Here is a 72,089-nt window from a genome sequence, read left to right as displayed (position 1 = left end):
AAACCTTTAAATATGGCTGTAATATCACTATACTTTTACATTTCACTCCATGTGCTGCTATATTTAATAGTAAAAATCAATCTTGTGCATAATTTAGCCTTGCATGCTCACCTCAAGTAAAGTCAATAGGTCACATCGAGAAAGGTTATGAGGGTCAAGCTCCCTGGGGCTTTCATGTCAGGCAAACCTGTTAACCAGCCTATTATTGCTCATTTCGGTCTTTGGCTTTATGTTTATGTTTAGCATGTGTAATACCTCCTGGCCTAGTAACCCTTTAGATGAGGAAACATCCCATCATCCCATCGTCCGAAGACCCCTGAAAAAGAGCATCATTTTCTGGGAATTCGGAGGAGGCTGATGTTGGTGTTGTGCATTTCTGCTGCTGGCAGGGTGGAGTTCATTATAGGTCTTCTCTAAACAGAAATGGACAAGGAGAGGCTGGAAAGTAAGTAGGACGTAAGAAGAAAAGAAGAAGGACCAAGATTCGTGAGAGAGGGGATTGGAGACTGACTGGGGGTTATGGTAACAAGATAGCCCTGTCTGGGATAATGGAGCAGAGAGGAGAGGAAGAGGCCGTGCGGGCGAAGGCCAAGAGCAGCATGATGTTGATGCTTTTTTCCTGGATGGAGGCCCTTCTCCGCAAAAATCCAGCCTCAAATACTATGTAATAAGAGCTGTGTTGTGGTTCACAGAAAACCCCAAAAACTGTTGTGCCAGGGATGGAGGGTTCATACGAATTCAGCTGATGTGGAGGCAGATAGGAGTCCTTGGAGAATGGTTAGTCTCTGGATGTTGGAGCATGCTTAAAGCTCTACTGCTACAGCAGGAAAAACATTTGATTATTTTTGGGAATTGAACACCCAAAATAGATTATTTTTCTTATCCTACTTCATTATCATTCCACATGCAAACTGAGGATTTAAACACAAAAACAGGCCAGGCATGGAAAAAAAGGCAATCCCATGAAGCTATTTATTCAAAATGTTCATTGTTAAGAATGTGAATAAAGAGCCATATTTTCATTTGGGCTCATTTTCTCAAACAAAATGTAAAAGCTGAGTGCAGGGCGTGCCTTCCTCTTCTGTATTTAGGTAGCAGGCGTGGGGGTAAAGAGACATTGGCCAGAAGCCTTCACACTCCAACAGCAGGTTTCAATTCTCCCACCAGCAAGGCAGGTTAACTTGTGCACACACCAATATGTGAATTTGGCCAGGTTTATTTTCTTTTGATTAAATAGGCATTTGCGGCATGAGCAGCCGGGCTTGAGTCTCTATAATGCCTTTATTCTCCAGGAACTCGCGGGAGGAAGGACGGCAGAGGAGGACGACGTGAGAGAGGAGTAGGCGAGGGAAAGCAGCAGTGAAAGAAGAAGTGTTAGTGGCCTGTTTCTTTCTGTGACTCCTCTCCTAGTGACATTTTCCCCCTCTTCTCCATCATCATCTTCTCTCCGATGTCGGTCCTCTGGCATGAAATTCCACACATGCCTTTAATTTGGAATAGGCAGCTCAGGAGTGGAGTTATCTTACCGCTGTGGAATTTTCCACTCCTGCTTCTGACAGGGGGCCAGTAGCAATTAAGCGGAAAAGAGTAGTAAGGTTTGTTATCAGATCGGAAAAGAGGGACGATGGCTGTCTGTAAATGAAAGTGAATGCAGCACTTGTTTGCTTCAGAGTGTGAGTGAGAGTGGCAGGATGGAGAGATAACGATGCGAAGGTGGGAGGTGACAGACGGATAAATACTGCATGCCTCTTTTGAGCCAGTGTGCTAAAGGGGCCACAAGTATTGGGAATGAATTGAGAGACGATGGGGATGAGAATATCTATCTTAACCCAGTTGACCCCTGCTCGTTATTTTCACTTTCCCCCCTCACACGATGAGCTGAATCTTAAATGCGTCATGCCTTTTAATAGGCTTCCCAGCCCCGACCGAATAATGACCGCTGTTACATAAAAAAGGAAAAGACAACATTTTTTGTATCCCACAAAACAACTCCTCTACCGTCACACTTGTCCTCCTCTGGGGAATCTGCAAGCCATGAGTAACCCAATCACTGACTATGTGATGGATCTAACAGATATTTTAGATCCATGGCTCTCTGCCTTTGACCACCTGGCCTGTTTTTGTACTCACATCCTTAGTCTGGTTTCTGCTCCTTTTATCTAACTGCTGAAGAAAAAGCTGGGTTATAAAAAGAACAGTGATGGAAGGTCTTTGAAGTATTCTGCGAGAATTTTTGGAGAGGAGTGGGGAAACAGTTGGGTCCCATCTACTTGAAATAGTAATTATGCTAACACTTTGATATTTTGGATACTGGGAGCGCACGTTCAAGCCTCCTTCTCTCAGTGCTGTAATACAGAGAAAATTTTCCAATTCTCCTGAATAACAACCACATTGATGTTCAGAAAAGGTCTTTATTCCAAAGTGACTTCAGAGACGTGTGCTGCTTTTTTTCCTCTCTCTAAATCTGAGAGAAAACCTCCTTTTCAAGCGCTAATTAATATAGAATCTAATGACCAGCTTCTTCTTCTCTCCCTCAGTTACTGGCAGAAAGCCAGCTGCACAGCTAAAAAGAAGATTCACTCTGGATAAATCTTCACCGTATGAAATACATTCTACACTCAGGCCCCTGCTCTAGTTTCTGTTTGTCCTGGTCATACTCATAGAAAAGCTCTAAAATATACTGGATCCACAAAAGGGCTGACTGATACAGTATATGTTACAAATAGGAAGGGGATCCTCGGGGTGCAGCAACGCTTTGGCAGTCACTCATCTTCTCCGTCATCTGTAGTCGGGAAAACATATGACTGTGCTGCAATGAGCTATTAGCAGGAAGTGAAGAGAGTATGACTCTGAGCCCTTTGCACCAGATTCAGTTACATGAAACCCACCCCTGCTGTCTGGCCAACTCCTGCTCTCCGCCCTTTGCTGCAAATGAAAACATGGGTGTGTGCCGGAGAAAGAGTGAAGAAAGGAAGGAAGAAATTTTTTTCCTGATGTATCCAGATATCCAGAGATTTGAAAAAAAAAACTCACAGAGCAATGCGATTGCAAGCCAGTTTTTTCATCACGTACTGTCATGGAGACAGAGTGGGAGACAGACTGAGATTACAGTGAGAAAGGACATAGAAGACAGAAGAAAGCTAGTGACAAAAACAGCAGGTAGACAGAGGAATAGTCAAGAGATAGAAAAGATAGAGTCTTCTAAGGAAGGAGAGGTGAGCAGCTGTGCAGTGGGTTGTCTGGGTCAGCTAGTGGCTCATTGGGAGTCTGTGTCCTCTCCCTGAACTCAGACACATGGAGGTGATACTGCTGTCTGCCTCTCAACAGCCAGTATCAATAACCGCATTAGACGTCACTGGAGGAGGAACTGAGGAGAAAGGAGTGGATGCTGTTTGTGTTATGGGGTTTCTATTCTTGAGGAGGAGGTTTAATGGTAGGGCCAGACTGGTTGACTTAAATTTAGTGGTCAAAGGACAAACGGCTGCTAGAAAAACCAACTGGCACTGCACAATTTGTTAGTATTTAACAAAAATAATGGACTACTGTTAGCATAAAACCCTCCAAAAAAGTAGCTTTATTGGACCAGAAGGGGAAAAAATGTGTCTGGGTGTCCAAAAGGAAAAGTTTGAAAAGAAAATAAACTTTGGAGCTACATCAGGCTTCATGTTTTTTAGACTTTACAGTTAGCTATTGGTTTGTTTCAATTGTATACTTGGTCTTTTTTTTTATGTAACTTGTAATGTGTTCTCAGCATTCATAAGGAAAGTCATGAAGCACTGTCATTTAGTGGCTACAGAGTGCATGTTTTCTGTCTCCCTCCATAGAGTTAGATTAGTTGTAGTATAGAGCACGTATTTGAGGACCTTGTAACCCAAGGGCAGCACTTCCCACTTTAGACATAGTGATTCGATCAATTTTCAATATACAGATTTTGATTTGTGCAACTTTAATTTCTTTGTATTTTATTTATGGCGAAAATCTGTAAAAGTAAAACAATGAGCCCACACGTATTGCATCAGATATGGCTAATTCTTATTTGCAGTCTGGCCTACTTTCACATTACATCTTACCATTTATCAATACAACTGGAAGACTTAGATGTGTATCATTTGAATTTACTTCCCATACACCAGTAGAAGTGATACAAATTATATTTTTCTCACCTCTACACACTGGCTTTATCACTTATTTTGCAGCAATAGTTTATGATAGAACAGGGCTAAAGACTGAATTCTTATGTTTTCATTAGGTTAGCTGACCAGTATGCACATTTTCCCCAAAACCTGGTGTGCTAATTTTTAAATTAAACATGGAACAATGGTTTGAAAAAAGTCAACTATAAATAGACAAATTTGACTTGGAGTCTCTTTGCTCCATCTAGCTCCATTAAAGAGGTATTGTGAAACTGTTTTCCTAGAAGGAGAATTAGTCAGTCTGCTCACCTTTAAGGTCGAATGTTGATTTAGACAGTAGTGAATGAACAAAGTGATGGATACCAGGGGTCGAGCAGACCCAGGAGAAATGGCAGGATTTAGTGGAAGCATGTGGTTTGGTGAGCAAGGGACTTAAACAGTCAAATATCTCTGGGCGCTTCTAAAACTAACATACCCCAAATCAGAAATGTAGTCTTTAGGCAACCAAGCTCACTGAACCATACCATTCTTCTTGCCATGTGGCGACCATCCAGAGTCAGGCCCATCACCCGTTTCAGGCCCCGGACTGAAGTTGAAGAAGTACTCTGCCGTGAGCGATACAGAGCAGTCCGTTGATGTTGTTATTGGAGAACAGAGTTACCCAGTGTGAACTTCGCTGGTTCAGTCCAGACGGGGCCTGCTGATCCATGCTCTGGCTGTCTCACCAGACCCTCACCGCATTTCTCCACTCGCCTGCCTGCTGGGCTTCCTGTGCTGGGGGAAAGAGAGTTAGAGAGAGGTTCATGGCAGGCAGCCAGGAGCCAAGAGCATATGTGAGCAATCTGTAGAGTCAGACCAGTCGAGGAGGGTGTGGGTGTGTACATGTGTGTCTGTGCACGTGGAGGCAGCCGCTGCTGTGCAAGGGCGGGGAGGGGTTCCTTTACCTGCTCTGTGTAATCACATTTTAATCATACCTTTCCATGTGACTCTCTGGGTTTAGCTGCATTCATGTAATCTTGCACTAGACAGTTGGTGATGAGAGGTCTGAGTTTGGTAGGGTCTTCTGCCAGTCGAGCCTTGAAACCTTTGTCCGGTTATTTTTTTCTTCTCTTACAGGGAAACATTCCCCCCTGAAACTTAATTTGATTTCCATGTAGAACACAGAAATGTACAAAAAAGGATTTCTCTCCAGAGCTCCCATTTGTTTGTTTCCCTAATGCCCAGATTAGTGCAAAGTGCACTATTGCGCAAGCACGCAAACCAATGACCCAGATCCCATTGGGTCCTTCCCCAACAAACACCACCACCCCAGAGGCCTGGAGAGCCTCGAGCACTGACCCATGAAAGTGACCGCCCGGTCCTCTGCAATTAACCCTTGATCTCTACCTTCACTAGTATTTGACTTTCGTCCAACCCCCACAGAGACACAACAGAGCCCCATTCAGATGATATACTCCCTGGCTGCTTGCTGGACAGACAGACGCTCAGGGTGTCGTGGACTCACATTTGGGGTAGACCAAAGATTGCACTTCAGATTGCTGCCGTGAGCGGCACTTTACAGTTTACTCAAGCATGCATGAGCCGCAGTGTTTGAGACATGACTCTGTTCTGTTTGTCCCAGAACAATATATTAGTATAATTTTCTCTCCACCTCTGGTACAACAAAATCCCTTAATTTCATAATTTAGTGGAGCCGCAGATCACAGCTGATCCAGTTTTCCCCCAAAACAGGGAGCACCAACAGGCCGATTGTTGTGGACAACTCGCTGAGAGGAGGAGGAGCCTGTTAGGGACTCGTATGTTGTTTACGGAAATGCTTTTTTCATCGCTTTGCCGCTGGCTGTAGTGTACTGCCAACCTTGGACTTGGCACTTAACTTGAACTCCTGAGTTTAGTCTGTATCTGAGTAATGGATGTAGAGGTGTATTCCAAGAAAGCTGATTACTGCATCAGCCCAAAACAACACACTCCCACCGCCGACCTACATTGTAGCCTATTAAACTGACATGACAAATGGAATTTCTTTGCTCTACAAACAATCAGCATGTTGGTATAAACCTAAAAGTTCACGCTATAATTATGATTGATGCCTTTTGTTACTGTATTTCTTCAGAGTCGCTGTCAGGGAAGTGCTCAAAGGCAAAAACAGTTTATTGATGGAATCAAGCTGTCTTTAAGTCTTGTATTTATAGCGTGTTATCAGGTTTGTTTGGGAGCACTATCACAAAGACCTGCTCTCGGTTTTCCCATGCTGTTATCTCCTGGAATGTGGATCTCCGCTGGCTGAGTTCTCAGAGAGACGGGATGGGTGTGTCTCCCACCAAAGACACTGTCCAGAGTGAGTGAGGACGCTGCAGAAATCCCAGAAAGCTTGGAAATCCATAGGTGGCCTTGACATCCTGAACAGCCTGAACTCACTGAATGTGTGAGATAAAGACGAGGGGAGGGAGAGAGGACTGACTGCAGAAAGCAACGAATCTTTAATTTAGCAGCATCTTTTTTTAATATAATGAATTACATGAAAGAAAATTCCACCTTCAGACTCTATTACAACAGAGTGTATCATCAGTTTGTATTGTTCAGTGCTTTAAATGAAAAAATCATATTCATCTGTAGCCAGGTTTGGGGGAATTTGGGGGAATCCCCCAACTCTCCAAACCCCACCACCAACACATTCCTGCAGACCCCACCAAACAGTTTGTAACATTTTCGGATGAATTTACCCACATTTAATCAATTCAACTGTTCAAAGATCATTTTTGAGCATAATTAAAAGCAATAGTGCAGAATTTCCCTGCATGAACTGCTGTTTTCTAAGACCATTCTCCCCTTTTTTTCAGGAACAAAATTCTGGTGAGGAAATCATTGAATTGCTTTTTAAATTAATGTCTTTCTTTACTTAGTCTTGAAAAGTCAAGTTACTTTAGTATTATCTAAACTTGGCATGTCTAATGAGATAACGTGTATCTTTAAAGCAAAAGACACTTTGGGGCAGCGGAACAGGCTGTAAACACAACACTAACATATTATCACCTTACAAAGCTGATACGGTTAACGTGTTAGCAGAGACTTACCTACTTAAAGAGAATTGCAAGCAGACATGGAGCAACATTAGCATTCATTTGGAGTCATGTTTCTTGCCACCTGATGAACCAAAGTCCATAACTCACTCTCCTTTCAGCTCTGATTTTGGTCTTCACCTGCTCCTGAAAGAAATGTCTGGCTCTTTAGCTGCTAAATGTCCCACTATGTTCACCAGCTAGTCCCTAACTGTGTCTGTCTGCTGTTTAGTGCTGAGCATGTAGCTTACTGTTAACAGTTGCTGGCTGTGGCTGGAAGGGTTGATAACCAAAATGCTTAAGTTACGGGCTGTAAAACCAAAGCAATGAGCTGAAAGATCTTAAAGACTCTGTACACCTGAGATTAATTGCAAAGTTAGGTGATATTTCGTGGCGGGTTCGTCATCACAAGCAACACTTTTAAGTTAACGCAGTCATTTTTTTCTATCAGTGGCAGCTTTAAATAGTGAAATGTAAACTTTTCCCCCAGGATGCAAAATATCCTCAAATTCGAAGGAAAAACTACTGAGGACATTGTTATAGTGGACAATAATGACGGCAAAGAAAGTTTCTGTTTATGATTACTGAAAAGTGTTAAAAGGTGACTTTACAAAGATCTTTTCCTTTGATTAATCTTCATTTGGCCAATAAAATTAAAACCACAAACCAAAATGGGACCAAACACAGAGGTTAACAACAGCTGTTTGTAACATCACAGAAGTGTTTAATGGTGGATTTTTCTCTCAATCAACTCTTTAACTTGCAGGTGTACAAGCACTCATCACTGGCCCTCATAAAAAACAGCTAAATTACTCTCCAGGAAGCAGTGTTATGACACAATCTATCTCACTGCCAAACTTAACACCAAACCACTTGGATCAATATTTTCATAGTTGTCTTTTACCTTGTTTCATTTCCGCAGACATCAGTGAGGTTGATGTGGCTGGACGGTAAAACCGTGTACCGCCCCCCCAACTGGGGGAGGAGGTAGAAAGCGATCATTAAACAGGCTCTCCAAAGGGCCTCACTACGTTGGTGGTCCCCCCTGCCTCAGATTTAATGGCACAGTCTAGTCAGTTATTTTGGGTATTTCTTAGATGGCAAAAGAGGCAAATCAATGTGGAATGCTGTAATGCATTGCATGTGGGGACGCACCCTGATGTGTATGGACGTTTATTCTTCTTTTGTTAAACAATGAGGGCTCTGGAACATACAGTAAAGCAGGCACTGCCTCTAACTGCCGAGACAGAGCCAGCTGCTGTGGGACGAATGTATTTGTGTGATATTAAACACCACTTTTTAAAGATGAAGAACAAGAAGAAATCTGATGAGTTTTTAGCCACATTATACATGAACCCATCTCCCCTTGGGTATTGTTGGCCCCCATGGCTGCCTCATGTGCCTGACTCACACCACTGTCCCCTGAGCCACAGCTGGACTGCAGATTACTGCTGTTTACAGAGGAAGAGGGAGGTGGTGGAGGTGGCTGGTTGGGTAGTTGGTTGCTGGCTTCAGATCACAGGTTGTGTGCATACAAACCTCAGAGCAAAACAGGCTGTGCCAGGCAGCCCCAGATCTGCCCTGCAGCATGACCGAACTGTAAACCTGCATTGCTTCATTCATGCTTTTACCAGCACACATGTCACTGAATGTGTGAGCAGAAGGTTGGTAGCTCAAATCTCACAACCAGAGAAAAGAGGAAATGAGCAAAGTGGAGAAAAGCCTAGATGTTTAAAGCCGTGAAAATGCATTTCATGCGTGGTTGCAATTAAAAAAAAATTCTTACCATCCAGGAGACATGAGTTGCAGTTTCAAGCATCACAACAAGGAAAAGCAACAACAGGATCAAGCTGATTTAGATTTTTAAGTTGCTCTGTGGATTGTATCATACAGTGTTCGAACTGCCGTTATGACTTTTGGCAGGGATTCAGACCAAAAGCAAACCCGCGTTAAAACAGTGCCCCGACCAGTGCAGGGAGCTGCGTTGGATGGGGTACGTTGTTTAAGGTACGATCCAGGAAGTCCAGTTGGAGTGAGAGATTTATGTATTTAAAGGCTTATCAGATGCGAAAACACTGCTCAGCGTTTCACAATACCGACAACATTTGACTACTCTGGAAAGTTATCAACTATTTTAATTTTGGGACATAGCAACCAATAAACATTTTGGGACATAGCAACCAATAAACATCTTGAACTTAATATGTAGAGACTGGAGACTTGAATGTAGAGACTGGCACAAGATAAAAAACGTTTGTGCAGGCTACCAAATTTATTAAGGCATGAAAGCACAAAATTTCTCGGATATTAATGCATTTCCAAAAACTAGGTAAACACTCTTCCGTAATCAATAGATCAGACAATACAAAAACCGGTTTACATAGGGATATTTTAAAAAGGACCTACTGTGTATATGCAACCCTAAAAAAATAGAATTAGTAAACACTGTAGACATCGGGCAAGTAGGCGTTCATTAAGTAGTGAATACTTAAATCTAAAGGCAAAATATACACAGAGAAAACTTGACATAGACACACAGCTGACACACATGGACTGTACTGCATTTAGTGGAAGTCAGTAAAGACGTGCATTCTCCCCGCATCAGCCTGTCAAAGAACACTTCGTTAGAAACAAATTCATTCTTACAGTCCATGTTCCCACTGTAGAGCAGATGAACTGATTAGATACTGGAACACCTAGATTCATACATTTGCATACTAATGAAAGCACTGTATCCCCTTAATGTGTTCAGATCCAATTATATTATAGCAGCCATGTGAACTATGTTGACTTGGACATATGTGCTAATTATTGCATTAATTTCCTCAATTAATGACCTCTGCCATTACAGGTTCTATTCAATATATCATGGCGATTAAAGTGAGGATGGTAGAAAAGCTCAAATGCCTCTACATTATATAGCAGAGCCGAACAGGCATATTTTAACACACTTTTCACGTCTCCCAATTAATGTTTGCATAGATTATACCGTATATACACCTTAATATGCTGAAAAGAGAGTTCACCTTGAGGCTGGAGCAGTCTGGGCAGCAGTAGTTCACTACAGCTACATCTGTATTCAGCAGTGTTGGTCTTATGGCTCTGAGTAAACTCTGGATGAATGTTTCAGTGGGGACGCACTGTGATTGACCCTGCCGTTGCCTCCGGTCTTAGTGACTGGACTTTCAGTGAACACGGGAATTTGCTGATAATGTTAATAAATGAGTTGCTAGGAGGTCAGTGGAACGCGTCAAGCACTGTGTGCGAATGCAACAGCATCATAGGAGGTCTACATGTTACTGATTGGAAGCAGACCTAATCGGGTGGGGCTCACTGCACAAAGGAGCATCCTGATTTAGTCCTCGAGCTTCCCTCCGTGCCCCCGTCACGTTGTTTACACATACACAACTGCTGGAGGGGAGCAGTCGGCCAGACGCATGAATTATAAATCTGACACAGATGACACCCTCCCCAGCTCGTCCCCCAGCATGCAGAGATGGACTAAAAAATAATGAGGCAGGGAAAGGCCCTTGAGAGTTGTGGATTGAGCCTTAAACTTCATCCTTGAGCGACTCCTCGCCACAGACCTCCAGCGTTGCACGGAACAAAATAGCACAGAGAGGTTAGATTCCACTCAGGATCAACATGCTGAAAAACAACAAACGCTTTTAGTCCTCTTGGCTCAACTTGTAGAGTCAGTCTTTACCTCTCAAGAGCGCTTGCACTGGAGCTCAGCAAAAATAACAGTGTGTCATATTTTCCTCACCCAGAGTGATTTAATGTTCAATTGAGCTTGAAAAAGCTGAGTGGTTTTATTTTGATACACTCACGACACACTGCTCCCACACACTCCTTTCCGCTGCTGTATCTCCTTGTGTTTCTGCTTATTTCTTTGTCTTTAATTCTAGTTTTCTCTCTTTGGCTCAACCTTTCTCGAATTTCTGATTTGAGAGATCAGGCAGGCGGCATTTGCCAAGGATGTAGTCCAAGTGGTATCGGTTGCAACAGGACACACAGGTAAGTTGCTTTTTTTAGTGCATTGGGCTTATGTAACATAATCGGAAGTGCTTTTCATGCCACTGGCTCCCTCTCCACTCCTACAGAACACATCCATGAAAATAAAATAATAAGTCAGTAAAAAATATCAGTTGTATTTTTCCGTGCAACCAGAAAGAGTAACGTTTTCTTTGGTATAGGCGCGGGCCAGGGAGTATGTGCAACAGCTGGGTGTAGGAATCGGTGCAGATATGCTGACACTATAATTAGTCACTGAAGGAGTTCCGTGAAAAGCTAACAGAGGCCACTGTGAGTCTTCAGGGTGGAGGAAGAGAGTTCCTTATCCCTGTGCAATATGTCAAGAGAGGGAGGGAACTTGCTGAGGAATCCCAAACATGTCTACTGGTGTGTGTGTGTGTTTGCGTGTCTCCATCAACCTTTGTCACTCATCCATGGCATGCACATGAGAGTAAATCACAACTTTTGCATATATACCACTTGTAAAAGCCAACCGGCATGAAAAGGTTGCAGGTTTTACTTCAATAAACATGTCATCGCCCCCAGCTATTTTGAAATTCCACTTCAGTTTAGACGGGATCTACTTTACAGACATTTTGCAATCCTGTGGTTTTAGTCATTTTCAGTGGTCCCTTCTCTGCCTCTTGTTAACTGAACCACTGCTACACTCACTCGCTGGACAATGAATAAGTAGAGGCCCAGTGAAATTGACTACATTGAGAAGTTTTCTCAAAGAGACTATAAGCTTTACAGCTGACTCAAGTGAGGGGTATTTGTCCTCTCCTTCAGCGCCTTATTGACTCAGAAGAACGCTGAACGGAGACCCCGTTTGTGGCTCCAGATGTGAGTTATCTCATCCCATGTCAGTGGCCCAGCATGCTCATCCTCACCCCCCTGCTGGGGTGTATGGGCTTGGTAGGAGGTGGAGGGGGACTGGAGGTTGATAGGCAGAGATGGGTCCCTGGTACTGGTCAGGGCAGCACTTGCGTCATTCTCCCAGCACACAGATCAATGGAACGGTGAAGTCCTAGAAGTAAAGAGAAAGAAAGTCAGTCAAAATAACTTTAAAAAATGGACTAAAAACCTATCCTTCGAAAATAACCTTGCTCACGTTTGAAGGCCACTCAATACTACTCTGCATACCTGCCCAATTAGTTGTGCAGTTCAGTCTTTATGTTTAGATAAGGATAATTAAAAAAAAACAAGTAAAACAACTTTTAAAAATATTTCAGTTCACTTCAGTTTACTGGCCTTTAGGCTGATAATTGATCGTTTTCTAATAACGATGGATCAAATGACATATAAAAACAATGTGATAAGAGCCTTTCCATCCACCTGTTTCATGCAAATATTCAGTTTGTGAAAACTAAAAATGTGCTTGGATGGAAATGCCAAAAATTTACAAAAAAAAAATTAAATATCACAAAAAAGTTTTCTAAAAGTAGGTGTATTGTTAACAGCAAAATGTGCAGTGGAAACAGACTTAGCGACACATTCATTTGCATTTTCTATCAACGATTCTCTGGAAATGAGGTTAAAATTTGTACCAGATTTGGATGAAAACTTGTGTTTGTGGTGCTCACAGCAATGAAAAATTACATTCAGAGAAAATTAGCAACACAAACCTTCCCTTTTGTAGATAATGGTTCCAGCGAAAACTGTTCAGTGTGTTCTATGGATTATCCAGAGTGACATATTTTCAGAAAAACATTGCTGTTGACCGTTTAAAATTAATGAATGAATTATTAATATAATAATTAATTAAAATAATCAAATAGAGTTAAGCAAGAAAATTTGTTTGTAGTAACGTGGATGAGACAGTTTTAAGTTTGTCACCTCTTATATCATCCACCACTTAGCCCTTAAATAATGACTTTATAATAATATCTTTATCTGCGTAGTCAGGCTGCTAATTACACTAGCTGTGGTGTAATTACACATTGCTGCACAATTGTAAAACTTTTTGCAGATTGGAAACACTGCAATGTCTACACGATAAGCCTGTATTTTCCCTGTGGCACTCGTCCACCCTCCTTCCCTGTCTTTTCCATACTGGTTCACTGGGGCTGTCTGAGTGTCGGCTGCACTTCAATGGCATCCTGTGAGAAACTAGGGACAGCCTACATTACTCTGACCGTTTGTGTGTGTGTGTTACTGGGATTGTATGTTTTGCCATATAACAACCCAGTGATACTTAGAAGAGTAAGGAGGAGTGCAAACAAGACACTGGGATGGCAAAACGGGGACAAACACACACAGATTGATTCACTGAGTTGTCTGCGAAGTCTGGCAAGCGGTTTCTGAGGGCATCATGCACTGAGTGTATCTGTTGTCAGAATGATATGTGTGGTGAAATGAATTAAACATAATGAGTTAATAAGGACTGTTTTCTGCAGTGGGATTCAGTATATTGGCTGCAGATGGTAAATGTGAATTGGATCAGAATGACTCTGCTATCAGCCCCTGATATTTCATTTGTAAAAGCACAGAAGATGACAGCCATCGGTCACACAGACTTTCTCATGTGTTGTCCCTCTGCGAAGTGTACTGATGTCATCTCTGGCATGAGCAGCCCTGACGTGGACATGTCAAATTAGCCACGATGTCTGCATGAAAGCGTTTATCTGCATGACTCATGTACCAAACAGAGGTCAAATATCTTGCCCATGGGCACCTGATGTCCTGCCTTCACAAAGCATCTATATCTTATCTAATTCAGATAAGGGAAGACATACTTTTGCAGTCAAACAATGTGACATGTCACAGACAAAGAAGCAGGCGAGTGCCCTTTGCTTTATCAGTTCTCTGAGGGTCACAGGTTTGACCCGATGTTTCCATCCTGCAGTGCAGAAAACATGAAAGTTGTGATCATCCTGGATTGTGGCGTCAGCAAGAGGCTTGATCATAAAATTAAAATAAGAAGTTTCTCCAAGTGGGGTCCAGTGACCTTTGCAGGCTCCTGAAGGAGATCTCAGACTGGCAACAGCAGAATGAAGAGCGCATTCATTTCATTTACCAGTTAGCCTGAGGAGAGACCGGGTGTATCATTACTTCATTGGTTTCACTCCGACCAATTATTTCACCAATTTTAAACGAGCAGCTTAAACCAGATTAAATGAAATTTTAGCAAAGCAAAGAGGAGAGGCTGATGAGGTCCGAGGCAAGATGGCTCACTCTTTTGCAGTCCTTGGCTAAATATCTGAGATCCATGGAAACAAGCAATTAACTACAAGGATTGTATTGATGCAAAATGCTTCCTCAGTGCACTGCAGTCTTTTTTTTTTTTTTTTTTTCCCATTGACAGAAATTCAGTTGGTGGAACTTTCAAGAAAAAGAAACATTTTAACAGCTTTGATGAAAAGTACCTTGAATTCACGACATAACACTTTCTTTACCCACAGAGTGCAATGCACAATGCAGCCACAAGACATATAACATTTCCTTTACTTTTTCTGGACATTTGGCCCATTAATCTATTACTTTTTGATATCCATTTCAGCTTCTCCGCTCAGTTGCTGACTAGTTCTTACTTGTGTACGTGTTTAACGACTGCGTTAAAAACTTTGCTTCGTTTCTGAAAACAGCTGTGAGAGCGGTGAGAGTGAGCCAAAAGAAGAAAGTTGGGACGGCTAAACAATGTGCTGAAAGTTCGTATAAAGCTCTGTAAAACTGACGGGAGCTGCAGATTCAGGTGATTATTCTCTGTAGCTTTGTCGCTACGAATGATCCATTTCACATTGTCACATTGTTTTCACATAATCATTTGAGTCATTGTTATTATAAATATATTGATTATCGCCACTTTGAGGTGTTATAACAAACTCAAGTTGGTTAGAGGCACGTCCTCTGCAGTCAGCCTACTATAGCTGGTAGTTTGTTTGTGATAAATTTGTTATTATACGGCACGATCTTATTTAACATAGTATCAGTTTGTGCATATATGTACAGTATATTTTCAACTGAACAATGTCCCCATATAGTAAGCTTCAGTTTCACACCGTTTCTGTGATCATTTTAGTTGGGGAACACGTGGGGGCTCAGTAGGGACCCGCAGCTCACTTTTTGCCACATGGCCCACTAGTGGCTTAATCCAGCCCTGGTGGGAGACAATTTCATTTATAGAGGTGGACAATAAAAACAGGTAAATGAACAGCATCCAATTTCCAAAAGTAACCCTCTACATGATATGAACACAGTTGTCTGCTTGAATCCGGATCAAGGTGGATCAAAGTGAATCTCTAGATCAACACGAGGCAGCTGTTCACACCATCGGTTCAGAGGTGAGGGGGCTTTACATGATCTCCATGTGTTGAGAGTGGCCTGCGTGCCCTCTTCCCCACAGATCTCTCACCTTATAACAATAACCACAATCCACAGCCGGACCAAAACTCAAAAAAAATCCCCGGTCGGCCCGTCAGATCTCCTTAGCAGATGCCTCTGGGTGGTGCAATACTGCCGGGGAGGCTCAGACCTCATACAGTCAGGCCCTCTCCACATCTGTCCTGAGTTACAGTAGGCACTTTACCCCGTCAAAACCCAGCTGTTTAGGGACTTGCTTTGTTGGTGTAGAGTCGGTTTGATCACAGCCATGTTACGCGGGAAGAGGCCTTAAAATCATATCTGAAAAGATTCAGTACCTCTGTGTGTGCAAGCACGTGACTGATGTGTTTGTCAATGTTTGTAACTACCTTGAATATTATAGCTTTTGCCCAAATTTCTCTGCTAGCTTCAGCTAGTTGCTGACCAGCCGCTGTGGGGTCACAGCCTAGAAAAATCAAAGCTTTCCGGAGGAAGAAACTGGGATGATTAGATAACCAATGTTAGAGTATGATGTAGTGAACTCACTCCTTCTTAGAGTCTGTTCGAAAAGTAATCATCTCTCAGTATGTGATGGGTGAGTAATATGTTTTCTTTTCAAAGGAGTTGTATTTTCAGACATTTTGTTATAGACAAAAGACAACAGTGTTACCGAGCAGTAAACAAGGAGCACATATTCACAATCTCTGCCTAACAATACCCCAAATGGCTACAATGGTTTCCTGCTGTTGAGTCACAGTTTAATTTGATGTGATGGTGATGGTTTGAGGAATGTAACAGAGAATCAGTTACGTGTTTAGGTAACACTGTGGTACAATTGTTTGGGTTCAGGGCAGCTCCTGTGCTTCTGCCAGATAGATTCGGAAGATGCAGTGACCACTGGATACTCTGGTGTTCCTAAAATAATCCTAATTATAGGTCTGCAGAAGGATTCTGATGGGAAACGAACAATTTTGGTCCATGAGGCCCACAAATGTGCCGTTATTATAGTCCAGCCAAGTTTAGCACATTCTTTCTGTATGAAAAAGCATCCAAATTTTGAAATCAGCTACACAGACTAGAAGCAGCGTAAACGCATTCTTTGGAATTGTCTTGGAGAGCAAGCCATCAAGGTGATGTTAAATTAAGTCCTTCTGGAATTGGTTTCATAACCCCTGCAGCTTTCAACTGGCCTGGCAAATTTTCTTTTGTTGTCAAGAAGAAAAGTTAAATTAGTTATCTCTCTATCTGTTAAATAAAGTTATTGGTCAGAGTAGATCTCAGAACAAATGCTGAGACATAACAGCCTATGAGCCGGCTCTGGGATGACTGTCAGCCGTAAATTAGACCGATCACAGAAGGGATGGTGTTTGCCAGGTGGCACTGTAGCCCCCTGATGGTAATCTGTCTGGCCCATGCCAAGTTTTAAAAGGTAGCAGCGTTCGCTACATTAGGACTGCTACAATTACAGCCTCCCAAAGCCCATTACCTGCTGATCTATTTAAAGCTCCTGTAGCAAGCCTCTTTCCACAGTCGCCTTTGATGTGAGCTTCACCTCAGCACAGGTAACTCTTACGATACCCCATGTAGACTGATTGGACACAATAATGGTACAAATAATAGTGTTTTAAAAGCTGTCCCCAGTGCTTTTAAGAGCTCAGTATCTTTAAATGTGACTACCCACGATTAGGCCTAAAGGTAAAATAAATGAGGTATGTTCATTGTATTACTGGCAATAAGGAGAAAGGCATGAAACAGCACTGAGACAATCAAGGAGGGAAACAAAGTATGCAGAAAATATAATTGAGGAGCTTAAATACGGATAAAAATCTAAAGGAACCAAACTTTTGTTGACCTCAGTATTACCAAAATCCTGGCTATGCCTCTGTTTTTTTTCAGAAAGTAAACTGATTATATCAATTCAGAAGAGTTTATTTACTTATTAAAGAAATAGTTTTGACATTTGGGAAAACACTCGCTTTCTTACCGAGAAAGAGATGAGAAGATCAATACCACTTTCGTGTACGTAGAATAAATATGAAACTACAGCCAGAAGACAGTTGGCTTATCTTAGCATCAAGATTGGAGCCGGGGGGAAAAACAGAAAGCCTGCCTCTGTCTGAAGGTAAAGCAAATCTGCCTCCTGCATTCTTTAAAGCTCCCTACATGATTAACACTTTATATCTACTTGGTTTAATATATACAAAATTTGAAGTGTAAAAACAACAAGTTTTGACTTTACAGGGGATTGTGTGCAGGACTATTTCAGTGTAGCTTTAGAGGCGCTGGTAGTTGGAAACTGTTTACCTTCAGACCAAGCCAGGCTAGCTGTTCCCCCTGCCTCCAGTCTTTATGCTAAGCTAAACTAACTGTCTCGTGGCTATAGGTACACGTTGAACGGATCGATACTAGAATGGTATCGATCTTCTGATCTATTTCTTTGTGAGAAATCAAATAAGCGTATTTCCCAAAATGATTAACTAGTCCTTTAAATCTGAACCAATCCCATATGAGGACATATAAACACATTCAGAGGAGTCAGAGAAGGATTTCAAAGCAATTCAGATATGTATGTCTTAAAGTTTAGTTTTCACGCATACAAAATTGCCTAGACTCCGCTTTTTCTGACTTCTGATCCAGCTATCACCCTGTATATAATGCTGCTCTTCACAGTCATGAATTCATGATGGAGTTTTCTACAGGGCTGGTACTGCTCACTGACTAGAGGAGCAGGGAGATACCACATAACCCCCCCCCAAACACACACCAATAGAGTCAAGATGTTAGACCAGAGTTCTGGGGAACTGGGGAGCAGCAACTGCAGGAGCCCACAGCGGGTAGTGCTGCTCACCAAGCTCAGAAACACTCAACCTCGAAACCACAACTGGCAAACGGAGTGGTGACATCAGCGTCTCTGCACCACATTTCAGTGCATGTGCATACGAGCTGCATATGTGCGGCACAATGGAAAACAGGCAGCCAGATCTTTAGGTGCAGTGCAGGACAGGCGGAGCGCACTCTATGAACACAGGGAGCAACAGAAATGTTGACCTTCAGTGAAAGTTAGCAGATGCCAGTGACTCGCAGGCCAAATTAAATGATATGCTTTATCCAACGTACTGTAACACAGCAGTTACAGTATCTCATATCACTCCCATTGTTCTTGTCAGGTTCCTCTCACCTTTCTCAGTTTCTCCTTGTCTTAAGGTGTCGTGCGGTCTACAGTCCTAGCCTCTGCCATCTAAATACTTCATTCTGCTAGAAAAACTGTTTTTTACAAATACCACAGATAACTCAAGCGTCACTGTCTGTTTGACTTCATTAAGTCATTGTGGATGTTTTTCTCCACGTACTATAGGCCACAGGTCATGCTAAGTCAACAACTGGGACAATGGCTAACTTCACAGGGAAAGAGATAATCATCGAGTAGGTAATTCGAAGTTAAGCTGACTTTATGGAAACATGACCATTATTGCTGGGAGGCCACTACCCAGGGAACACATTAACAGCTGTGATCAAGCAAAGTGGATAGCCAAAGCAGCCATTTCAAATAAATGAGGGGATGTATTCCAATGGTCAGACACTAGGCAGTTCACTGAATTTATTTCCACTGTGGGAATACACAAGCCAGGGCCGACAGAAGCTTACCGGCCTCCCTTAGTTTCAGGGGAATTCCGTGATATGCAACATCTGTGTCAATATTATGGAAGTTTTAGGGTCCTCTGTTCGTTTTAAGAGTTGCAGAAGGAGCACAACCTTCAGCTCTGAAGGCTTGGAGCCAGACAGATGTAAAGCAGGTTTGGGCAAACCTTAAAGGAGGGGGAAAAAAAACAAAAAGTAGACTTAAAGTTTGATCAACTGCTCTAAATAGATTTTATAATAACAAGGTTATACGTACAGAAATGAAGTTACTCTTATTATGCAAAAAAGACCCCTGAAGCATGTTTAGCTTCATTGTTTAGCGTCAAGCTACTTTCATTGTCGATTAACCTGCTGAGTATTTTTTCAAGGAACAGATTCGTCGTTTGGTCTAGAAAACATCCGAAAACAGCAAAGAGGCCATTACCGTTTTGTAGAGCCCAAGGTGACATCACCAAATGCTGATTTGTCCAACCAAACGTCGAAAAGACAAGGACAAAGACTTGCAAGACAAGGAAAAGCAGCAAATCCTATCTTCTGGAATCTTGGGATCAGAGAACTTCAGGCATTTTTGCATGAAAAATTACTTCAATGATAATTAATTATTAAAATAGTTGACAAGTTGATTAATTTTCTTCCGACTGACTAATCGATTCATCGACTTATTGTCGAAGCTCTGAAATCTGTATGTTGACAGAAAGAAAGCAAGTTTGGGGCTTTTCTTAAAGGCAAAATACATATGATGTATTATGATATATAATAATATACTAAGAAGAAGAAAAGCCCACAGTCAAGGATCTTAACTGTATTTATTTGCCTGGAATCAACCTTTATAACCACATTGGTTATTCTGATGTAAATGAATGGGTCAGAGTAATTACACTGTGTGAATTACAAAATAATTTAATTTCTGTAATCGACTTAGTTAAAGACAAGATAGACAGACTACATGTGTGTGCATGAGTGTGATTACTTTGTCTCGAAATGCTGAGTGTGAAGTGACTTTATCGCTGGGCAGCCTTCAGCTGCCTCCCTGCTGGAGAAGAGGGATGGTTCCTCATTGCTGTGCACTAGTGTAGAGGGGCTGTTCCCTTCAGCAGATCCCAGCTCAGTCCGTCCAGAGCAGCGGCCGCGGTGACCGCTGGGGACTAGGCGGCAACGCAGCGGCGCCCTTTCGCAGGTAACAGCGGCTCCCGGTCGAGCGATGCACCGCGTTTGATTCGGGCGTTTTTGATGGGGGTCTGTGTGTTTAAATTTGACGACACTTGCGGACGCCTGAGGAGGCGAAGCTGCCGCCGTGAGGAGGAGACAGAGGTTGAGAGTCGCATCTGCGTTCAACATTTCCAGCGGTCCCCTCAACTTGCAGCCGAGCCGAGCCAAGGCAGCTACCTCGGCGCTCTCCTGTCCGGCTCGCCCTGTCTCCTCTGCCGGGATTAGGGGATTTTAGGACAATACTGTGGCACTTTCAGGAGGCGACATTGGAAGGTGAAGGGGATTGCGCGCGCGCATGTGTGTGTGTGTGTGTGTGTGTGTGTGTGTGCGGGGGTCCTTATTTTTTAACTTGAAGCGTGCTCGCTGGCGACTGCCAGTTTGCGGACGCGCTCCTGCCAGCTGAAGGTTAAAGATTGCTGATGGAGCTAGCCGGGCTAGCGTTAGCCCCGCTGTGCCGCTCTCTCTCTCTCTCTCTCTCTCTCTCGGTGGAAGAGAGGCCAAACTCCGTCCGAATTACGCAGTTTTATATGTCCTGTCTCACGGGCGGAGGTTTCTGTCGAGGAGAACACTCACTACGGACTTAAGCGAAACACTGCGGCCGGGGCTTGTATTCAGCAGGCATCCGGTGTTACTCCAAGCATCTATTACTTGTATACAATTTTAACTTGTAGAATCGCTTCGCCTTAAATTTCCTGAGCGGCGCTCCATCCACCCACAGTGTGCTGTGGGTGGGCAATAGTAAGCAGTCGGAGTATTAAAACAGAACTATCAATGAAATGCGGTCTTTCTAGTGGGTCATCCGAATGCCGAATGTAGAGAAGGACCGCCACTGATCGGAATGGGGTCTCAAGTCTTCTTAAAGCACGTATGCATCTAGTCCTCACTGTGGCGAAACCTTAAACCGGCAGATGTTTTCACGGAATCCTGGCGTGCCCCCCCCCCCGCATCCGTGAACTGCGCGCGTCGGGGCTAGGCTAGTATGCTACGGCGGCGAACCTGCAACAGAACCAGCGGGGGCTAGCGCCACGCCGAGCCTGTCCATCGTTTGGCGGCGACGCGGTGACAGCCGTCGGGTCCGGCAGTGTGTAGCTCTCGGCTCCGGTCGGACGCCCGCGAGCGCCAAATGGCGATGGGAACGGGCTACGGGCAGCCTTTGGCGATGGCTCCGCCAAGTTTGGGCTGCTTTGATGTTGGCATTGCTGTCACTTTGTCACACCTGCAGCGCGTTTGCGTGACGATGGCTGCTGCTTGACCTCTCTTCTCCTTCCCCCATGCAGCCCCCTTTGCACGCACTGCTTTATTTTACAACCTCGCACGGAAATCCTCTCCCGCTGTCAGCTTGCTTAAATCGGTAACTGATGCTATGCGCTTTTTTACGGTGTAGTTACACTTGATATCCCACAGCTCGCAACGGACGAAGCACTCGGCTCTTGCCCTGCTCTTCTCTCATACCTCACTTTATGTCACAGTGATTGCAGAAGGTCTCGCACATAAATTGTTGCCGTCACTTGGGGACCTCTAGAGGAAAGAATGGCCAAACCCGAGCTTTCACCTGATCTGTTCAAGTTCAAGATAATTTTATTACTTAGTTATCACAATGGTTGCTGCAGTGAACGACCTTAACTGAAGCACGGCGATCTTAAATGTAGGTGTTTGGGTGGTAATCCCATTTTATCCCGCCAGATTTGATCAAGTCGCTGTTATTAGGGCTGATCCGTCACGCCCTTGGGTCTTGATTATTTTAGGTAGTGTTGTTTATGGTATTTATGGATGTACTGTCAGTAATGCCCAGGAGTCGTCTGTTCCCTCTCGCCAGGACCTTTCATAGCTCAGTGAGCTTATTTCGAAAGCTGTTAGTAAATGTCAGCAAAGATACATTCTCCAGACAGAGTGTGCAGGATTTGTAGATGCTGATGAGTTTAGCAGCCAAAAATACAGCAAAACATAGCCCGGCCCAGCACCAGATAATATGCAGTTTCACAGAAAAGGCTAGGAAGAATCTTTAGTGCGTGTGGCCGCATGCGCGTTATGTTCCAGGTCTTTCACGCCTCCTTGAGACTGGGATGGTGTGTGAACACAAGGCCCTGCTAGATGCCCTGAGGGTAGGGTGAAGTATGGTGGGACAGGGAGTGTATTAAGAAGGGAAGCAGCTCATTAATTTCTTCCAGCAGTGGAGGAAAGGGTTGGTCAGCGAAACTGGAGGGGCCCTCCACTGCTTTGAAATGAGTCATACCAGTTTCAGCTTTCAGGAGCGGTCCAAACAGTGTGCAATAAGTGAGGCCAGGGATAACTTCCTGATCTTGCAGGCGGTCTGGTTATCCTAGGGCTAGACTTTCCCTTTCCAGTAACCGTGTGTGCGCAGTGGCTGAGTTAACATCTTTGGTGGTGAAGAGCCCTGTCCTCTCTCTGTCTGTCAGTCTTTAGCTTTATTTCTAGGCGAGGCACAGCAAGGAAATGAGTTTTTCAGCCATTGGATGGCTGTAGCCAAAGCCTCTGAAAGTCATCTGATGTTTGCCCGGCTACAGGGATCCCCTCGGAGGTCCTGCCTGATGTCATGTGATGTCAGAGTAGCGGTGACGCAGGCAGGAGGAAGGAGGCTGGTGGATGAAGCCAGCCAGAAACGTGTGAAAGCTACTGACATCTGCCAGAGTGCTTCTCAGAGTGAGAAAGCAGGGCAGCGACTCTGAAGAGGAATGCGCAGTCGGCGTATATATTGTTATGCCCTGGCTGGATGCTAACCGGTGGATGTTCGTATGTTTGGCAGGTGGTTGAGCTGCCTGTTTTCAGACTTCTGTGTGTCAGTTTTATCCCAATGCAGTGATTAAGCCCTTGAGATAACCCTGACCATTCATTGTCATGTGTTTACATAGCAGCTTTCCACAGTCATCAGGCCATCCGTCAGTACACTTTGGTTACGTTGTGTGGAAGAGCCTTTTCATCCCACCTGTAATCTGCATCGACATAATTCTGCTGTTGCCTCGTCCTGTCAGCTGTCTTTAAATATCGTGCTCCTAATGTGCTGAATTTTTCTCCACGTAGCATAGTGTCCTGGATTTTGGGATTGTTTATTACCCTTCCTTTTTTAATACTGAGCAAGAGACATGCAGAGTCCACATTTGAGTAGCAGAAAGCCAGAGCATGCTAACCCTTTGATCACTGTGTTCTTGGCTGATAAACCATGCGACTGTCATCTCTAGCAAGCCGCGGACCTTGACAGACACTAATTACCATGAAGCCAGTTTGGCAGGCTCAGAAACAGCGTGGCTTGGGAGTAGTTCAGTGCAGGTGAAGCCTACTGTGTAGCAGAACAGTGCCTCGTTGGATTAGCGTGAGTAATAACCTCCCCTTTATGTTTTTTTCCTCTCATATGAAATGATAATTTTCAAATGCTGGCATGAGCTGTGGTGTTTTTGGAGCAAACGCTCAGCCCTGTATCTCCCTTCACATAATCTAAGAGAGTTGGATGCATTCAGTTGAAGAAAATCTGATGACGTCAAATTCCTACATTTCAGCTAAACTGAGCTAAGCCTGCTATACAATGGAGAATGAGTCCATTGATGTAATTACCCTCACATCGGCAGTGTCTTTGAGGTTGCTGTACAGCTTTGCCTTATGCATTAATGAGCTATTAGCTATACTGTTCTTATGCGTAAGCCAGTTGTTATTGAAAATTTTTTCTTTGGATTGAAGCACTGAAACTGCATCAAACTTGGACAACAAATGTTTGCCTGGTCTACTTTTCGACAGTCTGAAATGAATCCGAACCATGCTGCTGTGTTGCAGACTGTGATGTGTTGGAATACGCTGGAATAAAAACAACACCTCCCTCCCCTAACCCCCATCCCATCTTGCCTTTGATTTCCCTGCCAGTGGAGTCTGACTGTAATAAGTTTTGGACCAAAGCAATGCGGCGGGAATATCTTAGCAGCCCACATGCTATTGTCTGTGAGCTGCCATTCACAAAAGCAAAACAACTGTTGCCATGGGATATGCTCAACAAAATAATCTAAGGGGCTGTTTTTTTGGCAAAACCTTTTCACATGAGCTAATTGACTCACAATGCACGGGTCTTGCCTACTGCTACTCTTTCTACAACGAGGACGTGGGTGCCAGAGAAAGGCACATGGGTCGCAGCGTGGTGATGAGCTGTCTCTGTAAAGGACAATGACATATTTCCGTTGTTACTCCTCACTTAAACGGACGTTCATTTGTTAGTTTACAACCTTTGTTTTTCATTGTTGCAGTCGTTTATAATCACCCTAAACTAGTTGAATGGCTGCTGAGCCCAGTGGGATTTTTTCTGATGGATGACCGGTGTCCAGAGGGCAGATAGCTCCCCAGATAATATGCCCACACTTTATGTTGCTGAGTTACAGTCTACCTGATGTGGAGAACATTGTGCTTCCTAGAAGTCAGTATGAGTAAACTATGGCCTGAGTTTGTTTGGCTGTTTATTCCTCTGGCCTCAGCCAAAAGCAGGCGTCCAACTTATTTCCACAGTACAAACAGGAGCTCGCACACAGCCTGACTGGAAACATTTGCGACACCGTCGGCTCTCCTCCGTCCTCACAGCGACACACTTCCTCAGGAAGAGAGACAGCCCCTCTGCTGGACACAGTGATGTCACAGAGATAAACAATCTGCAGTCTTTTGCTGTTTGCTGAATCTGATGGGCTGTCATCCCTGAGAAACCCGTGTGCGTGCACAGTCCTAACAGATGCAGGCCGGAGACTAGCCAGTTACACACCCACTTGGGTCAGTTGTTATAGATCCAAGGAGACTGGGAACAATGTGGTGGAGAGGTGTGGCTCTAGTGGAATATTTTAGGAAGCAGGCTTATTGTCTTTTTGGTTCCAGGCTCTGGTGTTTGAGATTTCTTTTTGTCTTGGTGCGTTTTTATACTAGAGCCTGTTAAATCCAGATTTGTTTTTGTCTGTAGATGTTCACTTTTAGGAGGGATGTGCTATTTTAACACATCTCTGTATCCTCTTCAGGAAAACATTGATCGTTGTTACTCAGTTCGTTTTGACCACAGCACAGAAACTCATCTGTCTTTCTTCTTTATGTGTTTTATATAGTTCACGTTCCTAGACGATTATGACTGTTTACTATCTGTTGCCATGTTAAGCTTGTAACCCATGCAATGTAGACTATTCTGTCCTCCCAGAGGCCTGATCTAGGTCCTGCATTGTCTGCCACCCATGCTGTCCCTCTGCTTTCCTTCCTCCCCAGCTCCCCACCATGCCCTCATCTCAGTTGGGCCACGAATAAGGAGATGACACCAAACTGTCAACCTGCAAGCCGTCATGCCCCTGCAGCCTGCCGCTGGTGTAGCCACCAGTAAGGGCACAGGCCCACCTCACACAGCTAAAGAATGCTTGTATCTGTTTTTAATAAGCAAGCCACGGCCTTGAGAAAAGTTCACTTGACCTCAAAAGCGGGGTTTTTTTCATCTTTCACTGCGTAGTAAATGTAAACGATGATGTTACAGTAGTAGTGTACAGTGGCTGATTAGAGAAAATGTGGGGGCTGGTGTGAGGGTCGTCTATAGGGAAATGCCAGCCCTCATGTGGTTCTGTTTATTTTTAGCTTACATTGCAGCATATGTTATTCATAAACTGTATCATTATTTTCTCTCTCCGAACGAGCCATGCCACTGAAAATACAGCACATCTGCATTTTTTGTCCCTGTTGCCAAATCCAAACGCCTTTAATGCCAGTCTTTTTCACACAAGAAGGCATTGTAGCGAAACACAATGTTGTTGTGTTTGTGGGGATAAAAGCCGACCATTGTTGCATACCGTTGCTTGAATCTGAGGTTTTATTTGATATAAAATGGGTAATTCCATTGCGTAAGAGCATTAGCAGTATTTAAACAGAGCTTGTCATGGGAAGGAGAGAGTGATGGTTGGGGCAGGGATGGGGGGCTGAGTGAGGGCAGGTCATTTTACAGGAGGAAATCCTTACTTTTACTGATGATGGAGATAATCCTCGTTTAGTGATGACACTAAGAGCAATTGCCTCAGATTAAGGATTTAGCTAGATTAGACGGCATATGGATGTTCGGTTAAAACAGGTTCATATGCAAATATCATAACAAAAGCAAATTAGCATATTAATAAACATGGCCTTTTATCTAAGGATCACTTAATTAAGCCTTTGCCTGGTAGGAGAGATAGACTGCATCTACAGGAAGGAAAGGGTATGATACCAATCTGAATCTGATCTCAAAGCCTGATATGGGTTCTTCTAATGGGATACCTGCTGGTGGTTCTTAATTTAAAGTATAGAAGAAAAGTTTTACACTTTAAAGAGAAATTCATGTTCATCAAGTGAGTTTAAGTGAATAGTCGGAAGTGACAGATGGCCACAAATATTACCATCTTGGATTCCATTTTGCCGCCATTTACTGTATTTCAGAGACACTGTGTGAGTTATTGAACATAGTCATTGGCCTGTTGCCCAGCACAAGTCTAACCAAAGTTAATGAAATAACAGTCTGCATGCTCATCTGGAACCAAACGAAGCAACCAAAACCCCCCTCTTTTTTTTTTCCATTGACATTGTTCACGAGAACTTCCCAACTAAAATCTGTTTCTCTTTGAGGAGATTACTTAAAACACAAATGGAAAGAGTTAAACTCAACAAAAATATGAACTGGGCAAGTGCCAAGAGTCAATCCCCCAAAACTAACAGGTTTAAGTAAGGTTTAAGGTTTAAATGAAAATGATAATCGTATTAGAGAGCCAGACATACAAAGAGAGCGGCATTTCACGGTCTTGGATCCTGTTAATCACCTAGCAGGCTATACTAGGGCTCAGGTACAAGGAGGAGGAAAGCAAAAGAGGGATGGAGGGAGCAGGAGGAAAGAGACAAGGTAGTGATGCTGCCCTCTGAGTCAGGAGTCCTTTTATAGATGGATTTTTTTCATCTTTATGGGACTGTCATGGCTAAACAAATGCTAAGAAGCAAAACAAATGCTAATCTGTTTGCAGCTGAATACATTTTGGCGAGGCTGTCTCTGCCGTCTGTTTTCCAGGGCTCAAAACAAGCACTTTGGCTCTGCCATTAAACAATCATAGTGTGATTGGCTTTTAAACTGTCTGAACAGCATTTAATTCTGGCAGCAAGTCTCACATTGCTGGTCTTGAATGCCATTTCTTATTAAGGACAGCCAGGTTGTGGGCAGTCAGTTTCAATGGAGAGTATTGAATGAGTGGGTTTGCAGCAGCATCTGTCGTGTTGACAAGGCAGCAAGCATGACCATCAAGGGCATTACATCATGGGCAGATGCACCCTGGGTGTCATCAATTCAATTCCTCCTCAGTCCTTGATGCTACTCATAGTTATTTTTGGGGGCAGAAAGCAAGTTTCATAATGCTATTTCACCTTTACAGTCTTTGTAGATTTTTGGGGGGTTTACTCAGTGTTTTTTACAGTGTCCTTTTACGCAGTTTTGTGTCCTTCAGTGTCTCTCTACTACTGTTCCATCTTATAAACTTGATTTAAACACTTCAGAATAATTGGATATACACAGACAGGGCTACAACTGTTGATCATTGATTAGTGTGCAGATTATTTTCTCAATTCTCGATTTTCTCGTCAGAAAATTGCCTACCATAGTTTCCCAGAGTCCAAGGTAACTTCTTCACATCACTTTTTTTGTCTGGCCAACAGTCTAAAACCCAAATATATTCAATTTACTATCATAGAAACCTTAGAAAATAACCAAATTCATATTTGAGAAGCAGGAACCGTTGGAATTTTGGAATTCTTCCTTACAAAATGACATAACAACCAAAATGATTGATTGATTGTCAGAATGGTTTCCTGTCAGTAAATGACTAACTGACAAATTGTTTCAGGAAACATACCATAAAAGAAGGCATGGAGCATATTCAATCCTATCAGCACCTTTTAATTCTGATATTCTATACTTATTAGATGGATTTTAAATTCTATGACTTCTTAAGGGGTTTGTGAATATACCCAACCTTAATCCAGCACAGAGATTTATTTAGGGCATATGGTTGAAAAATGTCTTGCTTCTAGACTATAACCATAAAATACTTTTGAGATGAAGAAGAGATGTTAAGAGGGAGAATGAAGAGGTGAGCAGAGAGGAATACAAGTCCCCAGTTGCCTCACTGATGCAAAACATGAGCAGCAGTTGGCTGTTAACAGCTACCTCTCAGCCACTGCATGGAAGTCTACAGGGAGCCCACTGTAAACAGTGGCATTGTGTGTTTTCACTGCAGCACCAGCCTTCTGAAACTCGTCGCTGCCGATGACCGTGTTATCGTGGTTTGTTTCTGAGGGTGTTTTTTACCTCCCACTCCGACTCTGTTCTGGATGGGTCTGGTGTCGGTGATCTCCGAATGACATGGAAAGAAGGCTGTTGCTAGGAGGACTAGAGAAGAGAGGAGGGAGGGAAAGGCTGCTGGGAAGGCGGGTGATCTTGGTTTTGTCATAGCGGCTCAGAATTTGGGTTCGGTTTTCTTTTTTGTTCCGTCCTTTCAACTGTCCACTTGGGTTGGGACCCTTGACAAAAACTGGACACGGGTAGCGGGGATAATGGTTTTACCGTCACCTTCTTTTCTCTGTCTCTCTACTTGTCTCTTCATGTCATTCCCCCTCTCTCTTTTTTCTCAGTGATGGCCTCAGCTGCGCAGCTGTGCCAGTGATCCTGCCACTGCATGTAGGGAAGAAGCAGAGACGCCTTGACAACCGACCTACCTTCCTCTCTCAAAAAAAAAAAAAAAAATAGCAGAGAGAGGAAAAAAAATATAATCACACCAGCATAAACAAATGCGACCATGTACAGTGTGGAGGACCTCCTCATCTCTCATGGATACAAGCTGCCCAAGCATACCACCTCCTCCACCCCTACCCCAGCCCCCGCATCCTCGTCCCGCCAGGCTCCCTCGTCCTCACCGCCATCCTATAGCAAACACCATGAAATCCTGGAGAACAGGCCCAGCCCCAGGACACTGAACGGCTATGAAAGAGGGCCCGGGGCACCCTATGGGAACGGTGGTGGAACCAGGCATCCCCAAGCGTACAGCAGTGGCTGTACCAACAACAATAATGAACCCAGGGACAGGAGCCAGCCCAGGCGGGAGGGTGAGAGCCGGAGCCAAATTGAAACCCACTCCTTGGGAGAGTCGCTGACCTCAGACAGTGGGTAAGACATAGTCTGTGCTGTACCATGAGATCAGTGATGTTCTCCAATCTGACTGAACCCTTTTACATGCCCTATCCTGATTATGGTTTGTCCTCGCACCTTATCGATAAATGGCACAGTCTTTCATTGGTATTGTGCTTTGATGGAACAAATTAATGAAATTAAATAAGTTGTCAAGGAGTTTTGCATGGGGGTTTTACATCACATCATAAATGGAACCGTGAAACACTGTCGCTCAGTCCCTTCCGCCATCTCTCGCTTGCTTCTATCTTTCCCCCTGTGTGTCACTTTCCCTCTCTTCCTTTTCCCAATCAAGTCTTGGGCAGGGGAGGAGGGATAATGTGCTGGAGTCTTAATCTGCCACATGGAGCCTTGAAATTGTAATCAGAACAGCTTTTGGGAAAACCTTTGTGCCCCATTTAAGCATGGCAGGTTTGTTAGGATAGCCTCTTCTCCATTCCAATCCCAAACATATCCAATATGCCTAACTGGCTTCCACCATTTCACAGCCTTTACACCTGCTTATATAATGCATACATCATCAATAATACAAGATTCATGTAGGGCTTATTTAAATATGTATATGGAGGATAGGCTAAATTTAGCTTAGTCTGGAGTTATGCAATTGAAACCCTCTCAGATAAGGACTCTTAGATCATATGATATTTCCAGGGATATCACCTGGCTGCAGCCAATCTGTTTTTTCCTGAAAACATGATTTTCATGTTTGCTTGTTTGCACCAGTTCTGGGGGTTAGTGTGCTGTAACTGAGACAAAGTCAATACAGATGTTCTCATGTCCACACAATTAGGCAGGCTTGTCAGATTTTTTCCCTTTTTCCTCACATTTTGTTTGGCTGACTTTCCCCCCCTAATCCCTTTTAGCCACCAGCCAGTGACAGAGGATCTGAAAATAGTCAAATGACCTTGAATAATGTCAGTGGTTGTGTTAGTGTTTGTTTTTGTTTTAAGTTTTTGGTTTTATTCTTTGAGATGAGTAACCATGAGTTTCATGTCGCTGCACTGCCAGTGCTATCAGAGCAATCTGTTGGGAAAGTGGGAATTGCTAAAACATATGTTCTGCAATTTCAGTCTGTTGTTTGTGCATTCTTCTGTTTTTCCCCTTATACAAATCCGTTTTGTCTGGCAGCCTTAGTGTAGATAAGGAACAGGCCTAACTTGGCACTCCGATTAGGCAGTGCTACAGTGCCAATTAGACCAATGATGGTAACTCATCTTACATGAGCTGCCCCCAGATTTAGCAAATTGGCATGGCTAGCCCCCCTACCCCCAGCAAACATCACTGGCCAGTGATGATCACGGACGGAAATGTCAAGGGCTGTCAGTGGCCTCAGCCTCAAGGGTGTGTTCACATGTGCTTGTGTCTTGTTTACACTGTCAGTCAGTCAGTCACTCAAAAAAAATCCTGAAATGATCAGGCTGTATGCAGCAACACATTGCATCCTGTTGTAGCCCATCAAGTCTGCCAACAAACATCCTCACATAGATACTGTATAGTAGGAGCTTTCTTTCCACTGATTTGGTGAGATGATGCTTATTTTCTCAGTGTTAAAGCTAAAGAACAGTGCAATACATAGATCATCGATGAAACGTCCTCTAAATTGTTTATCTGTCTTGGAGGACATCTAGGACTAACAGCCACTGTGTGTCATTGTGTCATGTGTTCATTATGCTCCATAGAAACTCACAATTACCAGACACTGCACTGCTACTCATGCTCATCTGTCTCCATCTAGTGGGAGATGAATTTAGTTTTTTTAATCTGTCCACGTTATAGAGTAACAGTAAATATTTTGCTTCTTCTCGTTTCAACAGAACCTCTTTGTTGACATGTAATGGCCCCGAACAGCTGCATTCAATGTTTAGATTATTTGATTGCTTCAATAATTCAAACTGCTTACAGCTTTATTCGGATTTGTCAGTGTGTGTAGCTTATCATTCCAGGCCAGTCACTGTGTAAAGTGAGCATGCTTGTCAGCTTGGCATTTTTGAAGACTTGCAAAAATTGTTGGTCACAATTCCTTCATTTCAATTTAGGACAGGTGTAGGAATAGGGGGCTTCAGACGCTGATCGACCGCCTGACAAACAATTTCTTGAAGCAAAACCCTTGCTAATACTTGTGTATGTTTCCTCTTAGGTTCTGTGATGGCACAAGAGGTCCACAGTTGCAGTCTAAGGACGTGTCCTACTGGAGGAGAAGAGGCCAGGACTTTACTGTGCTGCTGGATTATGCTGACTTCAGAGGGACCCATGGAGGAGGACAGGGGGGTTACGTCAGGCCCGAGGGGCCTCAGCAGGCAAGAGGCCAAGAGTTGTCTGCAGACGACCGTCAGAGGGCAGCTCATGAGAGACAGCGTTGGGCAGCCCAGACCCAGGCTCAAGCTCAGGCTCAGGCCCAGGCCCAGGTCCAGGCCCAGGCTCAGGCTCGTTCTAGAGAGCGGGAGGCTGCTCTCCATCAGTGGAAGATGGCGAGTGAGAGGAAATGCCAGAGCTTGGGAACAGATGAGTGGCGTCCAGCCGTGAGCTTTGGCCGCCAGCTGTCACAGAGTGAGGGTGAGCGTTGGGCACAGGAGCAGCAGCGGCTTCATGCCAGGACACCAGAGGGCGCAGCAGTCCACCCGAGGACCAAAGCCAAATCCCAGTCCCTGCCTAGGATGTTGCAGCCTGAGAGCCTGCAATATGTGGACATCGCCTCATCTGGTAAGGAACTGTACAGGCGGGTCAATGGCCACCCACTGTCACACCACGACCTTTACAGGGCCCCCCACTGGCCAGAGAATGGCAGGCCGGCTAGTGCCAACCAACTCTCAATGACACCAAAGCCCCGCTTTACCCGACCCCCCAGACCTCCCTCCTATGAGATGCACCAGCAGATCAGGGGAAGTTGTGAGGTGTTGTCTGGGAGAGACTCAGCCATTCCCCAGGCCAGGGACAGAACGCCGCTTCCCATATCAAGGACAGGTGACCCCCAACTGGACTATTTTGCACCAGAGTCTGGACCTCCAGGATACATCCCTCCCCCATCATATAAAAGAGCCCCTATAATGCCAGGGGGACACCGGGGATATGGCGAAATTGCTATTGACTACAGGTAAATTAGTCTTTTTTTTCTTTATCTTAAATTATTTATTCAAGACCTGTTTCGCTTTACAATACCCTAATATTCTTTAGTTTAAACAAGTGACTAAAAAAAGTCATCATTTCAATGCCAAAAAATTTATAGCTGAGAGAGTTTCAAGACAAATAAATGTATTTTTGAGCCAGCCACTCATACCAAATATTTCAAGGAATTTGTATGAAGTTATTTGTAAGACATTAGTATGTGAAAGAAATATGAGCAATCAAACTATATTTTACTGTAGGAAAACTCCCTCAGTATCCATGACCTGAGTTGGTATAGTACCTTTTTATTGTATTAAGGGGATAAGGTGTTAATAAAGGTGTGACAAAGCATAAATTGAGACTGTCTACTATATTTTTGGCCCAAGCCAGACTTTGATTAATCTCTCTAAATGGTTTTTATGTTGTGCAGTAACAATTGAGAGGCTCCAGTCTTCTCAAGATCAGTCTGTTCTATATTCTCTAACGTTATTTGTTGATGCTATCAATATATCTGTCCAGTGCAATGAAGGTACTGTATATTCTCACTCACTAAACAGGCATATTGAGCAATATAATTAGGTTGGCTAACATCACTTTAATTGTTTTCGAAGCTTTCGCTTTTCTTTATTCCTTTTGTTTTGCTGAAGTTATTGCTTAGATAAAGTGCAACTGTGTTGTTTTTACTTCTAGGTACCGAGGGGATGTGTACCAGCAGATAGAAGTGGCTCCAGATGGATCTCACTGGTTCACCAGACATCCAGTAGGTTCCTGGCCTGATCCCCAGAGAGACAGGAGCTTGTCTAGCCAGAAACAGCTTTACCCTGTGTATACTACCCAGGAGCGCCCTGGTGGAGGGGTCCAGTACATCCCCTTTGATGACCCACGTATTCGCCATATTTCCTCAGCACTGGGTGGCAACTCCCTGACGGACGCTGACAAGATCCGCCACATTCGCAACGAGCTTCCCAGCGTCACCGTGTCAGAGCCTGCATCTGACAATAGTGCCTTTTTGCCCCCACCACTGGGGCCTTTCATCGCTGCCAAACTGGCCGATGATGCTAACCAGACATCTTCTAGCGACTTTGACAATGACAATACCAGATGGCACAGTGATTTGCACAAAGAGACTGTAGATAACTTCCCAGCAACTGACCAAAACTGCAACAACAGATATCCCAAAAACCAACGCCCCCCACCATCTCCCTCGTCAGCCTTCCAGGCTCCATTAACAAGAACTTCTTCTCGCCAGGGGTCCAGCTCAGAGCAGGTCTTTGCAGAAACCATCACCCATGTCAAGAAAATTGCCCCAGATTCAGGGCCAGAAAACAACAGGAACACTAAGAGAAGAGTGAGTGAGACCATCTTCTGCCTTGTGTCTGTTCCTGTTCACACGCCGACTAACATTAATAAAGACTTAGCAGCAGATCAGAACAACAATGAGACAATACCAAGCCTGACTGTAACTAAGACAGAAACCTTTGCTGTAGGCCTCAAAGAGAGTCAAACCATTCGGAGCAAGTCTGTGAACGAAATGCCCATCAAACCCCACTACTCCCACTTTCACACCAGCAGCACATCCTCAATGAGGAATTACAAGAGGGCTCCTTTAAGGAAGGAGATAATAGATGCCTGGGCACTCCAAGCCAGTGAAGACAAAGAGTTGTGCTATGCTGGGTCCTGGCCTGGAAACCAGTACCGTAATCAGGAAACCCAGACTGGCTCACCTTTGACAGTGTTAAAAAGTCCTGAACCCCAGAGTCCTCCTGGAGGACAAGAGCCTGTTCAGTCTGCCTCAGACACAACCACAGACAGTGGTGTAGGGACAGACAGTAGTTCCTCTTATGGTTACCCCATGGCAGGCCAGAAAAACCTTCATCCCTCCAGCAACAGCGCCTTCTCCCGTCTCAGCCTCAGCCCAACACAACTGCCATCACAGCAACCCTCACAGCAAGACCCGTCCTCCCTATCCAAGGCCCATGATCAGAGAGACCAGCAGTCATCCTCTCCCAGGAAGAGCAATTCCAGTCCCCCGCAGAGTGCAGAGCAAGTGGCCTTTGGGCAGTTTCTCTTAAAGCCAGTGAACCGACGACCATGCGATGCCATTGGTGAACTGGAGAGCATTAATAAGGAGATGGAAGACACGATTAGCAAGAGACCCAATGTGGTGCAGTGCAATGATGATCTCGATGGGGTTAATAAGAGACAAGACCGATATAAATCCGGAGCACATTTCACTGGTCCAGAACCAGGCAGAGAAGCAATCAGTCTTCCACCAATACACATAGAAAAACCCAGCAATATAAAAGTCAGATCAAAGTCCTTGGCTTCTACCGCTGATCTAGACTCCATGGACATGAGGAGTGCTTTCTCCAGGCCACAGGACAACAACATGCCACCAACAATTGAGGTATCTGTACTCCCCAACCCAGGTCTCAGAGACAATTGTATCCTGTCCCCACTGTCCCCACACAGTGAACCAAACCATCTCTATAGACAGGACATCCCAGTCCCTCAAGAGTCTTTGCTGAGGGATGTGGGGCTAACTGTATACACAGAGACTCCTGGTGGTCCCGGGGAGCCAATGCAGCGCTCACTCTCAGTCCCTTCTCCACTCAATCATCAGGAGTTTAGTCAGTCAGTGCAGCTCTCGTGGGAGAGCAGGACAGCACTTGTTAAAAGTAGTGGTAGCCCCAAGCACAATTCAAATAAAGAGCTTCAGGCGGAGGAGGATACAGAGAGGAAGGCTAAATCAGACAATGTCCCACTATTCAGGGGTGAGGTGAATTTAAGCATCTGTAGAACCAGGAGTGAAAGCACCAGATCCCCTCAGAAAGAAAGTTCACCACACATACCAAGAATTACCAGGGAGGTTTCCTTTGTGTTTGAGGATGATGATGGCAATGAGAGATACGCCATCTCTGAGCCTCTGACCTATAAGAATGAGTCAACAATAGCAGATAAACATCTGGAGAACTTACTGATTCAGGAGAAAGCCAATGCTTTACCTGCAGAGGACCTCAGCAACCTTTATGAGGTAAAATGCGCAAAAGGTATTCCTGAAAATGAGTCCATCGAGCAGAGGGCAGCACGGATCCTGGGTATAGCTGTTCCAGTGGAGGCCTTGGGTGTGGCTGATAAACAATCCGAGGACAACCAGGACGAAACAGACACCACTGTAGCTGAGAAACAGTTAAGTCCAAGTGAAGAGACACAGCAAGTGATAGGACAGTGTGAGCAAGTCAAAGAGGAGTCCCTGATTGTCCAGGGGGCAGAGACAGAGGAGGTGAAGGAAACAGTATTACGTATGTACCAAGAAGAAAATTACAGACAAAAGCACAGCAGCTACAACAGTGATAGTGACCAAAACCAGGATACTGATAATCAATCAGCTGTAGTACTAGACTTGCCTGAGTTCCCACCCAGTAAGCTTCCCCTATCCTTGCCTGTCACTCCTGATGAGAAGCTAGCACTAAGCATGTGCAGGGGGGAGAAGAAGGGGCGAGGCGGGGCATGCAAACTAATTGAATCCCTGCAAGATAAACTAAACTCTTCTGCTTCTTCATGTGCTACATCTCTGTGCAGATTAACCACAGACAGAATGGCACGGCTGAAAGAGCTGGACTCAGTGTCTCGAATAAGACGCCTCAGTCTCAAAGGTTCTGAGTCTGCAGGAGAAGTTGGTTCTGAGGAGAGAAATGATGAAAGATTGGAGAGTGAGGTTAAAGAAGAGGCTAAGGAGGAAGTTGTGGAGAAGCAAGAAGAACAGGACAAGAAGCAGGAGGAAGAGGGAAGGGAGGAGGAGCAAAACCCAGATAAATATGAGAATGCACATGAAACACATGACAAGTTGGGAGATCCCAAAGAAGACTGTAAACCTAAAGAAGAAGTGAATGAAGGGGTATGTAAGGAAGAGCATAGACAAGAACCAGAGGCAGGAGAGATTAAAGTTGAGATTGCACTCAAAGTAGACGATGAAGGGAGTAAAGAAGTAAATGTTGAAACAATAACAGATGAGCCAGAAGGAGAGGTGGAGCTGAAAATTTTGGAGGATGACAAAGAAAAGCATTTGGAGAAGCTGAGAGATGGACAAAATGCAGAAGAGGTCAGCAGAGCTGAATCGACACAGGACACTGATGGTGTAGAGTTGCCCAAACCAAAGCAGCGCACCAGGCTCCAGAAGCCTCCTCTGCTACCTAAACCCCGCAGTGTTCCTAAGAGAGAAATAACGCTGCCACTCAGCTTTAGCCCTGGGACCTGTGGACCCTCAAATATGGAAGATGAGGAGATGCTCTCTGACCCAGGTGGGTATGGAGGAATTAAGAGATAAACAATTTGATTTACTTATTTTTACCCTAGAGTGAGGCAGCACCATAATGTGATGTATGGCTATTAACCATTTACAAATAGGTATACTGATTGTGAAACTTTTGTTAGCGGGACAGTTTGGCATTTTGAAAAATATTTGCTTTCTTTCCGGGAGTGAGACGACAAGATGTATAGCAATTTCATGTCTGTGTGTTAAGTCAGGATGTGGTTAGCTTAGCTTAGCATAAAGACTGGAGCCAGGACTGCATGTAACTCAACATAAAACCACAACTTGTGGTTTTTACTCTTTGGTATTTTGTACAGATTCAACAAAAGAGATGTGTAACTAGTGAGTTGTAGAGGTGCTGGTAGGCAGATTTTTTTTTTTTTTTTTGTCTTTGGACAGAGCCAGGCTAGCTGTTTCCTGGTCCTTCTGTAAAGCTAAGATACTGCCTGCTGGCTCTAGCTTACTACACTTTGCATGCAGATATGAGAGTAATGTCAGTCTTTTCATCTAACGTATTTCTGAACATTGAAGAGAGCCTGATTAAACACCCCCCCCCCTTTTTTTTTATGCTAAGCTGCACTAACCACACCCAGACTTCAGCTTCTTACTGAATGCACAGAAAGTTTGGAAGTGTTTTTCCCATCTCACTTTCAGAAAGCAAATAAGCACATTTCCCAAAATGTTGGACTTTAAGGTCCACTTTAGAAAGAACAAATAAGATCGCTCTGACACTGACTTATTTCAGAATGCATTGTCTCATCTTCTTTTTCCTCTTTTCTCATCAGACTCCTACGACCCTAGTCGGGTGGAGAGAGTGTAACCTCCGACACTGCCTTCACCACTGTGGAAATTTGTCTTTCTTAAGTTAACAGCTTTTTCCAACAGCAAAGGCTTTCGTCTCACCTCATGGCTTAGTCAGCAGTGACCCTTCCAATATTGTTACACACTACTTCTCACAGAGCTGACTGTCCTGGTGCTGCGAGAGCATTTTTACAGCCAAATAAAGGCACTGCTGGTGCCAAATCTCCAGGCCTTTTCAACCTTGTCATCCTTGTCCTCCCATTCTCTCCACCTCTTAAAAGGTGTATTTGCTCAAGCAAGCGGACTTCGTCTTTTTGAAGTTCTCTTATTTTGCTTTTGGAAACACGCATGTCATTATTCCAAGTCTGCACTTGGGCTCGTCTGCGAGCTTGGGTGTTTAAATATGAATGTAAAAGTGTTTCTGCTCAGCAAACAAAAGAAATGTAATGGAAAAAAACAAGAAGGCAACAGTATTGCATCACAATCAGTATTAACCAACACCAAATGTAAATAAGAAAGAGTAATAAGATTTTATTGAGAATATAAAAAAGCAATTTAAGACATTTAATTGCTGAAGAAATGTATATTTTCTTATCTATGTTAAGACTAGATTTTTGGAAGTGTAGTCTTTGGGTGTATTACTAATGACGAAACCCCCCTGCTCTTTATTCTTATACTTGTGTGATAGAGAATGTACTCAGAGAGCCGGGATTGCAATGAGAAACACTGTGGTCCTTGAATAGTTTCACTCAAAAGCAATATAGTCGTCGTGTACGGGCGTTTGTGACATGATTTGAACTGATCTCATTTAAACATTTGATTTGAAGCTCTACCTTTTGGTACAAGTGTTAGATTTGCACTGCTGAGATTATTGGGATTGTTATTGTCTTTATGTTACCAGTGAGCACCTAATAATCTCCTCAAATACTCAGAGATTACACTCGGAGGGATTCACATTCGCATCCTCCCGGTTCTCCTGTGCCATCGGTTTCAGCATCGGCAGTCGCAACATGTATCAGCAATGTCTGATTTAAGTGTTATTTTTGTTAATCCTCATACTGTTCAAGAAGAAAATCTATATTTTGTGGCATTAACAGAAGTCTATATTTAACCGTTGAGTATTCTTTGTTCACATCTTAGATTCTGTGTGATTTCAGAAGTGCTTTTTTGCAGGAAATGATAGATGTAGCTATATTGATCGCAGTGTGCCTTGTACACACTGTTTCTGTGGAGAACTTTATTTGTGTTTGACACATTCAGTATTTTCGGTTTACAAATCCTAATTTAAACTGGACGTTGATACTTCATTTGACTTTAACAAATAAAAGAAACATTTGGAGTCATTTTGGCAATAATAATAAATGTTAAGCTGAAGATGCTTAATGTTGATGCTGTACAGAACATCACTGTTGGAATACTAATCACAGTATCCGAACATGTTCAGTAATTTAATGTTGACATATCAGTGCTTTATCCGTTGTGGGCATAACTGGCAATTGGTATACACTCACTTCACTTACGGGGTAGCAATACAAGAAATGAAAACATACCAAACCAAACTTAATGCTATGCATTGGACATCAACATTCACTGGGTTTAGTACCAAAATTCAAAGCTAAAACTGCAACTTCTGGTTTGCTTGTTTGGCCCTGTCACTCTTTGATCCAGCTGTATTTGATGATTTACCTGTTGGACGTGGTTAGAGACTTGCATGGAAGTGGCTCTGACTTGAGGTCATCAGTGGAAGCTCAGTCTGAGGTTTTGTCTTTGTCCTGTTACCAACCCAGTACCTGTACCTCTGTGTTCCAGGTAACGTGTTATCTGGTCATTCTCGTAGGTCTTTTTGTACTGCAACTTCTTTGTAACATAATATAGACTATTGGTGCACATCTTGCTGTGATATTTTCTATTTTCATACAGAAGTATGTACAGTTTCTTTTGTATGCACAGCATCTTTGTTTTTCTCTTTTTTTTTGTGCATGAAATGCATAAGAAGTCACAGAGAGAAGGTGTATTTGCATATAATTGCATTTGGTACTATATAGTCTATCCAATAAACAAGTGTTATATTTCATATAATGTATATTTTATTTTCAAAAGTTAAGCTACATATTTAAACAGAACAAGGTATTTTTAGATTATTGTGAAAAGGGAACTGTTTTTGAAGGCACAATATTTGTCTATATTTGCTATGATCTTTAAAACGGTCATAAATAGAGACAAGTGTGTTCTGTTGTACAGTGCTGCAGACGCTTCATAAATAAAAGTCTTTGCATGAAACACGGTGCGTCTGATTTTGTTCCATTCATTATTATCATACCATTATTTGATGCAAAGACAATGGACAGCTATGTGTAGCCATGGTCAGGTTAACATGTTAGGGCAAAATTTAGCTCTTGGGTCCACCCACTGTGCGCTGAGTATGTGCCCTGTTACCTCCCAGTGTAGTACACAAAGCGTCAGTTGTGGAAATTTAGTCATATACAACATCACTCACGAATATGCACCCTGTGAGCAGAATATGAACTCAAACACTAGAACAATCAGCTCGACCTTGAAAGTTCATTTTAGACTGTGAAAACATCAGTTTAACACAAGCGTGTTCTGGAGCTCAGTCAAGATTAGTTTTTTTCCCCCTAAGATTTTGAGTTAATCAAATGACTTAAACACTTTGACAAACAGTGAACCTGGACTCTTTGGGGCCCTGTCTCTCTTAACACAGGTTCAGTTGCCCTCTTTGCCCTGCTGGTAATGCAGCCTTGTTTGTGACTAGTGACCAATATGGTACCCTGAGTCAGAGAAATATACCAATATATAACGTACAGTGCTGTACCTTGAGAAATAGAAACAATTCTTCTTTTTCCCGTGTAACAAAGCTCTCAAATGTTAAATGTAGCCTAAACACAAGCAGCTGTACAATAGCGTGAAGAAAGCAGCCTAAAATTGGCAAAATATGGATTTGAATCAGTATCTTTGTGATCAAAGAGTTTAAACATAAAAGTACAAAACCAAGCAAGCATTTGATGCCAGCTTTTATTGGTGTGTAGACTATGCCCATAGAAAGAAACCTGCACTTATTGGTGTCCATGAAAAGAATTGCCATTTCTTGGCGCGGACACTCAACATGTAACTGGACCTTTGATATAGCTTTTTACGTCCAAGCACTATTACTTCTACACAACTGTATCTTATTTCAAAGTAGTCCATGTAGACGTCTTAGTTACTTTATTTTGCGGAATCTGATCAGAGTCTGTGAGTACTGTTGTACCCTTGTTGTCTCTTCAACAAATTCACTCTTATCAGTCCAAATTTACAGTGCAGTAAATCCTCCTGCCTGCCCACTGGCTATCAACAAACCTAATGTGTAGTCAAAGTGCTTTCCCGTAGTTTTGAGATGTAGTTTTCTGATACAATACCTGAATACCCACGGTCTGAATAGAAGGGGGCACGGTCATCTATATCAACCCAATACATTACATATTAAACTGTAATTAAGCTCTACTATACATATGGTAATACAATGCAGCTTCGAGAGTAGCATTTGAACTGACAGAATGGGTTAAAGGTTGGAACAATGGCGATAATAATCGACCTTCATGGACATGCAGATAGAAAATGAGCTTGCTGCCCTCTTTGGGCCAATACAAGTATTGTCACAGAAGAGCCAACCAAACGTTAATACCAATCCGGTGTCTATAGGATCTATCTGTAGTTGTTATATAATTCTTAATATAAGCAAATATATTCATCAAAATGAAATAACCCATTCACTCGAGCCGGGGAAAAGCTTTTAAAAGGAATCATAGTTGGATAAGAGTATTAGTAAAGTCAGTGACTTGTCCAAAGTAAACAATTTGTCTATCTTTTATAGAGCTTAAGGACCATTTTGGTTTCACGGATAAATTATACTATACTCCACATTAAATGAAAATTTGCTTAGGAGAACACGTCGCCTCCGTCTTTTTATAACCTTATGTCAAATGATCTGTATGGTACTTGTGAAAATGTAAGAAAGACCTGAGACTCCTACTTCAAATATAGGAAATGATACATGGAAAAACATAGTGGCTGATGGCAGTGGTCAGTTAGCTATGCAGAGGGCAAATTAACAAACTACAAATTTATACAGAGATATCATTGTACGCCAGTTAACCCCAGTTTTACAAAAATGACTCATGTAGGATAATCACTGCTGCAAGGAGATGTAGGTAGAGTGGGTACGTTGTTTTCATGTAATGTGGCAACGCTTAGTTGCATTTCTGTTAAAGAAATGAGTAATCAAGATGTTTTGGACAGTGGTTGCCTGAATCTCCCCGGCTGTATGTTTTAGGAGACTGCCGTCTCGTGCCACCGGGTATATCTAAACCAGAATTTGGAATTTGCCTTTTATTGGTGCTTCAAGGATTGTTGCCATCCATCGCTAGAGTCAGACAAAGTTGGATTTTGTGGAATGGGTAAAATCAGTGACTGGCATCGCCTATTTTGAATCTCAGATAACAAGAACTAATATTTACCCAGGGAATTTGGAAAGTTTGCTCTCATTTTCTAATGTGTATAAAGAAGAAAACATAAGAATTAAATATTCCCAATATTTTTATTATGTAATTGTGCTTCCTTATTTTTGTTATATTTATGTTGTTTTTTATCTCTTTCCTTTTTTTTTCACTTTTTTGATTCCTTCATCGCTCGGAATTTATTTGTATCAGCTACTTTTATGTGCCTGGCCTTGCTGTGCTTGTTTCGTTATCTGTTCTACAATACTGCAGGATGTCTTGTGTTGCATTTTGGTCTTGTTGGAAAAGTGAACCGCTGAGAGGTACTACAATAGTGTTATTGTCCTCATGCTGTCTACCATGTCACTTTTTCCGCATGTGGGCTCAAATGTAGTTTAAAACAAAAACAAAAGAACTCGGTCGAAGAGAAGGTCTACAGGTTATGCATCGTGAAACCAAAGTCTCTGAAATATGTCACGTGTTTCTGTGCTGCTCCGGCCCTCTCGCCCTCTTTTGAAAATATCTCATGGAGTGGGTGTTGGGCTTTGCTGAGTCTGACCATGAATATGTATGGAGCACAGACAGCCTCACGGCGATAGTCATCCTCCCGGTAACGTGACGTGACAGTAAGAGAACCTTCTGCTCCAGACAATGGACATTTTACATGTACAGGAAAAAAAGGCACCTTGTATTTTTAGCTCTGACAGTAGAAGAATAACCTGTAGTGAAAATGGATGTTTTAGGAAAAGAAGGCTCAGAGTTAAATGCTGATGTACGCTCTTCTCTTCTCTCCTCTCCTCTTCTCTCCTCTCCTCTCCTCTCCTCTTCTCCTCTCCTCTCCTCTCCTCTCCTCTCCTCTTCTCTTCTCTTCTCTCCTCTTCTCTTCTCTTCTCTCCTCTTCTCTTCTCTCCTCTTCTCTTCTCTTCTCTCCTCTTCTCTTCTCTCCTCTCCTCTTCTCTTCTCCTCTCCTCTTCTCCTCTTCTCTTCTCTTCTCTCCTCTTCTCTTCTCTCCTCTTCTCTCCTCTTCTCTTCTCTTCTCTTCTCTCCTTTTCTCTCCTCCTTCCTTCCTTCCTTCCTTCCTTCCTCTCCTTCCTTCCTCTCCTCTCCTTCCTTCCTCTCCTTCCTTCCTTCCTTCCTTCCTTCCTTCCTCTCCTTCCTTCCTCTCCTTCCTTCCTTCCTTCCTTCCTTCCTTCCTTCCTCTCCTTCCTTCCTTCCTTCCTCTCCTTCCTCTCCTCTTCCTCCTCTCCTCTCCTCTCCTCTCCTATCCTCTCCTCTTCTCTCCTCTCCTTTCCTCTCCTCTCCTCTTCTCCTCTTCTCTTCTCCTCTTCTCTCCTCTCCTCTTCTCTCTTCTCCTCTTCTCTTCTCTCCTCTTCTCTTCTCTTCTCTCCTCTTCTCTTCTCTTCTCTCCTCTTCTCTTCTCTTCTCTCCTCTTCTCCTCTTCTCTTCTCTCCTCTCCTTTTCTCTCCTCTCCTCTTCTCTTCTCTTCTCTCCTCTCCTCTTCTCTCTTCTCCTCTCCTCTTCTCTCCTCTTCTCTTCTGCTTTGCCTTCTTTTAACATCACGCTTGATTGAGGGTAAGCTACTGTCCCTGATTCATAACAACAAATTACAGGTCTAGGCATAATTTCGAAATATAAAACAAATTTACTGCACGAGTGATGACTCTGATCCATGCGTAAAAGCGCAGAGCGCGACGTGGCGCACGTCGCCGCGCCAGGAGTAAACATCGGTTCTCAGTCGGTTGCTGTAGATGTGTAGTGATAGAACACAATGTGTTCGGTTGCGTATACAAAGAAGTACAATAGGATTCCACATTTTTCCTAGTATGATAATACGGTAGCCGCCTCGGTTAGTCGGGACAGTTTAACGCGCTGCCGAACGTACATTACACCAGCAGCAGCACTTCGGTCGGCTCCTCTGCGTGCAGCCATGGAGGAAAAAAACGCTTGCGATGGCCGGGAATCGAACCCGGGTCAACTGCTTGGAAGGCAGCTATGCTCACCACTATACCACCATCGCCGCGTGAGCGAAATCGTCCGCTCGATATCAAACAGTGATGTCTGGAATTAAACATAGAGAACTGAAAGTGAGGAGAAGAGAAGAGGAGAGAAGAGGAACGACTGAAGACAAGAGAGGAGGAGAGGAGAGGAGAGGAGAGAGGAGGAGAGGAGAGGAGGAGAGGAGAGGAGAGAAGAGGACAGAAGAGGAGAAGAGAAGAGAGTGAAGAGAAGAGAAGAGGAGAGAAGAGGAGCGAGTGAGGAGAAGAGAGGAGGAGAGGAGAGAAGAGGAGAAGAGAAGAGAAGAGGAGAAGGGAAAAGGAGAGGAGAGAAGAGAAGAGGAGAGAAGAGGAGCGAGTGAAGAGAAGAGAAGAGGAGGAGAGAAGAGGAGCGAGTGAGGACAAGAGAGGAGGAGAGGAGAGAGAGGAGAGGAGAGGAGGAGAAGAGAGGAGGAGAGGAGAGGAGAGAAGAGGAGAAGAGAAGAGGAGAGAGAAGAGGAGAGAGGAGAGAAGAGGAGAGAAGAGGAGAGAAGAGAGAAGAGGAGAGAGTGAGGAGAAGAGAGGAGGAGAGGAGAGGAGAAGAGGAGAGAAGAGAGAAGAGAAGAGGAGAGGAGAGGAGGGAAGAGGACAGAAGAGGAGAGAAGAAGAGGAGAGAAGAGGAGAGAAGAGAAGAGGAGAGGAGAGAGGAGAGAGGAGGAGAAGAGGAGAGAAGAGGAGAGGAGAGGAGAGAGTGAGGAGAAGAGAGGAGGAGAGGAGAGAGTGAGGAGAGAGGAGGAGAGGAGAGAAGAGGAGAGAAGAGGAGAGAAGAGGAGGAGAGAAGAAGAGGAGAGAAGAGGAGGAGAGAAGAGGAGAGAAGAGGAGAGAGAGAAGAGAAGAGGAGAGAGGAGAGGAGAGAGAGAAGAGGAGAGAAGAGAGGAGAGAAGAGGAGGAGAGAAGAGGAGAGAAGAGGAGAGAAGAAGAGGAGAAGAGAGAGGAGAGGAGAGGAGAGAGAGAAGAGGAGAGAAGAGGAGAGAGAAGAGGAGGAGAGGAGAAGAGGAGAAGAAGAGGAGAGAAGAGGAGAGGAGAGAAGAGGAGAAGAGAGGAGGAGAGGAGGAGGGAGGAGAGGAGAGAAGAGGAGAAGAGAAGAGAAGAGGAGAAGGGAAAAGGAGAGGAGAGAAGAGGAGAAAAGAGGAGAAGAGGAGAAGGGAAAAGGAGAGGAGAGAAGAGGAGAAAAGAGGAGAAGAGGAGAGGAGAGGAGAAGAGGAGAGAAGAGAAGAGGAGAGGAGAAGAGGAGAGAAGAGGAGAGAAGAGGAGAAGAGAGGAGGAGAGGAGAGAAGAGGAGAGGACAGAAGAGGAGAGGAGAAGAGGAGAGAAGAGGAGAGAAGAGGAGAGACTGAGGAGAAGAGAGGAGGAGAGGAGAAGAGGAGAGGAGATAAGACTTTTGATAACATGAAGTCTACCTGTATAAAACTCACACCTAACAACTTTCTGCCACGAGACAACCTCTCATCACAACACAGGAGCTCGAGGAGCAATGTCAAAGTCAAAGAAACGCCGTTTTCATTCCGTTATGCTTCCGCGGAACTTAGAAATGAGAGGAAATACCTGGAGGGAAACCTCCGCTCTACCTCATGTCCAGCTACAGAAGCATTCAGTCTAATTACTGACTGTGACCTTCATTCCGCCCTTCCGTTGACAACCGACGGGTTTTCGGCGCTGGTGACCGGAAAGCCACGTATAACATCTGTATTGTGCGTAGCGGTCATTACCTGCTGCCGAGGCGTCAATTTACCATTTCCTTTCTTTCTTTGCTCCACCGCCAATCCCATTTTTTTTAAATTACTATTATTTTAATTATTATTATGTTTTTTTATAAAAATGGGATGTTTCAGCGATGCAACATTCAACAAAGATACTGAAAATGTTGATTAAAAAGCCGCTAGGGTCCCACGTGCGCCGTTTAGTTCAGCTCACGCTCCTACACGGGACCCGGGTCGTCACACGGGAATCTCCAAGTAAACGCGGTTTTCCATAAGATCGTTGTTGGCAGGATTCGAACCTGCGCGGGGAGACCCCAATGGATTTCTAGTCCATCGCCTTAACCACTCGGCCACGACAACGTACTCCGACATCTATCAACGTCATCTCATCAGCGCCATCAATCAAATGAACCGGTGCGACTACAGGATTGGCCCACTGATGTAATGTGTCATAACCGCCGACACACAGGTGGCGGGCGAAGTGTCTTCAAGGGTTCGGAAACTGCAGAAATGGTTGAAAGGTGTAGGGAGTAAAGTGTGCATTTTAGTGAATGGACATCCGATATCAGGGCTGGTTCCAGCTGCAGAATGTGATGTGAAATGTATGCAACGAGATGTTGGTTAGTCCCGTGTAGAGATCCTCCCCACTGAAACCCCTATAGAAATACCGTCGTACTATCCACTAACTATGGATGTCACACAGAGTTGTGTCATTCAACATTTATGCTCTTAGTATTAGGTTAATGCAGATCATTAGTTTGACACAACGGAGCCTAACAAACACACTGTGGTTAAAATGCACAGTGTGCAATGGATTTTCTTCCTATTTGTCGAGTATCAATAGAAACACAAACTGCAAGTTCATGCGGAAACTAGTTTATTAAAGACAAAATGCAGGTGGAGCAAAAAAATAAAGAATGTTCCTCAAGTGTTTACACAGACAACAGCTGTGGGAAATGTTCATTCAGTGTTGACTGAGCTCTTTTATGGGACGTGTTGATCATAAAATGATGAAACCATGTTACTGTTATTGTCAAAGACCGTACAGCCATGTAAAACCTGACGAATGTCGCTGTAACTTTGCGAACTCGCAGAACTTGCGAGACTTGTATTCCAGCCGGATCTGTGTGTGTGATGACAGACAGGATGGTCTTCAGGACAAAAAACTGTCCGCGATGCTGCGGCTGCAGACGAGGAGACATCTGGAGCTGCTCGTCCTCCGCCCCTCTTTTCTTTCTAAGAGACAAATGGCAGGTCAGAACTTCAGATTAACAGCCGTTACACTATAAAGACAATATGATTAACTGAGTGGTGACATTAATAGTAACATTAGCTTTGTTTTATTACACATTGATGTCATTATTGATCCGTACTGTGGTAATTAGACAATATATTATACTTTATTTATTCAGTATAACCATACTGTAGGATGAACACAACATATTTAACTTTCAGAGTCTCTGTAAAGGACTACATACCAATCTGGTGTCTGTCCTTCAGCGACAGATCATTGTTGATCACTCTGTCCACCGCTGCTGCTCCCGTGAGCTGGCAGAGATGTGCAGGTGGAGATAACATCATCACTGACCTCTATCAAGCTGATCTGTTGGTGAAGGACAGACACCTGGGAGCCAAGATGTGTTTACTTTTGAAATGAAGACCAGCTTTATCCTGAAACATCAGCAAGAACATCAGTAGCTGTAATATAATCCAGTAACCAGACAAGTTCTCATTGTGATGCTTCTGTTCAGTTCATATTGAGACCCACAAAAAAGTGTCGATTTATTATCTCATGAAGGAAACGCGCAGTGGCGAACGAAACTGATGGATGAATACAGTAGATGAGGACACGTGTATTTTGTTACATCCACTTAGTGAGGTTTCTAATGGACAGTCTGGGTCAGAGAGTAGTGACAGGTGTTTCTAAAATTATGCCCCAGAATATTCCAAACATCTGTCTTCACCGCTGACCTCCCTTATCAGACGAGAAGAAGGCCGACAGCGTGCACTCTCTCATTAAAAAAGATAAACACACATTTATTTGATGTTGTCATCCGAATTCCAATCAATGATATCAGTGGTGATCAACAGTTCTTCTGAAGTTATTAAGTGTTATCCTCCCTCATCAGACATTTGTCTTTTAGAGAAAGAGAAGAGGAGTATGGAGGAGCTGAGATGAGATGAGTGGAAGGGGACAGCTTGCACTGTGAATCCTCTAATATGAAAAGATAAACACACATTTGTCCAAAGCTATTATCAGAATTAATTTACAGTTAAATAATTCTTCTGGTCCGTGAAGTTGTTTGTTAACTATTGTCTCCCCTTGTCTTTCCTTTGTCCTTGAGATAGAGGAAGACTAGAGTAAGAGGAGAAGACAGGAGATGAGAGGAAACCCTACGCACTGTGAACCCTCTCATTACAAAGATAAGTACATGTTTATTATCTGTAATTCTCAGAATTCATATAGAGATCAAATGTTCTTCTGGTCGCTGAATTTGTTCATTCACTTTGTGTCTCCACCTGTTTTTCTTTTGACGTCTACAGAGAGAAGAGAGGATGAGAGAAGGCGGGGTGACCACTGTGGTGGTAATTCCTTCCGTTCCGCATAGTACTAGGGGGTCCACCCTTGTTTTCCCGCAGGTTCAATTCGCCATCTGCAGATGGTCTCAAGCGCACGGAGATCAAAGGTCACACAGCAGTGAGCGGCGTATGGCGATGAGCTGAGAGCACAGAACTTAGTAAGCATTCATACACTTTAGTGAGTACAGAAGGGAGGGGCTGCGGTGTTACCGTTCAAATAGATAAGACACACACACACACACACACACACACACACACACACAGGAATTGTTCCGTCGCAGCTGCAGGCATGAAGGCCGTCTTTTACCCCTGAAGGTAGCAATTAGTGCATTCCATAGAGTCGTATAACTACAGCATAAAAGGTGAATAGTAAAATGTGAACAGTACTAAAACGTGTTATTACACCATACACAGTGATTTCTCACATTGTAAAAGGTAAGCGTACATTTATTGTATGATATTGTCAGAATTCCCATATTTATCGGTCGTCCTTTTTTTACCTCATTGCTGAAGTTACGGTTACTTCCTCTTAATCTGCCCGTTGTCTTTTAGAGAGACAGAGGCGGAGTGGAGACGAGGCCAGGGGAGTAGAGAGGAGACAGCGTGGCAGAGACAGAGACCGTGAACTCTCTTAATAAAAAAATGAAATATACATTACTCCATGTTAATATCAGAGTTTCTATTGTTGCAATTTGTCTCTTGGAAAGAAAAGAGGGGCGGAGGACGAGCAGCTCCAGATGTCTCCTCGTCTGCAGCAGCAGCATCGCGGACAGTTTTTTGTCCTGAAGACCATCCTGTCTGTCATCACACACACAGATCCGGCTGGAATACAAGTCTCGCAAGTTCTGCGAGTTCGCAAAGTTACAGCGACATTCGTCAGGTTTTACATGGCTGTACGGTCTTTGACAATAACAGTAACATTGTTTCATCATTTTATGATCAACACGTCCCACAAAAGAGCTCAGTCAACACTGAATGAACATTTCCCACAGCTGTTGTCTGTGTAAACACTTGAGGAACATTCTTTATTTTTTTGCTCCACTTACATTTTGTCTTTAATAAACTAGTTTCCGCATGAACTTGCAGTTTGTGTTTCTATTGATACTCGACAAATAGGAAGAAAATCCATTGCACACTGTGCATTTTAACCACAGTGTGTTTGTTACGCTCTGTTGTGTCAAACTAATGATCTGGATTAACCTAATACTAAGAGCATAAATGTTGAATGACACAACTCTGTGTGACATCCATAGTTAGTGGATAGTACGACGGTATTTCTATAGGGGTTTCAGTGGGGAAGTTCAGTGTCAAAGGAACCGTAATCTCCATTCACAGCACTTTAGTGTGCATGAAAATTCACGACGCAGATTACTTGAACCCTAAATCGTCGAGGGGGTATAAATTCTAAAATTTAATTAAAGATTTTCTCGGTCAGGTTGATTTGCCCAATAAACTGCCATTTTTTCCCTCAAAATCAGTTTAACCCCGTGGAGAATTTCAGAAGAAGTGAACGCTTGAACCACAGCTTCTAATAATTTACGTTTTTTGACTACTAATGATAATATGACAGGAAAGAGCCAGTCTTGTATATAGAAAAATAAAAAGCTGTTGAAAATCTTATACATTATATTTTTATAGGAGGAGCAGGCATCACATCTGATGCTAATTTAATATTCTGTTGATTTCAATTCATTCATAAACTGAGTAGGTGTGACTCTGTGAACACAACAAATGGAGGTTACATTAAATTGCGTAACGCTGCTGTTGCTTACACTACGTGTTATCTGTGACAGGGTACGAGCCAGTGTGGGGACACCCAACAGATTTCTAGTCCATCGTCTCAACCACTCTGCTACAACAGCTCTCATGCAACATCATCCCGCATAATGACTGTAGAACTTAAAACTGTGTAAAGTCTGCATCAGCCTGCTGTTGTCCCTTGTGTTTTCCACACAGCCAGTGTTGCATAAAAACATGTGAAATAGTTCATGATAATCAACGTGCATTAATTGGGAAAGTTACGTTTTTCAGTTCAGTGTAACATTGCCTGGCTAATTATAGTGGAGAAACACAGGGGATGTGAATGAACAGTTTGTTTCTTCAGACAAAGTCCGGTCGCCGTGTGTAATGTGTGTAAGTTCTCATTAAGAGGCAACATGCAAAAGTCATCGATGACTCACTACAGTTCGGTCCTGTACAGATTTGACTCTCGCAGTAATATAATGGAGATGGCCGGAACTGAACCCAGAGCCTCATACGTGCAAAGCCTGCACTCACTGAGCTGCATCCCCACACAATGCAAAGAAAACACTTTCCAGCCTCCACTCCAATACAGTGGAGGTGAATAAAATGTCTGCGCTCACGCAACTGAAGAATTAATATTAAGACAGTTCAGGTTTTCTGGATAATCCAGAGACAACTCAGTGACCAGTTTTAAATGGAACTGCCTTCTAACAAAGGAAGAGTCCCTCTGAAAACACTGCTCTCCAGGTATGATTCTGCACTCAGCGTGAATACAGCATGCTTCAAGCACTGCACTTTCTTATCACGGCTCGTTGTTGGCAGGATTCGAACCTGCGCGGGGAAACCCCAATGGATTTCAAGTCCATCGCCTTAACCGCTCGGCCACAACAACTGGCAACTACCTGACTCTGTACCTCAAATCATCACGTGATGTTCACACAGGCTTTTTGGAGCGGGGGAGAGGAGGGGAGGTGACGCTCATGACAACCCATTACGAAATCTTAGACCAAATTCTACAAACGTGCAGAATTTCCTCGATGGGTGAGAAACACAGGATGTGTACATCAAAGATTATGAACGGTATGACATAACCATAAAAAGTGTTGACTGATGCACATCCATGAAGTGTTGCAGTGGTGCTGTCAGCAGGTAACGTCTGAATCTTTCAATCAATTCCAGGACCACTGCACAAGCATAACGCAGTAGTTTCAAGAGTACAGGCCATGGCATGGTCCTAGCAGTTTAACAGATGGGATTAATGGCATGACTCTGAACAGAAGTTACACGGAGTGAAATTGGAAATAATAAAATGGTATAAAATTCTTATATAATTGTCATAAAATATTCTTATGAAAAAATTCATCACTTGTCTGCTCACAAAAACCAAACTAGGCGCAGTAGGAATGTGTGTGTGTGAATGGGTGAATGATCCCTTCGGCGTCTGTGGGCTCTTTACGCAGTTAATAATGCAGCCTTGGATCTATGTTATTCAACTTACGTATCATCTTACAGGTACATTTTCTTCTCAAAGTTCTTCATATACCATGCGTCTCCAATATATTTTGCAGTGATGGGATGATGTGAGATCACGGTGGGGGGCCAGTGCCCCTCATGCTTTCTCCAGCAGATGGTGTTATTGGCCTATGATATAAGCGAAACACCGGCAATCCAAACCTGTGGCGTTTCATGGCACATCTATGGCGTAGTTTACTCCTTTAAAGCAGCTATGCTTGTTCATTTATTTATTTTAAATCAGTGCTCCATTACAATGCTTTCACTTTGAAACATAAAATATTAGATATTGAATTGTTCACAGTTTCAACCAGCATCGCGCCTGCGTTGTTCTGCGTGTGTGTCCATGTGTTCTGACAAGTGAGTAGCCTTCGAGCTTTGAACGAGACTGGCAGCAGGTTGAGAGACCTGTCCTAGACAGTGATATGTGTGTGAGTCTCTCCACATGACTTTTTCCTTGCAAGTGACTATACATGCTCCTCTGTGTGGATGTTGGTGTGACAGCACGTTAAAGGAAAAACCCACAGAGCGTATGTGTATATTTGTGGGGCGTGCATGTTCCAAGGACTTATAATCTCGCCCATGATTAACAATGGTATCCAAATGGTCACAATAAGGTCTTTGTGTTGAGTGCAAAACTCTGCTTCAGACCTCGGAGAGAGCATTAGATGGAAAGTTAGTACAGCGTGCTAACTATGCAATATCCGCATGTATGTGTGTGTGTGTGAGTGTGTGTTTATGTCCGTTCATGTGGATGATCTGTGTGCACGAGCACATGCTTGAGTGGCAGCGTGTTTGACAGTAAGCTTGTCCACACTAGTGTATGCATGCCAAACCAAGATTAACCATGTTCAAATCTTCGAGGATTACGTGATTTTTAAACTGTTCTCTGGTCAGTTCAGTTTTAACTTAACCATAAATTCTTAGTTACAATGCAAAAAACATCCATCCATGTTATTCACTACGATAGGTCATCTAAAAATCTCATTTTTCTTCTTTCATGTGAAAGATTACAACTACAACTGAACCAAAAAATATTCAAATTACTGAAGTATTTGACTAAAAATAAACAGCAGAAGAAACCATATGAAGCAGATCTGATAGCAGTTAATATACAAGCCTGAGTTGCTCCATCATCACATACAAATATGGATTCTGAGCAGGGCCAGGTCTCCTCTGCTCTGCCAAGCCGACAAAGCTGTGTCTGTGCTGCCTTGAAGCAGGCCAGTGGGGCACAGCGGCCACGCAGCCCCGGCATGAGAGCAGCGCATTCAGCGGCTGACATTTCAGCAGCCGTTTACATGACACTCTACCACGAGGACACTTTTCCTTCCATGAACTGTGCAGCTGCACTGGAACTGCCAATGACGTTGATGAGGATTTTGTGTGTGCATTTCGCTGGGTCGTTTTCCTGCTCATGGCTTCATTCAAAAGACCATCGTGTGCACATTGTCAGTGGTTTATATGCATACTTCACTCAGTCTTTTTGATCTCACCCAATTGGTTTGCTCCGTTGACTATACAGTGTGTTTGAGGGATAATCGCTTGTGTACAGTTTATGTTTTGTGCTTTCGGGTGTGTGTGTGGTTATAAAAGCATATGCATGTGGCGCATCTTTGCATTATTATATTTTTGCATTTGTGTGCATGTGCAGCATCACAATGCGTACACAACCCCTTTTGTTTGTCTTGGCACCCAGGTCCTCCTGCTGTTCGCCTGTTTGTGCTACCCTCCACTGGGCTAGGACTAGCATGCATGACTAAGGAGGACATGACACATATTCTCTGAGGTGAGTTTCCCCACACTTCCTGGCACCGTCTAGCTCTTCTGGCCGGGGGCCTGTGGGCAGGGATGGATGCCCGGTGGGGAAGTCGGGGGGCTGGAGTTGTCTACGTCCCTGGTGGACTCGTTGGTGGACTGGTAAATTTCAAGCCGAACCCAAGTTGTTCTGGATAAACTGCATGTGTTCCAGTCTCCATCAAACACAAAAATACTTGTGAGTTATACTGTGCATCTGCAGTGTATGAAATCAAATTCCACATCACTCTTACAGCCCAGAAGAATAAGCTAATACTCTTGCCAAGTTCCCACTCTGAATGATGAGTAGGAATATAAGGGGGAAGGGAAAGCAAAACATGGAGAGAGCTAAAACAACCTAAAATTTCATGGCCTTACCACAGAAATGCTGCTTGTTTTCAGATGAAGCAATCCTGTGTTGCCCTGGAATGGCCTCTGTGTTCAAACTGTGACTTTACACCCAGGGGAAGAGCAGCCCTTCAAACAGAATTTCATTGCCCTTTTACTTTGAGAAACACAATAAAACAGCACGTAAACATGGAAATAAAAGAAAACAAACTTTGTCACCAGGGTATTTTTCTGTGTCACATTCAAAAGCCCATGAAAAGCACTGACACAAAATTCTTTAAAGACTCCGTGGTTTTAACTGACTTTCCGCTCTGCACGCCACCATGTAGAAGATTGTATGTTGTCATTGGCAATATCTGGATTACAGGCATTTTACACAGAGCCTATCTGGTGACACTAGGTTGACTGTCATAATGGCAAGCCAATTACCTGGATCTCTTTAAAGTCAATAAACATCAGAAAATGAGTCCTTTGTGGGATGCAGAACAGTTAGTTGCCCAGATTACATACAATCTCTCAAGGAATGCATCACACTGACCATGGGTGGTCCTTGTTATATGGCATTTTTCACCTTTCCTTCTGTATAATAGCCTTTTCCAAAGACATCAGATTCAATTACCTGTGACATTTTATCAGGACTACCTAAAACTCTTTCATAAACACAACGTCAGATACATTTAGCATAGATTTGAGGTCACACACTGCTGTCAGGTATACCTTTCCCCATTCAACACAAAGACCCCATCTGGAGGAGGCTTACAGTAACGGAGGCTGGGGCTATGTTATTGTGGTCTAGACCCTCAGAGGTATGGGTCATGAAATCACAGACCCCCGTCATCAAGCCACCAGTATGAATCCCATCTGTATCACATTACTTACCCCTTGCTGCTCTGAGATGTAGGTGTTCCTGTTCTGTGTATGTTTCATTGCAGAACCCAGTAAACTCTCCTGAGCTGCAAGCGATCAGAACTGCACCCCCCCCCCCACACACACACACACTGACCCCACGGGAACCCCCTCTGAGATGGATATCACACAAACATAAATGCTAACACAAAGCAGGATCACTATCAGTGCTGGCTACTGTAGGGGCCCAGCGGCTCGAATCCTGACATGATGCTGATAACCGCTGGAGTTTAAAGGCTCATTCAACATCCTGGCCCCTGTCACGGAGTCTTTGATAAAGAGGAAGTCTAGTGAAAGCTGCTGTGGAGCCACGTGGTTTTTTTTGTCTGATATTGGCAGACCCGTAGCACCTATATCCAGCCACAGCCACTATAACACAGCTGACACAGATTAATCACATTAAGTGATTGATTGCTAAAGACTGGTGGGTCACCTTTGCAACAAAAGATCATATAAAATTTTCTGGGACAAAATATAAAATATGTATGAAATCGATGTCTGTATACATTTCGTAAAATCAAAGCCTCTATGTGTAAAATTTCAAAATAAAAAGACATTGTGGCAAACAGCAATGCACACAGCCGCCTCTTATCTATCTGATGTGGGGACGTTGAGATGAATGGGTTAAATGTAACATACAGTATAATGCACCAATTTTCACTAGTATCCTGCAAACAAAAACTTGCCATTAAAACAAATTGTGCTATCATTCTTCGACATGCCCAGCCAGATTCTCACCACCATCAATAAAAGCATTTCGACATTTCTGGGTCGAAATGGGTTGGACATCTGGGTTGGACATCCCTGGGTCAATGTAATAAACACAATCTCTGCCAAATTCATCCCAGAAGACAATACTCGCACCTCCGTCCATTTGAAAAAGAAACCTTCGAGGCCTGGCTGTTGGCGCGACCACTCCTCAAAACGCAGGTTAAGAGCAGGGCACATCTTCTGGAGTTCCCGATTTTCCACAACACAGAGATCACACACCTGGCCAACTCCCTGTCGTGAAGCTTCCTGACACTGGCAGGAATACACAGACTTAGGGAAATCATGCACAAACAGGGGAGGATCGACAAAGGAAAAACATCCCCGACAAAAGCATCCCCACAATCTGGCATAACATCAACCTGACATTCAGCAACCCGCAATGTGCAAACACAGGTCCCGAATTAAGACACACCACGATCCTCACGGGCGTCGCCCTGCACCAAATCAATAAAAATGTGTATGGGAGAGACTGCACCGTAAATAGGGAGAAAGAGGAGGACCTGGAACATCTCTTTCTGCACTGTCCCGTCTGCATCCGCTTCACATCAGCAGGTCAAGGATCTCCTCAAGAGCCGCTGTGGCCTCAGAATCCCTGAACAAAAGGACCGGCATTGGACTCTACTGTTTGGACTGACACAGAAAATGGTAGGAGTAAATAATCACTTAAACAACAACATACTTTCTTGACAAACCTCTAAAACTGCACACAAGGACCATGTATACAGCCAACAGAGGACAAAATATTTCTGAATGGATCAGGGATGGTGAAAAGAATGGAAAATAATTACTTGGAATTGGCTATTTAAAATAACGGGGGTGTTCTGTTTGATGTATATCTGTTGATTTGTGGTGTCTATTTTTTTTTTTCATTTTAATTTGTTTTATTTTACTTGACTTCCCTTTTGACCTACTTCCACAAAGTTTGTTGCACTTTTATCTCGTTTCGTCCATTTTTGTGTCCACTGCTTGGTGAGGGTAATGTTTATATTTGAGGATAAATGATTGTGTCTGTCCAGCACTGTAAATATTTACACACAATATCTGTCATGTAAATAGCATGTGAATATGTAAGATGTATCTTTTTTGATAATAAAAGAGAAGAAAAACAAGTTGAGAGATTCTATAATCACATAAATATCATTAAGGCTGCACTAGTCAATATTTTTAAGCATGAACAATGGATCAAATTACTATGGGCAACATAAAAGATGTGGCTTGGGCTGAGTGTTGTATCTATTAAAGCTTTTTACATACACTAATATATTGTGGGAGAGCCAACAGATTTGATTCAGTCCCCCCTACTTGGCCAAACATCCAGTCAAACTTGAACTTAAACTTCCCTATGTTGGATAACACCGTTTATTTAGCTTTAATCATCCACGGTCTCATATGAAAGATAATTAGCTTTATGACTTCCTTTGCATCCCTCTCCGAAATTCAAACCTCACAATTCCCCAACCCCCTCATACTTTTCCTCTCCCCTGAAAATCCTCAGAGCCAACAAGTCAACTCACTATTTATTCTCTACTATATGTACCAAAGTGTAAGTCTTGTCTGTGTAAATACAGGTGAAATGAGAGATCTTTCTGAGGACTTGGCACGCATAATATAAGCACTAAATCTCAATTAACAGCAAGTAAGCATATTCTGTGGCTCCAAGGGAGATTTATCTTCTGTGGTGGCCAGGCTTGGGGAATGGAGAAGGAGTATTAGAGAGGTTTGAATATGGAGTCTAAACACATTGTACACATTACAGCTCATTAAACAGTCGCTAGCCTACAAGTAGCACCTGTAATGTTTTCTCACTGATTTATCAGTATGTACCGGTGGTGATAAGACCTTCTAATGCTAGCAAAAGGGAAAAAAATTGCCTGTTGCAAACAATAGTCCCTCTGGTTTGCTTTGTGCACTTATTTGACATTGGCAGTGAGTGTGTGAGTTAACTTTCTTTTAAAATCTACAGCAAATAATCCCTCACATCCATTTAACAGGATTGGAAATGATGAAATATGCTGTCAACACAGACTGGCTCCGCAGTAGGATCAAATGGCATTGTAATGACTACATTTCAGGAAAAAAAAACATTCCACACATGAAATCCTGGTTAAGACTTGCATAACAGGATTTCAGTGCACTGTAATCCCCAGTTTACAGCTAATATTGGACTGATTTTGATTGCACATTGTTGATGTCAAAATCTGGACTGGGATGCACCTGCTATTTGTAAATCCATTTCCTAGGCTGTGAGTAGCGCTCCTAAATTAATTGGATTGCACCATTAAAATTTGAAAGGTCTTAGCTAGTAAAAACGTAAGGTGGTTATAACCGATATTTTACAATAGCAATGTATCAAATGACACTGCGATAACACTGAAAATGTGAAAGGGGTCGCTCATAGTGATGAACCTACAGAAGATTATCAGCTGAATATGCAGCTCCCCTTGGCTTTACAGAGCTTAATAGTGAGTTTCAGCTCATTCTATAGCTGGCCAGTATGTAAATGAACTATTCTGGTTCACTCTCACCACCCTCGTAGCGGCGGTGTCGGCTGCAGCAGACAGCTGTTTTCAGAGAAAAAGTTCTAAAAACCCACTGTACACTACCTTCCCAGCACCAAACAGCAGACAAACACAGTTAGGAATAACCTGGTGAACATAGTGGAGCATTGAGCAGCTAAAGAGCCAGGCATTTCCCTCAGGCGTTGGTAGAGACCAAAAATAGAGCTAAAAGAGAGCAAATGTTGGACTTAGATTCATCAGGTGGTCAGAAACACAACTCCAAATGAAGACTAACGTTGCTCGATAACTGTTGGATGTGTAAATAAGCAACTGTGACACCATATCAACTTAAAAGAGGATAATGTGTCAGTGTTGTGTTCACAACTTGTTTCCACTGCCCGCAAGATGCCAAAAAAACAAACAAAGAACAAAAAAAATTGTTATTCCATGTCCAAGTTAAATGCGATTTGTTTGTTAGGAAACCTGGTTTCCCGTCCTATGGAAGCAATCATCAACAAAAAGTCACTGTAGGGCAGCCTGGTCTCACCAAACGGCATATGAATAAATTTCCTTAAGTTGTTTTTGCGTGTCATCACTAAGCATTTTTTTCCATTTCACTTGTCATTTGACGCCACGTCAATTTCTCCACTTACTGACCTCGTTTTATCAGTTAGTTAGCTACACCTGGCAGATTTTTGGGTGTAAATATTAAGCAACAGCTAATCTGTAGATAAGAACTACTTTGTGTAGCGCCATCTGTTTTGGTGATGAGTAAACTCCACTTAATAAACACTTACATTATAACTAGGCCAAGTTTGACCTTACTAACAGCTGGTGTAACTGGCAAGTTATCTCTGACATGAATCATTACTTGACCGTAAGCAAGTTGAGCAAGGTGAGTTTTTCACCCTCACCATCTCCTTGTCTGAGATAAAAGAGCATTCAGACCTACACTGACCCTTGACCTCACAAGAAGGTGGTGCTTTTTCATTCTTCTCAGACACCAAGCGTTCACATGAAGCAGGGAACCAAACACTTATGGAGTCCACATTGTTCTCAGGACAACCCACTGTCATTTCAATCCTCCTCCTCCTCCTCCCAGCTGTGCCTCTGTCTCTCAATCTGCCCTGCTGCCGTCCTCTGTTCCCAGCGTGAGGGCCGAACAAACCGCTGGTACCCTGAGACAGAGGCCGCAACCCTAGAAGTACACACAGGACAAGCACGATTTCAAAGGTCGTAGCTTGTGGGTTTTGTATTTTTCTTTTAAATTTAATTTTAGCCCTCAAAAACAAACAAAAAACTAGATATTGTATTGTAAACCAGCTGAGGAGCTAACTGGCTACAGCTATTTGACTGTGATGGGATCTATTGGCTAGCAACATTGGTTTGCAGCTGAAAATATTTCAAACTGCTCTAATCCATATTTTAATGGACCAAATAACTACATCTAATGTGGTAAAGTCGGTAAATCAGTGACTGCCTGGTGAACGCAGTGGATCGTTTAGCAGCTGAAGGGTCACATATTTCCTTCAGGGGTTGGTTGACACCAAAACCAAGCTATGAAGAAAGTGTATATTGGACTTGGACTGGATTTATCAGGTGACCAGAAACAATGTGATACTATTTTGTTTTTCCAGCTCGTTCTGCTGCCTCCAAGTGGCTAAAAAACGTTTAATACTCCTTTAAGGCTACATTAATGTTACACACAGGGAGACTATATTTTTTTAAGGCTTTTTTATTGTGTCATTAAACATCTTCATTGTCTGACAGACGTAAAATAAAACAAATCCCCAAAAAAAAGCTATATGTTGATTTATACGTTGATGATATGAGAAATTGAGTTTTGAATAGTTACTGAATAGTTACTGTACTGAAGGTCGCCACCCATCCTGTCATACCATGTGAGCGCCATTGTTCACTGAGCTGAGTGTAAGAGGACAACAGGTTGTCTTTATGCCGTCTGCCGCGATAGTTTAGGTTACACTAAATTTAAACACTTTACACAACCCCTCTCCAAAATACATGTATCATATGCTTCAGTCTGCAAATGTTTTTAGCCATTTAACCTTTACCGGTGTATATAATGTTGTCTCTGTTTATTTGCACACCAACCAGCCACAACATTAAAACCAGTTACCGGTTTTAATGTTAGGGCTTAATGGTGTATATATACAGTATATGTACCGTATATATACACCATTCAGCTAACTGTGGCTGAGCGATGTATATGTAGTCATCACTTTATCATGTTACATACAAGTGTTACTTAAAAATCACCATAAATAGAAGGTATTCAAAACAACCTTGCAGTCGTCTTTTAAAAATAGTTTTTACAGAATACATTTCCTGTTATTGGTTAAAAAAAAAAACAATGTATGAGAAAAATATAGTTGTCCACATGCAAGCTACACAATGCACACAGTTTTTCTAACATTTCATTTGAACCCACCAGTGGGTAGAGAGGTTAAGTCTTGGGAAATAATACATGGCTTCTCGGAGAAGAGCTGCACAATGTGTTTAAACTCAATGGACTTGCACTTACTTGCACTGCTATCGGTCTGCACTTCACTGTGTGTGTTCTCAAAGTTAGAAGTTAAGGGAGTACTCCACCAAAAATCTATCTTTTGTCTATCAAATACTACCAAAGCTGCCATCCCGGCAGTGGGTCAATATTTTAATGCTCAAAAGGCAGCTTTTCATTGAAGTATTCCATTACAGTGCTCCCAGGGAGTCGGTACATATCTGAATATTGTGAACTGCGACATGCGGATGGCTCGTCTCTTACAGCTCATTGTTGGAATCGTCTTGTCCTACGGGGAAACTCACATTCCCTTTGCACATGTCTGTTTGCGTGGCGAAGGACCTCTTTTATTGGCTTGAATAGATAGTAAAAAGCATGTCTGGCATGCATGAAAAAGAGACAATGAGAAGGGAAGCTGAACATAGCAACCTTTGTATTAAGAAATTGTGTGGATTTCTGTCACTCCTACGTGCTCCTTCTGACTTTCGTAAGGGTGTGTTTGTCTTTATAGTTTTCTCTGTGCTTGTACACATGAATGTGGTGACCGTTTGCATTTGTACGTGTGTGATCCTAATCGTTGCTTTGCCTCTGTCCAGTATGTTTGCTTTGCGCTGACATATGGTGCCGCGGCAGTTTATCTGCACCTTAACTAGACACACAGGCTGTTAGGAATGTGTGTGTGGGAGACGACAGTGCTGAGCTAACAGCCCTTCTTCCAGCGTCGTCTCTGTTTACCTGCTATTGTTCACAGCTTCTGTGTGGAGATGAAGAGAAAGGAATGATTTACGTATGTATTGACAACAGCAAGTGTTTGGGTTGCAGTGGCGCCAATGTGCTTCTTTATCCTGTGTAATCAGCTGAAACCCAGAGGCACCGACTCAGTGTTTATTCGCGGAAACTTCTATAAAATGCAAAATACACCGCTTATGCAGACATTTTTTGTGATTACTCACTAACACGCTCAAATTTAAGGATCGGGTGATTTTACAGGCAAATGAGTTATTTTCTATCTTGCTTCTGACTTAAAAACAACATCTAGCAAGCCAACAATTCCGTAGGAAGAGACAGGCATAGTTTTGTAATGAAGTTGCCTACTAGCTGTCTCCTTCTCTCTTCCTTTATTCCCCCATTCCATTCCCTATGCTGCATCTGATATTGTTGATGTTGTTTTTCTTTCTTCCTTCCTGAAAAATGAATAGTGACTCTGTCAGGTCAGGGAGTGCTGGGTTCTGGGTTGTCTCCTTCCTGTTGCCTGTGTTATCTCGCGCACAGATCCTGGCCTGGCCTGCTTCGGTGTCAGGCCTCTGCTTGTTCCCTAGCTGTGGATATAGACAGAACGGGGAGTCGGGGGGGAGTTGGTCTCTGGTGCCCCTCTCTTTCATATTCAGCTCCCCAAGAGTTTAGAGCAAAGGCAGGAAGTTTCTACCAGCTCCTTCCCCACTTAGGCCATACAGAGACACTGGAGGCACTGGGTATGAAGGGTTTTAAACGGAAAGAGGTAAGACAGGGACGGATGGGTGGGGGGGCTTGGTGCGTGGGGGCTTTTACTTGAGGCCCTGCCATGAGGTCCTCATTTGTTCTTGGGGCCATTACTGTGACAGGCTGTTTACAATCACCGACAGATTAGGTTTACTTAAGGATTTATGTTATTCCTTTAGCTGAAACGTATAAACACCGCTGACGCTTTTCCACCACCCTGCTGTTATAGATTAATACTGCCTCCCGGGGCCCGGGGGCTCACTTTAAGCGTGCCGAAAATGTGTGATTTCTAAAGTCTGTTCAGCAAATACATGCTCTAATTCTTTCCCAAAGGGGTAGAATGAACAGTTGGGTAAGTTCTGATCCGTGGTGCTACCAGTGCTGGATTTTGCCTCACTCACTCTCTTTTCACTTCAGGGAACTCAACACCTTAATAAGAAGTGGTATGTGAGTCAGCTGAGGTCCTCCGCCACTGGGTGGTGCACTACGAAAAGGGAAGTTGTGGAAGATATTTTCTTTTTTTCTAATGTTTTCTATGCACCTCTAAAATCTCAGCAGGATTTTTTTTTGACATACACCATATTAGATAGTACTTCACTTTAACCCCCACTATGAAGTTTTAAAAAGCTGTTCTCCAATGCTCTATAATGTGGATGTTAGCATATTTAAGGACATTTTTATACATATATTAACAAAATTGTTTACAGTTATAGCTTATGTATAGCAAATACAGCAAGTCCTTTGAAAACTGATATATACAGTTAAAGAATGATTCATAATACGACGCAATCTAGCCGTAATCATACTAATGCTTTATGATTATACACAAATCACTCCCAGGTGGATTTAAAAATGTTGCTTGTATTTCTTTCAGAGCTTTCAGCAACATCTCTTGGCTTTTAGTGGCAGATGGAGTTTACTCAGTTGTAATAGAGAGTGAGGAATGGATACATACTCTAAATATAACTATAATAGATAGTTCATTAAGAAATGTAAATATATATATATATATAACATGTTTAATACATTGATATCTACTATTCATATAAAATATACACATTTTATATAATTACAACTGTGTCATATTACATTGTCAATCATTGTTTAAACATCAGTTACAGATGCTTAACAGGAGTTGAAGTTACATAAATAAGCACTAAAAAATGTCTTCTGTCTCTGATCTCAACTACATTATAGTATTAAACCGTATAGTACTTCATATTGACCTCAGGCAGCCCGTCCATTCGTTTGTTCCATCTCTGGTTTTGTCTCTCAACTTCCAGTCGCTGTTACTGGTACAAGTAAAAAGTCTGTGATCTGATTGGTTCACACAGCCTTATATACATTTCTCAAAGCTGGCAACACGTGTCCACATTTAGGAGGAAGACGTGTGACCTGACGCCGCCACAGATATCAGATTAAAATGATGATCTTCGGTGAAAAGCCAGCTACGCTTTCAGCTCGCTGACAACTACGGTGAGAAATTTCCTGAACTCTGACGCTAACAGTACGGCGATGCAGGTTATTTGTCATTAAAAACACAAGTATACATATTTGATTGATAATATAGTTTGGAATAAGTGGCTTGTTAAACAATAATAAGCCCGTGTAACATGACCAGCTGATCCCAGTGCTGTGTTGAATCTAATTAGCGACATATAGAAAAGCCATATAGAAGCATATAATACTGCCATGCTGACATTCAAGACTTTGATGACTTAATAAAATCTCCTACTTTAGATTTTGCCAAAACTCCGCATGTGTCTCATGTCAAGCCCATCCCGTGCAGTCCCGTCCCTGTCCAATGGCCCTGCCCCCAGGCAAGCTGCAGCTCCTCAGATCTCTTTTAATTACATGTTTTAGCCTCAGTCACAGGGGAACTGCACAGCATGGAGACCGCTGGAGCTTTTGAATAATCAAAACAAAAAATGGCATCATCCCTCCTCCTCTGCCTCTACAGCAACGACAATAACTAAGAGGAGAGAAAAAAAAGCCATTATTTGTCCGGGCTTTGTTGTCCTGCTGAATAATAACTTTCCAAGAGGAAATGACAAACATATGAAGCAATTACACTATATAAGAAATTCAACTCAATTCAGAGTCCCTGCTTTCAAGTTTATGATGCTGGATCAGTATTGTCATTTTCAATTTGCAGCTGAGCAAACGCTGGAAGTAAATGATGTGAGCTGAGCTCAGTCACAACAGCGGGAGATGCTCATATCATTATTGCTCTGGATTTATTCTGTAGTCCCTCCCTTTTTCTTTGAAGTCTCTTCTTTTAGTTTTTCAATAGCTGTAATGCTAACCACACGACATAAGGACCGAAGTTCGTTAGTGAGCTGGCCTCGAATCCATGTTTTTCAAATTCGAAGCAACTCTGGCTGACCTCTCGCCCACCTGCATGTGGACGCTTTTAATTAATACTTTCAGTTTTTCCATAGGTCTGTTTGTTCTGAAAAAAAGAGAGCGAGAGCAGAAACACAGCATCCTGGGCGGGTTGGTATCCGGAGTAAGGTTTGGCATGCAGCTCATGGAGACCACAGTTATTCCCCGGCCTTCCATGTCCTCTTTTCTCTTTCCTCATCTGCTTATCCTTCCTCCTTTGGGCTCTTAAACACTAACACACTCCTCTGCTAACAGTGTGGCACATTCACCACTGTGTCTTTTCTGTGCTGGGGTTGTGATGTCTCTTGATCGTGCTGTACTTTCCCTTTTCTTTAGGCATGAGGAGAGTCATAATGCTCTAACAGAGACGGCTGTCTTCCATCCACACTGTTTGGAGACATACACATGTACACACATGTGAAAACACACAGAGCTGTTTGTCTCATTTATAAACAAGGCTGTGAATGATCCCTGTATCCCAGAAAAGATAGATTTATAGCGTGTGCTTTGCCAAGCAAAACCAGAAAGATCCTCTTCCTGTCATTCATTCGGTCTTTCTACCAGATCCAGAAATATTTCACTCAATGATTGGGTCTAGTTTTCAGTGCTTAAATTAGTTTGCACACTGGTCAGCAGTAAATTTATTCAAAATGCAATAATTTTGGTCATCGATCATCAGACAACATCATCACATCCAATCACCAACAAATTAAAAAGCAGTAACATCACATCACAAATGCCCACTGAAACCATAAATAACTGATCAAAAAAATCCCTCAAATGAGATATATATGGATTTTAGTATCCATAGAACACAATAGAGAATGGAAATAGAAAATACAGAGTGGAAAATGCAAAACAAGTCATTTATATCAAAAGAAAGTCTTCAAGAAAAAACCCTCAAGAAAAACAAGTCATACAGAAATTTTATTTTCTTTAACTCTGCTAATGATAAAAAGAAAAGCAAAGGTCAACTTTTCAATACAGTCCTAATGAAGACAAGAGCCAAAATAGCTAAATGGAGTGTTTTTAAATACATAGCCTAACTTTAATGATTGTGTACATGAGGCTAACAACATCTTTTCACTAGTGCCACAGGTTTGGGTGGACTACTTTTTAATCGCAGCTGGAGCCTGTGGCTTTAGTATAAAGATGCTGTTGTCGACAAAAGTGTATGAACAAAACATTACATTTTTAGAACAGAAAAATATATATATATCATTGACGGTGTGCTGCATGTAAAGCTTTCTTATCCTAAATTATAAAAAGAGAACTGGATTTTTAATAATCTCATATATGCAGCGTAACCTGCCAGGCTTGTTTAGGTTAGGGTAACAGCTCAAAAACGAAACACAAAAATATGATGTCAGCATCATTATCCTCCTAAAAGGGCGACTGTGTTTAGTGTTTGTAGGGAAATGCTTATTTAAAACTTTAAAAATAAATACAACATTCAAAACACGTGTAATACTGTTTGATGCTTTTGCATTAAGGTTTTTATACCAAACATGGCATAAAACATTTATATTCTGGAAATGATGAGGTTTAGTATAATTACCCCGATTAATTTAAATAATATACATGCACACATGCACGCTAAATTTGGCTGATTTATAAAAGCCAGAAGTGGAACTAAATGACGAGCCATTGTTGCTGCGCTAAGCCACATGATCTGTCTCACTACAAAGAGCCGGACTTCCCACCGCTAGCTTGTAGTACTGAATGGTCTCAGCTACAGCCAAGCTAAGTCCAGAGGAGAAAAAAGCGCATCATTTAGTCTGCAACCTGCACTGCTTAAAGCAAGTTAAACACAGTACTCAGGACAGTTTGTGACATTATTTAAGATTGCAGAGCTTTAATTTAAATGGCTGGCAGTTAATTTGGTGCCTGGTTTACAACCTGTCTGATCATCTGAATGCTCGTGATTCTTGGCCAATCGGACCTATTTTTAGCCACAGTCCCTGTTCTCAACAACACCGTGTTATCGCGACCAACAGAAACACTGTTTTTATAAGTCATAGTTGTCCTGTATTTTGGCGCTAACCCTCTCGTCAGTGCCCAAGGCCAACCAAAATCTAAAAACTTTTCTTCTTAAAAGCACCTGTGAAAAAAAAATGCCCATCAGGTATCAGTTTCCCATGACAACAGTTTTCCATGCAATGCAAACCATCACAGGCCCATGTGTTTCCCAGCCCGCTTCAAACCATCTCAGGGGGTTTGTTTTTGTCACTGGTATACCTGTTGAACACATCCTGGGGCAGCAGTGCATACACAACCTTGACAGTTAGACAGGGTGTAGGGGTCTGGTCAGAGTGGACACAGTTATCCTCAATGAGGTGTTGTGGTAAAGATCAGCAGAGAAGGCCGGGGGGTGGGGAAAACACAGAACTGCGTTTGATCTGCTTGGCTACAGATGGAAACCACAGCATTTCGCATAATGTTATTCAACCGCTGTCAATTTTAATAACGCAGCAGAGGTTTCTTTCATAAAGGCTGGTTTATGCATCTCAGAGAGGAAACAGAGAGAAAGAGGGGCAGGGGACAAAAAAAAAAAAGCCAGATTCATGAGGCAGAGTCGTGGGGATACACAGAAACAAGTAAAGCTGCCCCTTATGAGGAAACAGAGAGGGGGGAGTAGGTACTAAAAACACGGCAGTCAGGAACTCAACTGACTCGCTCACATCCTGAAGGCCGGGCCATTGTGTTGTGAATACTGCGTAGAGGATGTGTGTGTTTTTGGATGCCTCAGTTCCGGCAATCTTCGCTTGGTGTGTTTAGGAAAGTAAATGAAGCTTATTTTAGGTCAGAAAATCCAGGACTGAACAGGAATCCAACCAAAACAGGCACCAGAGACAAGGGAACCATCCCATCCCATCCCCAAGTCCCCTCGCTTCCTGTTTTCTTTACAACTAAGGGGCACCAGAGCTCTGACTGTGTGTGTGATATGAGGAGGATGTTTGGGCCAGTAATGGATTTTTAACACTGAAGAGGAAACTAGTTTCAATGGCTCTTGGGAAACATGTTTAAACCCAAAGAGTGGGTTGCTATGGGAGGATAAAGTCTCTTTGTTTTTAAGACATCATGTGCACTGCTGATCCAGCAAGGTATAAACCAGGATATTTAAAGTGTTGAGGTTACTCTGTTGCACAAGACCTGACCCCCTTAAAGGATGGGATAAGTACAGCATAGAGCTAAATAGTGTTAGCATAGTGGTGGGCTTGTTACTTTAAAAAAACACACATACACAAGTATTTTAATGTGACTCAGGTTTGACCTTCAGACTCCAAAAAGACAAAGAAAGTCTGTTACAGTAAAAGTGGAAAGTGTGTCTACATGAGCAGGCACTGAACAAACCTCCATGTGAGTATGTGTCTCACCATGCATTCTTATATAGCTTCGTGTGCCCTCTTATGCGCCAGGGTTAAACTAGGTACTTGAACTTGCAATTACATATATTAGACTGTGTGACAATTACAATATTAGGACATTGCCCTCTTAGTACATGTTTTTCTGAGGGGAAAGAATTTGATTTTAACCTGACGAATCCTATATATTAGGAAGAGCACTCATGGCTCCATCTCTGATGGAAGCATCTTCTTTCGTCCTCATGTCGCAGAAGCTGCGGCTTTAGAATAAGGTTGTCCAAGGTAAGTGGAGTTTTCACATCAGTTGATGTGCGTAAATTGACACGAGTAACAATTTGTGGACAAGTTTAGCTTAGGATTAACATTGTCTTAACCCACTGCCTGACTCATTCAGTACAGTAACGTTACTTGACAATATAAAAAGTCTGTTCTATTATGCTAAAACTTTGGTGCATTGTTTAAGAGAAATTAGAGTTTTGATGGGAACTCTTATGTCAATTCTAAAGTGTGGCAACACATCTTATATACTCATAATTTTCTATCTAGTTCGCTAACTGTTAGCATTACATTTTCAGCAAATTTAGCTATGCTGACGTTTCTGAGCCTCTTGGTGAAAGCTGACGTATCATATAAATGCAACGAGAATAGATTAGTTCAACGTCACTAGCCTATAGTGTGTGAGCTAGCAAGCTGATAAGGATATTACACTGTTAAATCCTGTCCTGCTGTTTAAGGTCATGTCTGGCTATTCCTAGTGTTTCCTAGTGTGGAAACTGGGGGGGGGGGGCTCTTTTCTGCTCCAAAGTCCCCGGAGGTGGACATTAGTGTGATGGAGGACCACGGTGGTCCCGAGCCATATCAATTCGAGCCGTTGGCTCCAGCGCCAGTAGTGCCTGTCGTTGGACCCCTCGAGCCATGGACGTAGTCAGAGTAGCACTCTTGAGAAAAATGCCGCTTGCAAACGTACATAGCGATGTGTTGCTATCGAGGGACCTGCTGCCATCTGCAACCACTGCCGAGACGTATGAGGGTCTGAGGGGTAAGAATGCAGTCTGGTGGTGCTGCTGCTACAGCCGTCAAAAGCACAAGTCCGAACCACTGCGCCAAAATAGAAAAATACTAAGTAGAGGGTTAACAAAGAACAGGGTAAACTCCTTTGACTGATGAGTCTCGATCAGACTCCCACTCAAGGACGGCTACTGGGGGAGGTAGGCCACTCACCTGTTATTAGAGGGCATAAACTTTCTTCTTTTTTTTTTTAAATATAAATTTCATGATGTAAAGAAATCCCAAAAGGTTTACTCTATGTCAGCATTGGCCTCACAAGGTTCAGCATGATTTAAAACAGTAGATGGTATGTTGAGCCATTTTCAACCCAGGAAATGCCGATTTTCATAACTTTGGAAAGAAAAGTCAATATAATCACCAGCACTGATGTGTTTTCTTCACACTACAGTCATATAACTTAGTTTACGGCTCAAAAAGGATGCTTAAGTGTGCAGTACCTCGTTAAACTTTTTTATGGCTGTCTTTAGGCATTCAGAGTGCTTGGTCATAGTGAGAAAGACCAACCAAGTGATGTTCTTTAAAAATAGTAAAGTCATAAGTGACTTAAAGCAAGACAGAGGACATGTTTATTGACATTTAATCAAAACCACAATCTTTTCGTAACCTTAAGCAAAGTGCTTTTGTTTCCTAAAAGCTAGGCACATGAAAGACTCAGAACATGAGCCCCAATCTCTGTTCCAGTCTTTGCATGACCAACATCCGGACTTCTGTAGGTTATAAAAGTAATTTCTAGGCCAAAGGGTTGAGTATTCTGTCTAACATTGCTTTTTATGTAGCCATATTCAGAGGGGCAAGGACTTGATTTTTTCCTAGCCAGCCATCATCAGAGTCATCCATTTCATTAAATCTCTTTTTATAGATCGTCCTTTCCTCTCTTAATGCGTGAAGCATGTGCTTTGGAAGCAAAACTAGTAGGTGTTCGGCACAGCATAGTGTCACGTGATGAATTTGCTGCGTTTGTTGAGAATGGACAGAATGAATTTTGGTAAATACAACAGTGGCAATATCCTGACATTTCTACGTGTCATCCCTGGGTTGGTATCGCTGGTATGCTGTACACTGCCAGTGTGTCCTCAAACTTTTCATATCAAATTAAGTTTCATTATTGGATGAGGTGTCTTCCAAAAAAGGCTTTTAGATTGTGGTTATAAGTGGTCGTAGAGGAAGTAACGAATTGTACAGTATGTAGCACCAAGTGCAACAACAAATTAGCTCTTTGGTATAATCTGCCCAGCCCCTGGATCTTCCGCTCCACAGCCCTCGGTTTGGTTTGCCTCTTCACAGGGGATGAAACACTGTGGAACTTCCCTGGCCTGGAACCTCCAGTTGCTGTGCACCGAGAGCTGATAAGGCACAGTTGAAAAGACAGGATTTATGCAGGCTGAAACGCTGAGACTCCTGTTTGGTTACGGTGAGAAATGCAGTGTGTGTACCTGTGTGTGTGCGTGCGTGTGTGTGTGTGTATTCAGATGTACATGTGTAGATCATGGCTGATTTCATGCTTTTCCGAGGAGAATCACATGCGTGGCTGCTTGCTGTCACGCTGGGCGCTGGGCCACCCTCAGTTCTCAGCTGCTACACATTGTGCGGATATTCTAGACCTGTTCTGACAACATCAAACCGAAAGAATGGAGTTGTATTACACTGCAAGTTTTTCACATGCCAGAGATTCTGTAAGAAATAGTGGGAGATACTGTATGTAGAGGATCCTGATACTGTCTATACTGGCTCAACGTCACAAATTTGTCTTTAGAAAGGTTTTATTTTTTGTTCTTTTTTCCTTGGCTGCGTCGTCTTGAAATACCCCCAGAGCATACAGCATTAGCAATATTTTATTCTGTTTTACTTTACTTGAACTATTTGACTTCAGAGCAGGCAGGGAGACAGACAGAGAGACGGGACTGGATTACAGACATCAGTGTCATTAACAAGAGTCACCCAAAAATTCTTTAACAAAGACATCACAAGAGGAATGATTGCATTAATCCCAAATCCTGAACCCCGTTCCGACACATCTGCGAAGACAGTGGCTGTTATTTTAAGAGATGAGAAGAATGGAAAAAATATGACGGACAGGAAAAGGTGCACCAAGGGATTTAGCAACATTTGGGAAAGATTGTGGTTTTGGTTAAATATTTAAAAAAATCAACAGTGTCTTGAAGCTTGAAAGAAGATGTAATTCTTTCCTGACATTTAACTGAAACCAGGATCTTTGTCTACCCTTAACCAAGTGTTTTTGTGGGACTCTAAGGATGCTCAGGGCAGCATATTGCTGCCAAGATGACATAAAGACATTTGCTGAGGCTGTTGTTATTACAAGATAATTTTCTTGCTTTAACAACATCTTTTTCACATTTTAACAACAGACTGACCTATCTCATTAAAACCAGAAACCTTTCTTGTTATAACATGATAATGTTGTAATTAAGAGGAAATTTTAAAATATTTCTTGCCGTAGGATGTGGAACTTTTTCTCTCTGGGTTTAAAGCTAAAATGACATTTCCTATATGACAATAAATAAATAAATAAATAAAAAAATAACAATTAGTCACAGATTAACATTATTTAGGAACAAGGGTTGTAACAAGTGCAGAACATCAGATTTCTAAGGGAGACAAATTAAAATAACAAAACTGCTGAATAAGATTGAATTCAACTATAAAAACATTTAATAACATTTTCAAGCCAATTTCACAAAGTATTACTAAATTAATGTCTTCACTCTACATCCTGTTAAAAAGGGAGCCTTGTTCAAATATAAACTGTTTTGGTACTAATCACCATGCTAGCATACAGTAATTGCTTCATATACTGATTTGCTTCTATCTTCTCATCTTAAATTTGACATCTGTTTGTTATATGGTTTAAGGCGCACGTAAACACCTTCTATTTTAGATTCTCACTTAATGCAACGCTAATGCAATCCTCTCTACCATGTCCTTCTACACCCCCTTAGAATTGGAGATTCCGATGTACCCCTTCCTCCAGCTCTCCTCCCTCCTTCAACACCTCCAGCCTGCTGTGAGACTTCAGGGGCCTCGGCCCTGCCGAGCATATCTGTCCACTGCCTCCAGAGGGGGTCCCAGTTTCAATATGGCTTTTACACAGTGACAGTC

At 42.9% G+C, this 72,089-nt stretch overlaps 1 protein-coding gene and 3 non-coding genes across 5 annotated transcripts; 1 reads left to right on the top strand and 3 right to left on the bottom strand.

Moving 5' to 3' along the window:
* Window positions 1–20,193: 20,193 nt before the first annotated feature.
* Window positions 20,194–40,021, top strand: jcada (junctional cadherin 5 associated a). 2 transcript variants are annotated; one of them, XM_040126718.1, is made up of 5 exons: window positions 20,194–20,321; window positions 29,006–29,537; window positions 31,696–32,649; window positions 33,351–36,961; window positions 37,758–40,021. In XM_040126718.1, exons 2-5 carry the CDS (start codon window positions 29,170–29,172, stop codon window positions 37,790–37,792), a joined length of 4,968 nt encoding a protein of 1,655 aa, XP_039982652.1. In that variant the 5' UTR covers window positions 20,194–20,321; window positions 29,006–29,169; the 3' UTR covers window positions 37,793–40,021. The 2 variants fall into 2 exon arrangements, with proteins under 2 accessions (XP_039982652.1, XP_039982651.1); XM_040126717.1 differs by having other exon boundaries at window positions 20,194–20,626.
* A 4,190-nt stretch (window positions 40,022–44,211) lies between these two features.
* On the bottom strand, window positions 44,212–44,283 carry trnag-ucc. The gene has a single exon. It is a non-coding gene; the product is annotated as a tRNA-Gly (tRNA).
* A 1,994-nt stretch (window positions 44,284–46,277) lies between these two features.
* Window positions 46,278–46,359, bottom strand: trnas-aga. Its single transcript has one exon. It is a non-coding gene; the product is annotated as a tRNA-Ser (tRNA).
* A 4,773-nt stretch (window positions 46,360–51,132) lies between these two features.
* Window positions 51,133–51,214, bottom strand: trnas-uga. Its single transcript has one exon. It is a non-coding gene; the product is annotated as a tRNA-Ser (tRNA).
* Window positions 51,215–72,089: the final 20,875 nt, after the last annotated feature.

Source organism: Xiphias gladius, chromosome 5, assembly GCF_016859285.1.
Source record: "Xiphias gladius isolate SHS-SW01 ecotype Sanya breed wild chromosome 5, ASM1685928v1, whole genome shotgun sequence".
Classification (NCBI taxonomy): domain Eukaryota; kingdom Metazoa; phylum Chordata; class Actinopteri; order Istiophoriformes; family Xiphiidae; genus Xiphias; species Xiphias gladius.
The sequence above is the reverse complement of the archived record's forward strand: the minus strand, read 5'-3'. Positions and strand labels throughout refer to the sequence as shown.

What these genes read in the sequence shown, in the direction of transcription:
- jcada (XM_040126718.1), top strand. Translation starts at nt 29,170, where the DNA reads ATGTACAGTGTGGAGGACCTCCTCATCTCTCATGGATACAAGCTGCCC. An exon ending in TCGCTGACCTCAGACAGTGG is followed by an intron (nt 29,538 to 31,695) that starts GTAAGACATAGT and finishes GTTTCCTCTTAG; the next exon opens with GTTCTGTGATGGCACAAGAG. An exon ending in GGAGATGCTCTCTGACCCAG is followed by an intron (nt 36,962 to 37,757) that starts GTGGGTATGGAG and finishes TTTTCTCATCAG; the next exon opens with ACTCCTACGACCCTAGTCGG.